At 47.7% G+C, this 72089-nt stretch overlaps 1 protein-coding gene across 1 annotated transcript; it reads left to right on the forward strand.

The window, feature by feature from the left end:
• The first annotated feature begins 19871 nt into the window (after nucleotides 1–19871).
• LOC123426115 (peptidyl-prolyl cis-trans isomerase CYP21-4) lies at nucleotides 19872–54439 on the forward strand. Its single transcript, XM_045109898.1, has 8 exons — nucleotides 19872–19964; nucleotides 20247–20452; nucleotides 20615–20654; nucleotides 38143–38193; nucleotides 51839–51924; nucleotides 52727–52864; nucleotides 52970–53117; nucleotides 54049–54439. Exons 2-8 carry the CDS (start codon nucleotides 20301–20303, stop codon nucleotides 54133–54135), a joined length of 702 nt encoding a protein of 233 aa, XP_044965833.1. The 5' UTR covers nucleotides 19872–19964; nucleotides 20247–20300; the 3' UTR covers nucleotides 54136–54439.
• The last annotated feature ends 17650 nt before the right edge of the window (nucleotides 54440–72089 follow it).

Raw genomic sequence — 72089 nt, forward strand, 5'->3', positions numbered from 1 at the left:
ACCAGACATCATGTTAAGTGTAGGAATATGTGCTAGATTTCAAGCTTCCCCTATGGAAAGCCATCACACGGCGGTTAAGCATATTCTTAGATACCTTGTTCACACCCCAAAGTTAGGCTTATGGTACCCTAAGGATGCAAAGTTTGATCTTATTGGGTATTCTGATGCGGATTGGGCCGGTGATAAAGTGGGACGGAAATCCACTTCCGGTGCATGTCAGTTTCTTGGGCGCTCGTTGGTAAGTTGGTCCTCGAAGAAGCAGAACTGTGTTTCTCTCTCCACGGCCGAGGCCGAATATATTGCAGCCGCAAGCTGTGCTACTCAAGTGTTATGGATGAGGCAAACACTAAAGGATTATGGTATCACATATCGACACGTTCCCCTTCTCTGTGATAATGAAAGTGCCATAAAGATCTCCGTGAACCCAATTGATCACCCTCGCACAAAACATATTGATATTAGGTATCATTTCTTGAGAGACCATGTGCAAAAGGGTGACATTGATATTACCCATGTGGGTACCGACATGTAGTTAGCCGACATTTTCACCAAGCCACTTAGCATAGCTAGGTTCTGTCAACTTAGGCGTGAACTTGGTATCTTGGAGCTTGACAACATATCTTGAAATCTTGCACACATACATACACTCACTTTATGGTTGTGTCTTAATGTGCGCATATATTTAGGGGGAGTGAGTCGTAACTCTATCTTTTAAGCTTACAACGTATGCAATGCTTCTAGGAAAACAATGTTCATATTTTGTTTGCAATACCATGCAAGTCATCATCATCAAAACAAAAAATATCAGAACTGGCTTCTCCCTTCTCCTCTTTCTCGGACGTCCGGCCACGCTCGGACGTCCGACGGCACAACCTCCTCCGGTCGTCTGACGCCAGAACAACCTCCGGACGTGCGACGCCTCGGGGCCTCTATATAAAGCTGGGCGCGGGGCTGGGCTTTTGCCCTAACCCCCAGCGCCCCTTTTGCCCCAGCCGCCGCCGCCAACTCGAGGAGCTGCTCGTGGAGCTCCTGCCCAGCGCCGCCATCCTCGAGATCGGGCCGATCTCCTCCGCGGATCCCTCACCTCTTTCTCCGTATTCTTCACAGGATCCAACCTCAGGTCGCTCCTCCGTCTCTCTCCGCGTTGGATTTGATTTCTCCCATGTATCTCCATGTTTCGTTCCTCATTTGGGGATTTCTCATCCGCGTAGGTGTTGCGCTTCATGGGCAAGACCAAGCACACCGCTCGGAAGACCGTGGCCGGCTCATCCTCCCGCACCCCTATGAACGCGGGGTCGGACTCGGATGAGCCAATCCGTCCTTTCAAACGGACTGCCCGGCGTTCGCCGTCTCCCTCGTCGTCTGATGGTGCTGACCCCGACTTCGAGGAGGAGCTTGCCACCGAGGACCTTCCTGAGCACGTCACTCGAAGGTCCAAGCCAAAACCCGGGACTCGCAGAGCGTCCTACATGCCGCCACCGCCTCCTGCCCAGCCTGCAGGTGAAGCTCGCCGCATCTCACTTGAGCCTCCTGCCACGTTAGGTCGTGATATCACAAATTTCACCACACTTGGCGCAGCTTCCTATCTCACTTTCCACCGCGACATAGATCAATACGAGGTCGTTCGTGATTCTACGGATTCACGTTTCCGCACAAACGTCCAGGCGGACATCTTTACCACTGTCATAGTTCCTAAGGGGTTATCTAATCATCTTTTTATTGATGTTGAGCATATTCGCATGCACCCGGCGAAATATCCGGGTGCCATTGAGCTTATTGAGGCATCGGGGCTTGCCGCCCCGTTTGCTTTTCATTGCGACTATAGTGCTGCTGCCATTCACCAGTTCTATGCCACATGTTATTTTGGCTCCGACAACACTGTCAGCTGGATCACCTCTGACGTTCGCTTCAAAGCCTCTTATGCCACTTTTGTTGCCGCACTGGGTTTCCCCAATTCCGGCTACAAAATACATAAGGATGATCCTAACCATGCGCCTAGGACTATTGACGTGTGTGGACATCTTCTCAAGCCACTCCGTGAGCTTTATGCGGATGAGCGCCTGAAGGACCTTAACCAGGTATCCATCTGGCGCTCCCCTTACTTCATTATTTTTCAGTGTCTCATCCGCACCATCTATCCCAAGATGGGTGATAAGGGCTCTTGCAGTGGCTATTGTATCGACATCATGTATCACTTGTTCGAGAACCCCAAGAGCAAAATCAATGTGCCCCATTTCCTATGGCATGAGATTCGGCTTGCTAGCTTTCAGTACAAGCGAGCCTTCCCTCACGCTCCTTTCATCCAGGCACTTATTAACCACGTTGCTGATTTCTCTGTGGCTGCCACTCACACCCATCGCAAGTGGGTCATTCCCGCTCACATGGCGGATGACTTTGCTCCCGAGAAAGCCCCTTCCTCCTCCACATCCACTCGCCGCACTGCTGCACGGGCCGCCACCCCCTTATCTAGCTCCGCTCCTCTCGGTCGCATTGACAAGTTCCTTGGCAAAGCTCATTCTGCTTTGATGAAGGCTGTCTCCTTTCAGTGTGGTCAAACCCATGACGTGGTTTCCTGCCTAGTTTCCTCCAAGAATGCCCTCAAGGCTCGTCTGAGAACCTCGGGCGCTCTTGATGTGAGTGATGATGAGGCCCCTCCTGCTGCTCCTCCTACTGATTTTGGCTTCCCGTCTGGTCCTGAGTGGTCTGAGTTCTTTGACAAGGCTGGGGGCAGTGGCTTGGCTGATGATGCTGATGATGATGGTGATGAGCTTTGAGTTTGATTGGTGCTGTTGACGGCTCCCTTTTTGGTACTTCGTGCCAAAGGGGGAGTAATGTGTCGTATTTAAATTTTTATTATCGTCATTTTTAGTCTTTGGAGATTTAATGTAATGGTTGTGACTCGCTATGATATCATCATAGACTATTATGTCTTGCTTCCTTATTTCTATGATGATTTATTATCCTTCCATGTTGATCCATTGGAGCTTCAATTTCTTTATCATGCATATCTTAAGGGGGAGCTCCGTACTAAATATCTCCTAGACTATAATGTATGTTTAATCTTTTTGAGACCTATGTATATGTTGTCATCAACTACCAAAAAGGGTGAGATTGAAAGTGCATGATATGCCCCTAATCGTCTTTTGGTGTTAATGACAACACATACATAGGAAACTAATCCTATTTGTTGAGTGTATCTCAGGACGGCAAGTACTTTAAGTAGATTGAGATTTATGTGCCAAAGGTTGTCTGAAAAGATTGGTGATTTATATTTCGAGAAGGCTCGGGATTAAGAAGAGATGATGAAGAGTAGTCTTTTTAGTTTACTGATATTGAGTATAGGGATCCCGCACTATTAAGAGGGGATCACAGGTTCTGCGATAAACTTGCTCATACTACATCTCTACTATCATACCAAACACCACATACTATCCACTCTGTCTTCAACTCAATGCATGTCCAATTGCCTCGCACATCTGGCTCCCTCCGGATGTCCGAGGGCCGGACGTCCAGTTGGCTTCGGAAATCCGCAGCCAGCCACCAGAAGTTTGGGAGGCATATAACTCGGAAATCCGGCTCCCTCCAGACATCCGAGGGCCGGACGTCCGGCCAAGCTCCGGAAATCCGGAAGTCTTCACCAGTAGAATGTGTGCTCTATATCTCGGAAATCCGGCTACCTCCGGACGTCCGAGCGTCGGACGTCCGACCCCCATCGGAAATCCGAAAGCCACCACCAGTAGAAATTGTGCTGTATAATACGGATTTCCGGGCCACTACGGACGTCCGTACGCTGATGAATTCAAATATGTTCAGGCGCATCTACAGGCCTCGGACGACCGACCCCTGTCGGACGTCCAGTTGCTGATGAATTCAGAAGAGTTCCAGTCGTGCCTACAGGTCTCGGACGACCGACCCCTGTCGGACGTCCGGCCCCTCACGGACGCCCGGACGTCCGGCATGTGTCGGACGTCCGGACCCTGTGTGACTTATTGCACCTCCAACGGCTGGATTTCACCCCACACTATAAATACTCTTCTCCCACCTCGTGAAAGGGGGTTCAACACAGCTAGAATACACCCAAGAACACCTTTCCTCTCACTCACTCTTGTCTACACCAAATCCTAGATCCCAAGAGCATTTGTGAGCCCCTTTGAGTGTTGTTCCAATCAAAAGATAGATCGTCTCCCTCTCGTCCTTCCCACCAAAGTGATTTGTGATTTGAGCAAGTTTTGAGCAATCCCCGTGATCTTGTTACTCTTGGAGGTTGGAGACTCCTAGGCGGTAGGAGTCTTCGGAGAGGAATCAAACCATTGTGATATCCCCCGGAAAGTTTGTGAAGGTTTGGAAGCCACCTCAAGGCTTACCACTAGTGGTTGAGAAACGCCTTCGTGGAGTTATCTCAAAGGGAGAATATGGTGAGCCTTCATGGCGTTGGTGTGCCTTCGTGGTAACATCCGCCCCTCTAACGGTGACGTAGCTTCCCTCCAAGGAAGTGAAAATCGGGATACATCCTTGTCTCTCTCGGAGTTTCAGTTATTCCTAACCCTAACTCTCTACTTGTGTTAATCCTTATTACATACTTGCATTTGATTATTGTTTACCGCTTGCCTTGCTTCACTCCTAATAGCTTACTCTTTGTCTTAGCAATTATTAATCTTACACTCATATTCCGCACTTTAGCCTAAAATTGCTAAGTAATTATTAAAATTTGGATTTGTACCTATTCACCCCCCTTCTAGGTCCATCTCGATCCTTTTCACTCGTAGATCCAAATCTCCTCTGGTAGATGGACATCACCATGATAGGTCTTCCTGTGCGTAGGAAATGTTTTGTTTCCCAGGCAATGTTCCCCAACATTGGCATCATGAGCTAGGTTCATGCGTAGATGTTATCGCGAGTAGAACACAAAGGGTTTTGTGGACGGTGATGTTCGATTTGCTGCTCTCCTTAGTCTTTTCTCGATTCAGCGGTATTGTTGGATTGAAGCGGCCCGGACCGACATTATTGATAGGCTTGTGAAAGACTGGTTTCATCGATTGACATGCAACCTCGTTGCATAAAGATGACTGGCGGGTGTCGGTTTCTTCAACTTTAGTTTAATTGGTTTTGACCGAGGCGGTCCTTGGAGAGGTTAAATAGCAATTTGCACATCTCTGTTGTGGTTTTTGTGTAAGTAAGATGCGATCTACTAGATACCCATAGCAGCCACGTAAACACATGCAACAACAAATTAGAGGACGTCTAACTTGTTTTTGCATGGTATGCTTGTGATATGATATGGCCAATGACGTGATGTGATATATTGGATGTATGAGATGATCATGTTGTAATTGTTAATATCGACTTGCACGTCGATGGTATGGCAACCGGCAGGAGCCATAGGGTTGTCTTTAAACTAACGTTTGTGTTTGCAGATGCATTTACTATATTGCTAGGACATAGCTTTAGTAGTAATGGCATAAGTAGCACGACAACCCCGATGGCGACACGTCGATGGAGATCATGGTGTGGCGCCGGTGACAAGAAGATCGTGTCGGTGCTTTGGTGATGGAGATCAAGAAGCACATGATGATGGCCATATCATGTCACTTATGAATTGCATGTGATGTTAATCCTTTTATGCACCTTAGTTTGCTTAGAACGACTGTAGCATTATGAGGTGACCTCTCACTAAAATTTCAAGACGAAATTGTGTTCTCCCCTACTGTGCACCGTTGCTACAGTTCTTCGTTTCGAGACACCACATGATGATCGGGTGTGATAGACTCAACGTTCGCATACAACGGGTGCAAAACAGTTGCACATGCGAACACTCGGGTTAAGCTTGACGAGCCTAGCATGTGCAGACATGGCCTCAGAACACATGAGACCGAAAGGTCAAGCATGAATCATATAGTTGATATGATTAGCATAGAGATGCTTACCACTGAAACTACTCTCAACTCACATGATGATCGGACTTGAGTTAGTGAATTTGGATCATGTACCACTCAAATGACTAGAGAGATGTACTTTTTGAGTGGGACTTTAGCAAGTAATTTGATTAGTTAAACTCTAATTATCTTGAACATAGTCTAAGTCCACTTTGAAAATATTTGTGTTGTAGATCAATGGCTCACGTGACAGTCACCTTGAATTTTAATACGTTCCTAGAGAAAGCTAAGTTGAAAGATGATGGAAGCAACTTTGTAGACTGGGCTCGTAATCTTAAGTTGCTCCTGCAACCTGGGAAGAAGGATTATGTCCTTAATGCTGCGCTAGGAGATGAACCACCCACCGCGGCTGACCAAGATGTTAAGAACGCCTGGTTAGCACGCAAGGAGGACTACTCAGTAGTTCAATGTGTAGTTTTGTATGGCTTAGAAACGGGACTTCAACGTCGCTTTGAGCATCATGGAGCATTTGAGATGTTCCAGGAGTTGAAATTTATATTTCAAAATAACGCCCGGATCGAGAGGTATGAGACCTCCGATAAATTCTATGCTTGCAAGATGGAGGAGAATTCATTTGTCAGTGAACATGTGCTAAAAATGTCTGGGTACTCAAACTGTCTAGCTGAGCTGGGGATTGAACTCCCGCAAGAGGCTATCACTAATAGAATTCTTCTTTCACTGCCACCAAGCTACAAGAGCTTTGTGTTGAACTATAACATGCAAGGGATGAACAAGCCACCCGACGAGTTATTCGTGATGCTGAAAGTCGCAGAGTTAGAACTCTGTAAAGAGCATCAAGTGTTGATGGTCAATAAGACCACTAGTTTCAAGAGAAACGGCAAAGGAAAGAAGGGTAATTCTAAGAAGAGCGGCAAGCCTGTTGCCAATCCGATGAAGAAACCCAAAGCTGGACCTAATCCTGAAACGGAGTGTTATTATTGCAAGGGTATGGGTCACTGGAAGCGCAACTGCCCCAAGTATCTGGCTGATAAGAAGGCGGCCAAGGAAAAATCAGGTATATTCGATATACATGTTATTGATGTGTACTTAACCAGCTCTCGTAATAGTGCCTGGGTGTTCGATACCAGTTCTGTTGCTCATATTTGTAACTCGAAACAGGAACTGCGGAATAAGCGAAGGCTGGCGAAGGATGAAATGATGATGCGCGTGGGAAATGGTTCCAAAGTTGATGCAATCGCCGTCGGCACAGTTTCAGTTCAGTTACCATCAGGATTAGTTATGAACTTAAATAATTGTTATTTAGTGCGTGCGTTAAGCATGAACATTATATCTGGATCTTGTTTATTGCGAGACGGTTACTCGTTTAAGTCAGAGAATAATGGTTGTTCTATTTTTATGAGTAATATCTTTTATGGTCATGCACCCAATGTGAGAGGAATGTTCATATTGAATCTTGATAGCGATGATACACATATACATAATACTGAGACCAAAAGAGTTAGAGTTAACAATGATAGCGCCATGTTTTTATGGCACTGTCGCTTAGGTCATATTGGTGTAAAGCGCATGAAGAAACTCCATACCGACGGACTTTTGGAGTCACTTGACTTTGATTCACTTGACACGTGCGAACCATGCCTCATGCGCAAGATGACTAAGACTCCATTCTCCGGAACAATGGAGCGTGCAAGTGACTTGTTGGAAATCATACATACCGATGTATGCGGTCCTATGAGTGTGGAGGCGCGTGACGGATATCGTTATTTTCTCACCTTCACTGACGATTTGAGTAGATATGGTTATGTCTACTTGATGAAGCACAAGTCTGAAACGTTTGAGAAGTTCAAGCAATTTTAGAGTGAAGTTGAAAATCATCGTAACAAGAAGATCAAGTGCATATGGTCTGATCATGGGGGTGAATATCTGAGTTTCGAGTTTGGTGCTCACTTAAGACAATGTGGAATTGTTTCACAGTTGACACCGCTTGGAACACCAAAGTGTAATGGTGTGTCCGAACGTCGGAATCGTACTTTATTAGAGATGGTGCGATATATGATGTCTCTTACCGATTTGCCATTATCGTTTTGGGGTTATGCATTAGAGACAGTTGCATTCACTTTAAATAGGGCACCATCATAATCCGTTGAGATGACACCATACGAACTATGGTATGGCAAAAGACGAAAGTTGTCCTTTCTTAAAGTTTGGGAATGTGATGCTTATGTCAAAAAGCTTCAGCCTCAAAAGCTAGAACCCAATGCGGAAAAGTGCGTCTTCATAGGTTACCTAAAAGAGACAGTTGGGTATGCCTTCTATCTCAAATCCGATGGCAAAGTGTTTGTTGCTAAAAACGGAGCCTTTCTTGAGAAGGAGTTTCTCTCGAAAGAATTGAGTGGGAGGAAGATATAACTTGATGAGGTTGTCGAACCTCTAATCCCTCTGGATGGTGGCGCACGGCTAGGGGAAACCCCTGTTGCTGCGATGCCGGTTGAGGAGGAAGTTGATGATGATGATCATGAAACTTCGGATCAAGTTCCTATCGGACCTCGGAGGTCGACAAGATCACATACCGCTCCTGAGTGCTATGGTAATCCTGTCTTACCAATTATGTTGTTAGACAACAATGAACCTACGAATTATGAAGAAGCAATGGCGGGCCCGGATTCCAACAAATGGGTGGAGGCCATGAAGTCCGAGATAGGATCCATGTACGATAACAAAGTGTGGACTTTGGAAGTACTACCTGAAGGCCCCAAGGCTATTCAGAACAAATGGATCTTTAAGAAGAAGACGGACGCAGACGGTAATGTGACCGTTTATAAAGATCGACTTGTGGCAAAGGGTTTTTCACAAGTTCAAGGAGTTGACTACGATGAGACTTTCTCACCGGTAGCAATGCTTAAGTCTGTCCGAATCATGTTAGCAATAGCTGCCTTTTACGATTATAAAATCTGGCACATGGATGTCAAAACGACGTTCCTTAACGGTTTTCTTAAGGAGGAGTTGTATACGATGCAACCCGAAGGTTTTGTCTATCCAAAGAATGCTAACAAAGTATGCAAGCTCCAACGATCCATTTATGGACCGGTGCAAGCATCTCGGAGTTGGAATAAACGCTTTGATGAGTTGATTAAACCATTTGGGTTTATACAAGTGGTTGGAGAATCTTGTATTTACAAGAAAGTCAGTGGGAGCTCTGTGGAGTTTCTAATATTATATGTGGATGACATATTGCTGATTGGAAACAACGTGGAGCTTTTGGAGAGCATAAAGGATTACTTGAATAAAAGTTTCTCTATGAAGGACCTAGGAGAAGCTGCTTACATTCTAGGCATTAAGATCTATAGGGATAGATCGAGACGCCTGATAGGACTTTCACAAAGCACATACCTTGATAAAGTTTTGAAGAAGTTCAAAATGGATCAGCCCAAGAAAGGGTTCTTGCCAGTATTACAAGGTATAAAATTGAGTAAGACTCAGTGCCCAACAACTGCGGAAGATAGAGAACAAATGAGTTCCGTCCCCTACGCTTTAGCCGTAGGTTCTATCATGTATGCAATGTTGTGCACTAGACCAGACGTAAGCTTGGCCATAAGTATGGCAGGCAGGTTTCAGAGTAATCCAGGAGTGGATCACTAGACGGCGGTCAAGAATATTCTGAAGTACCTGAAAAGGACTAAGGAAATGTTTCTCGTTTATGGAGGTGACAAAGAGCTCGTCGTAAAAGGTTACGTCGACGAAAGTTTTGACACCGATCCGGATGACTCTAAGTCACAAAACGAATACGTATTTATTCTTAATGGGGGTGCAGTAAGCTGGTGCAGTTCCAAGCAGTGCGTCGTAGCAGATTCTACATGAGAAGCGGAGTACATGGCTGCCTCCGATGCAGCAAAGGAGGGTGTCTGGATGAAGCAGTTCATGAAAGATCTTGGAGTTGTGCCGATCGCACTAGATCCATTAACTCTGTTATGTGACAACATTGGTGCCATTGCCTTAGCAAAGGAACCAAGGTTTCACAAGAAGACCAGACACATCAAACGACGCTTCAACCTCATCCACGACTACGTCGAAGGAGAGGACGTGAATATTTGCAAAGTGCACACGGATCTGAATGTAGCAGACCCGCTGACTAAACCTCTTCCACGGGCAAAACATGATCAACACCAGAACCGTATGGGTGCTCGGTTTATTACAATGTAAATCGCATGGCGATGTGAGGACTAGATTATTGACTCTAGTGCAAGTGGGAGACTATTGGAAATATGGCCTAGAGGCAATGATAAACAGTTATTATTATATTTCTTGTTTAAAGATAATCGTTTATTATCCATGCTATAATTGTATTGAATGAAAACATAGATACATGTGTGGATACATAGACAAAACAATGTCCCTAGCAAGCCTCTAGTTGGCTAGCCAGTTGATCAATGATAGTCAAGGTTTTCCCGACTATGTGCAAGTGTTGTCAATTGATAACTGGATCACATCATTAGTAGAATCATGTGATGGACTAGACCCAAACTATGAACGTAGCATATTGATTGTGTCGCTTTATTGCTATTGTTTTCTGCGTGTCAAGTATTTGTTCCTATGACCATGAGATCATATAACTCAGTGGCACCGGAGGAATACCTTGTGTGCATCAAACGTCACAACGTAACTGGGTGACTATAAAGGTGCTCTACAGGTATCTCCGAAGGTGTCCGTTGAGTTAGTATGGATCAAGACTGGGATTTGTCACTCCATGTGATGGAGAGGTATCTCAGGGCCCACTCGGTAATACAACATCACACACAAGCCTTGCAAGCAATGTGACTAAGTGTAAGTCACGGGATCTTGTATCACGGAACGAGTAAAGAGACTTGCCGGTAACGAGATTGAAATGGGTATGCGGATACCGATGATCAAATCTCGGGCAAGTAACATACTGAAGGACAAAGGGAATGACATACATGATTATACGAATCCTTGACACTGAGGTTCAACCGATAAGATCTTCGGAGAATATGTAGGATCCAATATGGGCATCCAGGTCCCGCTATTGGATATTGACCGAGGAGTGCCTCAGGGCATGTCTACATAGTTCAATGATGTTTTAGTATAGTTGAGTTATATGTGTGGTTACGGAATGTTGTTCGGAGTCCCGGATGAGATGACGGACCTCACGAGGGTTTATGGGATGGTCCGGAAACAAAGATTGATATATAGGATGGTTTATTTGGTTACCGGAAGGTTTTCGGGCATTACCGGCATTGTACCCGGAGTGACGAGTGGGTTTTGGAAGTTCACCGGGAGGGGGGAAACCCACCCGGGGGAAGCCCAATGGCCTTAGGGGTGGCGCACTAGCCCTTAGTGGGCTGGTGGGACAGACCAAGAGGGCCTTGGCGCCAAGATAAGAAAACCAAAGAAAAAGGAAAAAAAAAGAGGTGGGAAGGAAGAGAAGGACTCCACTTCCCAATTCTAATTGGAGTAGGATTCCTCCTCTCCTCCTTGGCCGGCGCACCCTTGAGGGCTTGGCCCTCAAGGCAAGCCTCCTCCCCCTTCCTCCTATATATAGTGGTAATTTAGGGCTGATTTGAGACAACTTTTGCCACGTGCAACTCAGATCTAGACACCATAGTTTTACCTCTAGATCGTATTTCTACGGAGCTCGGGCGGAGCCGTGCAGAAGTAGATCCTGACCACCACTGGAGCACCGTCACGCTGCCGGAGAACTCATCTACTTCTCCGTCTTGCTTGCTGGATCAAGAAGGCCGAGATCATCGTCGAGTTGTACGTGTGCTGAACGCAGAGGTGTCGTTCATTCGGCACTAGATCGGAACAGATCGTGGGACGGGTCACGGGACGGTTCGTGGGGCTGATCGAGGGACGTGAAGACGTTCCACTACATTAACCATGTTTCTCAACGCTTCCTGCTTTGCGATCTACAAGGGTACGTAGATCCAAATCTCCTCTCGTAGATGGACATCACCATCATAGGTCTTCATGTGCGTATGAAATTTTTTGTTTCCCATGCAACGTTCCCCAACAGCCCGCACCCGCGAGGTTCGCCATGTGCGTAGTGTCGAATATTTCGTACATGATAACACAAACCGGTAGAATACAATTCTATGCATAAGTTTGTTTTGCAGGTTTGATGTGAATAGTATGGCTCATATGTATGTGATGCGTGTGTGTAATTTAACATGACATGCATGTCATGATTGTCAACCGGAAGGAGACAAAGTGTTGTAATTATATTGTATAATGACCTGCGTGTCGACTTGTGATTCTGTGTAAATTCATTACTAGTTGTAGTAGTTGGAGGACGAATCAAGTTCGAGGTTTTGTCGTCCCGGCGTGACGAACAAATTGGAGTTCCGCCCTGGCCATCGGAGTTGGAGCCGGCTTGGAAGGACGTCCATGAAGGAGCCATACTATTTCACACATCTATGTTTATATGTGATTGATATTGCTTCTTGTTTTCTATGCATGTTATAGTGTAGAAAGATCCCTCGTTAATATCAAGCACATTGCCATTCCGGATGTTGCACCTTCGCATGCCAAGTACGTCTAGTGGTGGGCTCATAAAATTGAGGTGCTACTAGGTGTCCTTGAACTGGAGGGTTCATGTGAGACACGGACATGCACTACATCAGGTTAACTTGACAATGCTATCAAAACGATTTTGGGCCTTGCGGCAAAGAAGGTTGGGAGCCGGGGTATAAGATACCTACCGGACCGACACGAGTCGTATAGAGATACAATTAGCAAGGTGTTACTTACCGAATAGGCAAGTTGGCTAGTAGTGATGCTAAATCTCACTAGTCGCTCGCGCTAGACGGATCCTGAATCACTCAGATTTTGCGGAGGGATGCCGACTTCAGTGGGAGTAGTTCTATTTAAGGCTTGAATTACTCTACATGAACACATTGCTTAGTGATTGCACATTTTCTGTTGTAGAACAATGACACCACATGCTCAAAACTTTGCATTGGAATCAATTATGGAAAAGGATAAACTGAATGGAACAAACTTTACCATGTGGTGTAGAAATCTAAAAATTATTCTCAAGCACGATAAAAAGGAACATGTTCTAGAGGATCCACTTCGAGAGGTACCCACCGATAATGCTAATTCCACAACCAAGAATGCGTGCCAGAAACTCATTGATGAATGGAACAAGATCAGCTTCCTCATGCTGGCTTGTATGGAGCCTGATTTGCAACATCATTTCAAAGACATTGCGGCTTCCGATATGATCAAGAGTCTCAAGTGCATGTTTCAGGTGCAGGCTAGGACCAAAAGGTTCAATGTATGCCGATCCTTGATGGATTGTAAGCTAAAGGAAGATGATCCACTGAGCCCGCATGTGATCAAGATGATGGGATACGTGCAAGCTTTGGATCGTTTGGGCTTCCCGCTCTCGGATGAGCAGGCTATTGATGCAGTTCTGGTTTCTCTTCTAGCTAGCTATGGGACGTTCATCTCGAACTATCATATGCATGGCATGGATAAGAAGCTCACTGAATTGCATGGGATGCTCAAGGTGGCAAGATATGAAGAAAGGAACGCATCAAGTGTTGATGGTGCAGAACTTGGCAAAGTTTAAGAAAAGTTGGTCCAAGAAAAAGGGTAAGGCAAAGGGCTTGGAGAAGGTTGTATTCACCGCTGAGCTAAAGTCCGAACCGAACTCAAAGACCATTTGCTTTCATTGCAAGGAAGCTGGCCACTGGAAGAGGACTGTGGCAAGTGGCTTGGTGAGCATGGCAAGAAGACCGGAGATGCTTCTTCGGGCAAAGGCACACTTGTTACATATGTTATAGACATTTACCTTGCTAACATACCTAGTATCTCTTGAGTATTTGATACCGGATCAGTTGTTCATATTTGCAACTCGGTGCAAGGGCTGGTAAGAACTAGGCGGTTACCACAAGGGGAGATTGACATCACGGTCGGCAACAAAAAAGATTTGATGCGTTGGAGGTCGGCATGATGCAGCTCGAACTTCCTTCTGGATTTATTTTGGAATTGAATGATCGTTATTACATTCCTGCACTTAGTCGGAACATTATTTCTGCCTCACGCTTGATGAGTCAGGGTTATGAATTCAATTTAAAGGGCAATGGTTGTTCATTTTGTTTGAATGGAATGTTCCACGTCTATGCACCCATTGTAGACGGGATATTTATTTTGAATCTAGAAACAGAACCAGCCTATAACGTGAATGTGAAGAGGCATAAGCCTAATGAGATAAATCTGACATACTTCTGGCATTGCCGGCTTGGACACATTAGTCTGGAACACCTAAAGAAGCTCCATGATGATGGAATCATAACTTCGTCCGACTTTAGGTCATTCAAGACATGTGAATCATGCTTGCTAGGCAAGATGACTAAGTCTCCTTTTGCAAGCAGTTGCGAGAGGGCATCCGAGCTATTGGAGCTTATACAGAGGGATGTGTGTGTGGTCCAATGAGCACAACACCTAGAGGTGGCTATCAGTACTTCGTAACTTTTACCGACGATTTGAGTAGATATGGATATATCTATTTGATGAGGCACAAGTTAAAGACTTTTGAAAAGTTAAAAGAGTTTCACAATGAGGTTGAAAATCATCTCGGCAAGACAATAAAGCTTCTACGATCAGATTGTAGAGATGAGTACATGATCCATGAGTTTGATGATAATCTGAAAAGCCGAGGTATGGTGCCTAAGTTCACACCTCCGGGTACATCGTAGAGAAACGACGTGTCCGAACAGAGAAATCGAACCTTGTTGGACATGGTCCGATTGATGATGAGCAAATCGGATTTACCCTTGTCATTTTGGGGATATGCTCTAGAAACTGCAGCTTTCACACTTAACAGGGTACCATCAAAGTACGTAGGCAAGACACCACATGATATGTGGACTAGGAAGAGTCCTAGTTTGTCTTTTCTAAAGATTTGGGGTTGTGAAGCATTTGTCAAGCGACTCATGTCGGACAAGCTTACACCCAAGTCGGATAAATGCATATTCGTGGGACATCCGAGGGAAACCTTGGGATACAAATTCTACAACCAAGAAGAGAACAAAGTGTATGTTGCTCAGAATGGGGTATTCCTAGAGAAAGAGTTTCTCATCGGGAGGCCAGTGGGAGGACGACACGACTCGAAGAAATTCGAGAGCCACTTGAGGACGACTCGGTTGGTGATGAGATCATACCAAAGTCGGCCAGGGAACCCGTAGTGGAGTCGGCATCGGAGCCACAAAGGTCGGATAGATTGCGCAAAGTGCGTGATGTGTTGTTCCTATAAATCGATGAGCCGGCCACATATGCGGAAGCGATGGTAAGCTCACATGACTTGAGGCCATGAGATCCGAGTTAAAGTCCATGGATGATAATCAAGTCCGCGACTTGGTTGATCCGCCGCCTGGTGTAGTAGCCATTGGTTGCAAATGGGTCTTTAAGAAGAAAACCGATGTGGATCGATATGTTCAGATCCACAAAGCTTGGCTTGTCGCTAAAGGTTATGTACAAGTTCAAGGAATTGACTACGATGAGACATACTCGCCGGTAGCGATGCTGAAGTCGGTGAGGATCATACTAGCTATAGCTGCAAATTTTGATTATGAGATATGGCAGATGGATGTCAAAACGGATTTCCTTCATGGAAATTTAAAAGAGGATGTATACATGATACAACCCGAAGGTTTTGTTGATCCAACTAATGCTGGTAAAATATGCAAGCTCAAGAGATTCATTTATGGATTGAGGCAAGCAACTCGGAGTTCGAATATTCGTTTTGATGAAGTCACCGTTAACCTGTTTCATCAAGAATGAAGAGGACTATTGTTTATACAAGAAGTCTAGTGGGAGCTTGGTAGTATTTTTTATCTTGTATGTGGATGAAATACTACTGATCATAAATGATGTTTTGATGCTGAACTGAGTCAAGGAATCATTGAATGGCAAGTTTTCAATGAAGGACCTTGGAGAGGCAGTGTACATTTTAGGCATCAAGATCTATAGAGGTAGATCGAGGAGGCTGCTCGGCTTAAGCCAAAGCACATACATAGACAAAGTGTTGAAGCGGTTCAACATGAGTGAGGCCAAAAAGGGTTCTTGCCCGTCTCACATGGTATAGGCCTAAGCAAGACTCAGAGTTCTATGACTTCTAATGGGCGAAATCGGATGAGTAAGATTTCGTATGCTTCGGCAATAGGATCCATCATGCATGCCATGCTATGTACATGATGTGATGTTGCCTATGCAATAAGCTTAACAAGCGTATACCTGGCCGACCCAGATGAGAGTCACTGTGCAGAAGTGAAATATATCTTGAAGTACCTGAAAAGGACTAAAGAGATGTTCCTAGTTTATGGAGGTGAAGAGGAGCTCAGCGTAAAGGGTTACTTTGATGCTAGTTTCCAAACCGCCAGGGATGATTGTCGATAGCAAATTGGATTCATGTATGTCATGAATGGAGGAACAGTGAGCTGGATGAGTTCCAAGCAAGTATATAGGCGTGCTCTGCAACGCTCAACTCTTGGGCCTCGCACGGACCCTAAAGCCCACGTGTTCCTTCCCTTAAGCACGCGACCACTTAGGTTCTCGTTCACTTGGTCGCGAGTCAGAACATGTCCGACTCGGCTAGTCGGTAGCGGTCTCTAGCAAGACGTGCCGACTCCAAGTGTCTGATGAAGCTGGTTAGGCGAACCTATACTTCATACTTCTATTCCCTTTGCCACACGATATATGTTGTCGTGCTCAAGGCCACATGGTCATCCTTGTTGCCGCACGACATCTTTCTCGTTCCGGTGAATCTGACCAACATTCAGATTATCTCATAATCCTCATCGCATGGCCATGCTTATCTAGGTCAAATCACCTAAGGGGCCCATAGTATATCTCCAACACGTAGTAGCGTTTGGTCAGATCAACCAAGGGGCCCGGAGTATATCTCCAAGGTGTGGACAAGCCCAAAACCTAGCTTTGTAACTACCCAGTCACGGAGTAGCGTTTGGTCGGCCCAAAGCAAGTCTGTCACCATCACGAGTACATGCGCGAGCTGAGGTCTTGGTACATAGAACGTATGTTGTACTAGAGACTCAAATATGACCTATCACCGCGTCTCATAATTGGGTCTATCCAACTCAGACCTTATCTTGACTCAGATCCGACTAAGATCTTTCCGAGTCCATATTATCCGCCTAGCATCCAATGCTACATGGACAGTGAGACAAGACATCCACCATATCATATGCTAGTCTAGTTGGTTGCGCATCCACACAGCTCTTTCGACCAGGGACCATTTAGGATAGTCATCATATAATGTATAGTCTCACAAACAAGTCACGTACTTGCTAATACACATCATTGATAATGTCCAAGGAGTATCTTTATTCATAAACACATAGAAATATTATCATACATGATTGCCTCCGGGGCATATCTCCAACACCCACCACCAAGGCCAACCTAGACACGACTTCTGACCCTAGGGTTTCGCCCACTAACGATTGCACTGTCGCCGCCCTGCCAACCACGATTGACGGCAAGGAACCAGACCTCATCGCCTTAGTCTGCCGACCTGACGACAACTCAGGCGAGACCACATTCAGGGAGGATGGCGACGAGCCCGACAACATCAAAGCTTGACGAGGAAGGATGGGAGAGAGATCCAACGACCATGCGCACCGACCAGATCTACGGTTGCGTAGCTGCACGACACACCACCATGCATCCGCCGCCGACAAAGGCCACTTCACGATCATGGCCACCTGGAGCAAATTTCCTTACCATAACCGGCAACCACGGGCAAGAAGGTAGGTGAGGAGCGATAGAGGGAGCTCCTTCATCCTTCATTTCCGAGATGCAGCCGTCGAGCGCCCAAAACCGATTGGCCGAAGAGACGAGGGCAAGGGCAGAGAGGACGAGCAGCTGGGGACGGACGACGTTGAGGAGGAAGGGGGCGGAGGACCAACCCGTGAGAGGGACGACGAGGGGTGAGGGGAGGAGCACGGGGCATCAGCCGCCGTCGCGGTCGCCAGAAGGGAGGGGATGGAGCTATTACCATCTTAAGTGCTCTTCTTGGAGTTCTTGATGTGATCAAGTAAGGGCCTGTACGGAAACGGCCCGCTCCGGCCACTCCGCTCCCTCGAAGCTGGAAATGAGGAGCGACAGAATGTCAGCTCCGTACAAATGAATTGCACTCCGCTCCGCTCCACCACGGAGTTGGGAGCCGAGTGTTTCCGAACGAGCCCTAAGCATTAGAGATGGACAGATCCGATAGGATTATCGTGGAGTTTCTTTTGAATTTGCTGGATAATTATGTCCATGTTTTAGGACTATCGGAGATAAGAGAAACGTTCGCCACATGCTGGTGGAATTTATGGTGAGAAAGGAGGAAACACACACATGTGGGTGTACCTCAAACTACATCTTAGATCAGTCTATTATTATGATCAATGGCGGTAAACTTTATATTTGCATGCATACCAAAGGCACGAGTTCAAGCTGATGGCTCGACAAGGCCAGGGGCTGACTATGTGAAGTTAAATGTGGACACGACATTTGATCATGATTTGCTCGAAGACTCGATGAGAGCCATCATCACGACCATAATGGCAAGTTTGTAGCTGCTCCAAACGAGAAGTTGGATATTTGTTATGATACTTTTAGTGCAGAAGCTATCGCGATAAGATTTGGCTTGAATCTTGTCCGTCCTATTGGGTGTTGCAAGATTGAAGTGAACTTGGATACCTTGAAGGTCATTTCAACGCTATTACATGCCCCTAAATTTCAATCATATTTTTTATAAACATTGTTTTAGAAAGAACAATAAAGTAGCCCATGATTTTTTTTGACGGGAAGTAGCCCATGAATTAGCTAGGCTAGCAAAATTCCCCCCTCCAAGTGTATGGTTGGATGCACCTGTGGGGCTGTTATCCCGCTAATTGTTTCTCATGCTACAATTGTAGGGAATTAATAAGAGCAATTCTAGCAGACCCCGCATCTTGTCCCGATCCGGAAAATAACCGTCAAAATGCGGGGCGAGACGAAAAAACCTGCCTGATCAGACCCCGCATCCCGCCCCGGCCCGCAAATATTTTTGCGGGGCGCAGCAAAATTTTGGCCCCAACCCGCGTATTCGCGGGTTTCCCCCTCGCCGTTGCGGTGCCCTGCATATAAGCGGAAGTAGTTGCTGGAAGGGACATTTCAGCCCGCGCTTTCCCCTCTCCCCCTCGCGCCGCCGCCACCCCGTCGCCCAAGATTCCGGCGAAAGCAGCCGGCAGGAGCTCGTCGAAAGGCCGCCACACGCACGAGGCCTCCCCTCCCCCCGTGCGCCGACGGGTCGCCGAATTTGCGGATTTGCGGACCTTCATAACGGGGCCGCCGGATTTGGCTTTTTGCCGGCCGCCGGTGGCTACGCCAAGCGATGGAGTGGTCGGGGAGCATCTCCCGCAGCTCCGTCAAGGGCGCATCACCGCATGCAGGGACGGGTTCGTTCTCCTGGAGCCGCCGATGATTTGCGGGCATGGATTTGTCCGGCCGTCTATCGGGCTCGGAGCTCGCACAACGGCTATGTGGCTCGCCGTTGTCGCTCATACAGTGCGACGACTGCACGTAGATAGTGCTACGGTTTAGTTCGACCACGCCGAAGCACCTCGGATCAGTGCCGGAGGAGCTGCGCCAGATCAGACACCGCAAAACCGATCCGTAAAAAAACATATTCTTTTTTACGGGTCCATTATGCGGGGTCTGCATCCGTGACCGTGCGCGCCGGTCCGAAAAACGTTTTTCCACGAACTGCGCGGGCAGGAGGTTGCGGGGTTTGCTAGAGTTGCTCTAAAGGAGAATGATATTGTAAAAAACACCAACGAGGCAACCAAACTCAACGCGGCTCATCTCGGCTAGCAAACTCAACGCGGCCAAACTCCCCCTCCGGCTGCTGCCGTGCCGTAGCTTAGAGTCACCCCAAACGCCTCGATCCCGCCCCAACCTCCGCACTCCTTGCCCCAACACCCCGACTCTCGCGCGCGTGGCAGACATCGCCGTTCCCGCTGTCTCCACCCCGTCCGCAATCTTTGGCCATCGGGGTTTGAGGTACGAGCTTGTTTTCATCCGGTGATTAGTTAAATCCCACTGTAGCCTCCACAGTTTCTTGGTTTGCCGGTGCACGCCCACGCACCATCTAACCTAGATCCGCCCTGACCTAGGGTTAAATGGAAGCGTGCTGAATAACGTACAGTATTTTGCTTCTTATTTTTTAACTGTTTGATTTATGCACTAGTTTGGCGCGATTGTTGCACACTCATTTGCAAACGTTATTTGCTTTTTGGTTCCCAGCTCTAGCTTGTCCTGAAACAAAATGCTTTTTTTTCCCAGTCCTAGACAAAGAAGAATCCCCTAGAGAGTGCTGTTGGCCTGCGCGAGTAGCAGATGGCGAGGATAAAGCCGAAACAGTTGCTAATTCAAAGCAAGACGAAGAAGGGTCCATCTCGAATCAGTTATTCTAGCATCATCACCTGGAACCTGATCGTCGTCTTGGTTGTGCTATCTCTCTATGCAACCTACAGGCATTGGCATCACACGTTGGTGCCCCTTTTAAGAAAGAACTTTACTGTAGTATACTTGTAGTCTTAGGTGTCCCAGAGCACACTTATGCCCGTTAAAATAACTCATTGACTTTTGTGCTTTGGTTGTTCGGTAATTTCTTTCATGTCCCTCTGTTGATAAGCTCTAATGCTTCACAGGCCGGCCTTCGAGGCTCAAATGGATCTTCCTCGGGCTGAGGTACACTAGACAATCTAGGGCATGATACTCATGCTCTTGTTGAATCTCCATGTGGTTTATCTTTTATGCTAATAATAACATGACATCAATCACGATCATGCTGTTAGCAAAGCAACTTATGTTTATTGAAGGCCCAAGGGGCATATTTATATTACACAAGACTTGAGGTGCAAGGAAAGTAAACATAGACTAATAAGGACTCCTAGACTAATACTAATAGACTAATGAGGACTCCTAGACTAATACTAATACTTCCTAACACCCCCCCTCAAATGCAAAGCGTATGCAATAGCATTGCATTTGAAGAAGTGTAATACTAAAAAAAAACAATGATAATCCAAATCCGCGTCTTGAGAGTGTCGTCGTAGCATGAAGAGTCTTCAAAACTTGTCGAGTCGCCGAAGGAGAGAACGAAGAGATGGCACATCAGTAGACACCGCATCACTTGAAGATACAAGATAAGTATCAAGAGAAGATGGGTTGTCAAAAGAAGATAGCACATCAAGAGGAAGACACCGAAGAGATGGCACATCAGAGGAAGACACCGCATCACTTGAAGATACAACAAAAGTATCAAGAGAAGATGGGTTGTCAAAAGAAGATGGCACATCAAGAGAATAAAGCATTGTGCAGAAAATCATAGTCCACGACAACCGTCGGCGAAAGAAGCTCGGCGGATAAGGCACGATGGACGTAGATCGACAATGCAAAAGAAATCCAGAAAATCCTATAGAAAACAAGAAAACTAGAAAGCACTAGATTAGGGATGATGGCAGCGGAAGAGAAAAAATAATCATGGCGGCAAAGGCCAATGCCAACCAGAGTGTGCATGAGACGGTCCTGACTGTGTAGAAGATGGTTGCTCAGTGCGGGAAGCCTGAGGCAGAATACCAGCAGTACCCGTCGAGGAAGAACCTGAAGTAGCGAGCAGACGCTTAAGTAGCAGAATATCCTGCTCAGTTAAAGCGATGGCTGAAGCTGTCGAGGTAGATGACGAAGTCTCTGTAGACGATGATTGCGCCTGGCGCAAGTGGTTCTGCTTCGTGTAGCAGTGGGACTCAATATGACCATCTTTGTTGCAGTAGCCACAATGTGGACGGGGGCGACCTGAGCCTCCAGAAGGAGTGGGCAAGAGCGGCGGAGCACTCGAGTGAGAAGGGGTCAGTGCAGCTGGGGGCGTAGAAGTAGCCCGAGCAGCGAGCACCGAGGGAGCCTCCAGCAAACCAGCACCACGTAAGCGAGTCTCCTCAGCACGAATCTCAGAAAGCGCCTCCATGAGAGAAATACGACCACGAGCAAACAGCTGAGCACGCCGAGGCTCAAACTCCTTACGGAGCCGAGACAGGAACTCGTAGACGCGATGAAACTCCAAGTTGGTCTGGACAGCCTGGCAACAGGGGCAAGTACGACAACCAGCGGTACGGAGAGAATCGAGCTGACGCCAGATAGCAGAACTCTGTGCATAGAAGTCATCAACGGTAGAGTCACCCTGCTGCGGACGGCGGCCAGACGGCGGCCAGACTGTGGCGGAGTCGGACAGCGGCCGTACGGCTGCGGAGGCCGGAGGATGTGCGCGTCAGCAGCGCAGGAGTCCGTCCCAATCCAAGCAGCGGCGTCCTGCAGCAGCTTGATGGGGAAACAGCCGGAGGACCGGCTCGATCTGGAGCAACACACCGCCGGCTGTGGGCACGAGATCCAGCGGGATGAGGCGGCGGCGGCTGGAGGCGGAGAAGAGCCCAGGACGAGCCGTCCCTGCTCAGATCGAGCAGCAGAACGAGGCAGCGTGGAGCGCGCGAGATTGGATCGGGAGGGCGAGTTGCGGCGCCCGAAAAAAATAACCTAAGCTCTAATACCATGTTGGGAAAGCAACTTATGTTTATTGAAGGCCCAAGGGGCATATATATATTACACAAGACTTGAGGTGCAAGGAAAGTAAACATAGACTAATAAGGACTCCTAGACTAATACTAATAGACTAATGAGGACTCCTAGACTAATACTAATACTTCCTAACACATGCTATCGCCATAATTTCTGTGTCACTCTGCTCTTCTTGTCTTATTGAATCTCTTAAGTAGTTCTTTCTTTTTGTCAATAGCATGACATGAGTCACCAGCATGCCATCTCCATATTTTTCCAATTCATTTCCTAACTTCTAATCCCTTCCGTTTTGATAATAGTTACTGTTTTCTTTGTTATGTATATCACATTCTACTAGCTAAATGCCTATCCAATACTGTGCGTGCAACAACAACAACAACAACAACAAAACCTTTCAGTCCCAAACAAGTTAAGTAGGCTAGATTGGAACACATAAAATCTCAAAACCAAGTCATGGTTTTGGCATGTGGATAGCTAACTCACGCACCCCATCCATGGCTAGTTCTTTGGTGATATTCCAACCCTTCGCATCTCTCTTTATGGACGCCTCCCATGTCAAGTTTGGTCTACCCTGGCCTCTCTTGATATTATCAGCGCACTTTAACTATCTGCTATACACCGATGCTTCTGGGTGCCTGCGTTGTATATGCCCAAACCATCTGACTAACACCAAGTAGCACCACATCATCCGCAAAGACCATACACCATGGGATTTCTCCTTGTATATCATCTGTGACCTCATCCATCATCAAAGCAGCAACAACAACAACCAAGCCTTTAGTCCCAAACAAGTTGGGGTAGGCTAGAGGTGAAACCCATAAGATCTCGCAACCAACTCATGGTTCTGGCACATGGATAACACGCCTCCACGCACCCCTGTCCATGGCTAGTTCTTTGGTGATGCTCCAATCCTTCAGATCTCTCTTTACGGACTCCTCCCATATCAAGTTTGGTCTACCCCAACCTCTTTTGACATTATGCACTGGGGCTTCTGGAGGCCTGCGCTGAATATGCCCAAACCATCTCAGACGATGTTGGACAAGATTCTCTTCAATCGGCGCTACCCCAACTCTATCTCGTATATCATCATTCCGGATTCGGTCCTTCCTTGTGTGGCCACACATCCATCTCAACATACGCATCTCCACCACACCTAATTGTTGCACATGTCGCCTTTTAGTCGACCAACACTCAGAGCCATACAACATTGCGGGTCGAAGCGCCGTCCTATAGAACTTGCCTTTTAGCTTTTGTAGCACTCTCTTGTCACAGAGAATGCCAGAAGCTTGGCACCACTTCATCAATCCGGCTTTAATTCGATGGTTCACATCTTCATCGATATCCCCATCCTTCTGCAACGTTGACCCCAAATATCGAAAGGTGTCCTTCTGAGGCATCACCTGCTCATCAAGGCTAACATCTTCCTCCTCCTCGTGCCTCGTAGTACTGAAAGCGCACCTCATGTACTCGGTTTTAGTCCTACTAAGTCTAAAACCTTTCGATTCCAAGGTTTGTCTCCATAACTCCAACTTCCCGTTGACCCCCGTCCGACTATCATCGATTAACACCACGTCGTCCGCAAAGAGCATACACAATGGGATATCTCCTTGTATTCCCCTTGTGACCTCATCCATCACCAAGGTAAAAGATGAGGGCTTAAAGCTGACCCCTGATGCAGTCCTATCTTAATCGGGAAGTCATTAGTGTCGCCATCACTTGTTCAAACACTTGTCACAACATTACCGTACACGTGCTTGATGAGGGTAATATACTTTGTTGGGACTTTGTGTTTCTCTAAGGCCCACCACATAACATTCCGCGGTATCTTATCATAGGCCTTCTCCAAGTCAATGAACACCACATGCAGGTCCTTCTTTTGCTCTCTATATCTCTCCATAAGTTGTCGTACCAAGAAAATGGCTTCCATGGTCGACCTCCCAGGCATGAAACCAAACTGATTTTTGGTCATGTTTGTCATTCTTCTTAAGAGGTGCTCAATGATTCCCTCCCATAGCTTCATTGTATGGCTCATTAGTTTAATTCCACGGTAATTAGTACAACTCTAAACATCCCCCTTGTTCTTGAAGATCGGTAATAATATACCCCGTCTTCATTCTTCTGGCATCTTGTTTGCCCGAAAAATGAGGTTGAAAAGTTTGGTTAGCCATACTATCGCTATGTCCCGGAGGCCTCACCACACCTCAATGGAGATACAATCAGGGCCCATTGCCTTGCCTCCTTTCATCCTCTTTAAAGCCTCCATGACCTCCAACTCCTGGATTCGCCGCACAAAACGCCTGCTAGTATCATCAAAGGAGTCGTCCAGTTCAATGGTAAAGCTCTCACTCTCCCCATTGAACAACTTGTCAAAGTACTCCTGCCATCCATGCTTAATCTCATCGTTCTTCACCAGGAGTTGATCTGCCCCGTCCTTGATGCACTTGGTTTGGTCAACATCCATCATCAAAGCATTAGAGCAAAAAGATAAGGGTTCAAAGTTGACCTTGATGTAGTCTATTCTAATTGGGAAGTCATCAATGTCGACATCACTTGTTTGAACACTTGTCACAACATTATCATACATGTCCTTGATGAAGTTAATGTACTTTGTTGGGGCTCCGTGTTTCTCTAAGGCACATCACATGACATTCCGTGGTATCTTATCTTGGCCTTCTCCAAGTTAATGAACACCATATGCAGGTCCTTTTGCTCCCTTTATCTCTCCATAAGTTTTATTTTGAGAAAACGCAAAGGACCTTTGCGTTTCATTGCATTGAAAAGGTAGAGTCTGGATACAATCCTCCTAGGAGGTCAAGTACAAATGAAGAACACTAAAACTAATGCATATCCCAGGTGGAAGGCAGGATGACCCGAAGGCCACGAGCACCAGCTAGAGCCCACTACTCATTTCATCCTTGATCTTGGAGACCAGGGTCTAAACCAGGGGCTCGGTGCCATCGAAGATGCATTCGTTGCGCTGCTTCCAGATCATCCATGGCGTCAATAGGGCAATGGATGCTAGGCCTTTACGCGTCAGTGTCGGCGTTTTTTGTTTGGCATGCAGCCACCAGTCAATGAGAGAATCTTCGTGGTTTGGTTCGCGGCGGTCATCCGTAGCCAGGAGAGGATTTCATACCAAGTTTGCCTGGCGAAGGGGCATTCCAGGAGGAGGTGGCGCACCGTCTCGGGGGCTTGGTCGCAGAGTGGGCATCGCGACTGATGCTGGAGACCTCGTCTAGCGAGGCGATCTGCCGTTCAACACCTGTCCTGGTTGGCCAACCAGTGGAAGAACTTCACTCGCGGCGGCGCCCAATTCTTCCAAATGAGCTTCCACGAGAAACACGTCGTGGATCCCCAGAATGCGGCAAGGTACCAGGAGCTAGCAGAGTAGGTATCAGAGGCTGTCCATCTCCACACTAACTGGTCGAGGGTGTCTGAGAGTGTGACGTGCTCGATCGCCAGCCATACACGGATGTACTGGCCGATCTCGTGTATGCCTAGGATCCCCTGGATGTCTCTAGTCCAGCTTCGTCCTTGCAACCCATCGGCAACAGTCCGGGTCTTGCGGCGGCGCTTGGGTATGCAGGCGTAAAGGGCCGGGGCGATTTCATGTATGGACTGCCCATTGATCCAACGGTCTTCCTAGAAATATGTGTTGATTCGTCCCCGATGGCCATCGTGGTGGACACGAAGAATAGTGCTCGTTCCTCGACAGAGAATTGCAGGTCCAGGCCACTCCAAGCACGCTCATGGTCAGTGCGCGAGAACCATAGCCATCGTAGTCGTAGAGCGAGTCTGCACGCTCCAGGTCCTGAACTCCTAAGCCTCCGTGCGATATGGGCCGGCAGATGCGGCGCCAATTGATGTGGCAGTGGCCGCCGTTAGCAGCAGCGCGCCCACAAGAATCCTCGCTCAATCTTCTCGATTTGATGAAGTGTCTTCTTCGGCGGTGCGTAGGCTAGAAGTTGATGTACTGGAATGGCACTCAACACACACTTCACTAGCTCAAGCCGCCCAACTTTGTTCATCAGGTTGGCTTTCCAGGCAGGGGGGTCGGCCAACGATCCCATCAACTAGAGGCTGCAGTTGGCCGGCAGTTGGCCGGCCTATTGTGAGTGGGATCCCGAGATAGGTGATTGGTAGGTTGACGATAGGGCAGCCTAGAAGTGCCAACGCCATCGTCGCCTCGTCCGCGTCGCAGTGCAGCAGCGAGGCAGAGCTCTTGGCGTAATTAACCATCAGATCGGAGGCGCGACCAAAGAGTGCCAAAATTTCGCGCACGGCGATGATGTCGCTAGTCGAGCAGTGACATAATAGCACCACGTCATCCGCGTACAGGGACACTGTGGGAATCAAACGCCTCGGCTGTAGCCGCGCCATGACCCCCATGTCAATAGGACGCTTGATGATCCTGCCAAGGATATCGACAACAAGCACAAAGAGTTGTGGTGGAACGGGGTCGCCTTGTCGGAGTCCCTTTCGGTGCCAAATAGGTGGGCTCGGCTCGCCGTTCATCAGTACTCGTGTGCTCGCCGTTGAGAGGAGGATAACGATCCACTCCATGAACCTGTTTCTCCATGAACCTGTTTCCAAAGCCATATTGGCGTAGGGTCTCCAGGAGGAAGGGCCAAGCCAGGGAGTCGAATGCACGCGCAAGATCTAGTTTGAGCAAGACTCGTGGTGCACCTAACTGGTGAAGAAGCCAAGCTGATTGCTTGACCAGGACGAAGTTGTCGTGTAGGCTTCTCCCTGCGATGAACGCATTTTGGCTCCGGCTGAGAAGACTGCCCAGCTTGGGGGCGAGTCGCAAAGAGAGCACTTCGACGAATATCTTGGCCACCAGGTGAATAAGGCTTATTGGCCGGTAGTCATTCAGCGTGCTTGCGTCCGCTCGATTTGGCAGCTTGGTGATCAACGCTTGGTTGAGGCTACTAAAGCCACGTCCCCTCATCTCATAGAGCTGTTGGAAGGCGTCAACAAAGTCTTGGCGTACCATGCTCCAGTAGGCTCGCAAATTTTTTGCGGTGAAGCCGTCTGGCCCGGGCGCCTTGTGCGCGGGTAGCCGTTTGATCGCCTCCCAAATCTCTTCGACGCTAAAGGAGGCATCGAGGTCTGCCTGGTTAGTGGGCGTGATCAGCTCCGACAAGTCCAGCGTGCAATCACAATCAAAATTGGTTCCCAACAGTGTATCATAATGCGTGAATGCCGCTTCAGCCATGTGCTCGTGATCGGTGACCATCTGGCTATCCACGTTTAGGCCAAAAACCCTATTCTTCTGTCTTCTGAAGGAGCATTGCCGGTGGAAGAAAGTTGTATTGGCGTCGCCATCCTTCAGCCCGACAATCCGCGCACGCTGGCGAGCGGAAGTGCGCTCCATAGAGGCGAAGCCGAGGTAGGCGATCTTGAGCTGTTTACGGAGCCAATCTTCATGTGGTGTCAGCAGCCGGTCTTCTTGAGCCTTGTCAAAGCGTGATAGCAGTTCACGCGAGATTGCCATCTTATGCTTAATGTGTCCGACAGATTGGGAACTCCAGCTTGTCAACTTTCGTGCCGTGGCTTGCAATCGAAGCATTAGCCGACGAAAGGGGCCAGCGTCATGCACTGACGTCCAAGCCGAGTCCACCGTCGTGTGGAAGCCATCCATGCGCAACCATAGGTCCTCAATATGAAAACGCCGATGCACAGCCGGAACCGGAGCGCAGTCCAGGAACAAATGGGCTATGGTCCGAGACCACCGATGCAAGGCATCGAAGGTTGCAAGCAGCATGGGCTTTCTCCCAGTCAGAAGTGCTGAGCACTCTGTCAAGATGCACAAGGGTGGTGGTGGTGGTGGGGGGGGGGACTGCTCATTCGACCATGCGTACCGACGCCCATTTAGGTAAACTTCCTTCAACACGAGATCGTTGATCAGCCTCCGGAATTTGCCCATCATGCGTCTATGGAGGTTGCCATTGTTCTTGTCTTCATCGCGGTAGTTTAGATTGAAATCTCCGCAAAGCATCCAAGGTCCCTGGCAAGCGCTCCGGATGTCGCGCAACTCTTGGAGGAACGCTATCTTTTCCGTGTCCTCTTGCGGGCCATAAACCACCGTCATCCACTAGGGGGTAGTAGAGGCCATGGAGACCTTGGTGGTAATCGCGTTCGCGGAGAATTCCGGGTCCGTGATATTCACGACCCTGCTCTTCCAGGCGAGGAGGATGCCGCCTCTAGTGCTGATAACTGGCAGGTAGACGTAGCCGTCGAACTCTGAACCTAGCGTGTCGAGGATCACGGAGGAGTATATCAAGGCCATTTTAGTCTCCTGGAGACAAACGATGGCCGCATCGGTAGAGTTCAGCAAAGAGCGAACAACAAATCTTCGCGCACGGGCGTTTAGGCCACGAATGTTCCAGACAACAATCTTAAGGCCGTGATCCATATGAAGAAGATCGACGGTAAGAAGTTGTAGCTAGACAAGGTCTAAGCCCCGCAAGTGGCGACACTGCGTGTGGAGACAACCGCCGGGGCGGCCACGTCAACAGGGAGCTCGCAATCTACAAGCGCGACGATTGCCGAGAGGACAGTGAGTGGGATGGGCGCAACAAAGATGCCGTCGTACGTCTTCATCTCCGATGCTGTAATCCTTTGGTCGGTGCCCACGATTCCGAGCATACGAAGGATCTGAACTTGTGCCCGCCATTCAGCAGTTGGTGGCACTGTCGTCGGCGAGTGCGCTGCGGAGGCTGAACATCCCCGACAAGGGGTGAAGTTCAGAGGTCGTCGTGGCCTTTTCCCGGACGCGGGTAGCGTGGCTATGATTTGCTTTGTTGCAGCAGCCAAGAAGTCGCCCAACGTCCATGTATGGTCAGAGTTGACTCGAGTCGTGGAGCGGCGTAGGGTAATTGGTGGGGAAGCAAATCGGCCAGCAGCAACACGGTCCAGGGTGTAGCCCCTTGTGTATCCCCATTGGGCTTAGCTAAGGGTGGCGTGGGCCCCTCTGTTGAGTCGCCACGGTCCAGGGTGGACACACGCGTTGTGGGTCGTTGCAGGAGCATGATGGGCTGTGGCCGCGACCCAGCTTCGGGAGTCTGCTGGTTGCTGTTTGCGGGATCGCTGGAGTGGGGCGGTAGATTCGAAATTTGCGCACCCGTACCAGCCATAATCGTCACAGTCGCGGAGGACAGGTCCACAGAAGCCTCCAAACTAGTGCCAGGCGCTGACGGTTGGCTGTCACCACTTTGTCCTGACAGGATATCGTCTTTGTGTTGAGGAGGGGGCCAAGGCAGTTGAGAGTCTGGCACCTCGCCAGCAGATGCAAAAGCGTACGGATCCCCAGGAGGGTTGTGGATGGCCAGGCCAGGACTGCACCCCCCAGAGGCGGCCTCATGCGCACCAGGCGACGCGGAGTCCAAGCCTCGGGATGGTTCTGGTCCCTTCTCCACCAATGGGGAGCCACCAACACACGCAACCGACAACGGGGGATATCCAGCTGACCCCACATCTGTACCTGATGCAACTTTGGTTGTAGGGCCCTCCTCCAAAAGTATCCTTACTTTTGTTCGTGCTTCTCCGATGACGGCGTCGACGCGCCCCATGCTTCCCCGGCCAGGGCAGTATCTCCCTTTCCGGCCTGCGTACGGGCAGTGGCGCTCCCGCCCACGAGGAGGCCATGGAGACGCCGTCGGCCCGCATGGTGCGGCCGTCGGCATGCCAGTCAACGGAGTCCACCGCCATGCCATCAACGCGTCCCGATGGCTGCTCGTCTGATGCAGGCGGCGTCGTGGGTGTTAGAGTTATAATATAAGTCATGTACCCTTTTGTATTTATCCCAATATATAAGGGGTTTCCTGCATATAGTCCACCACCTGTACATGTATATATACCGGCCTATGGCCTCATGGGAATACAAGTTGCTTATTCCTAACATGTATATGTACCCTTTTTTTCGCACGCGCAACTCGTGCCCTTCCCGATCCAATCTGCATCTTGTCTGCCCCCGTCGATCTCTGGTGCTAGCTGGTCTGCAGGCCGGATCTCGTCCCGCTCGCTGCTTCCGCTCGTGGTGGAGGTTTTGCTAGCTGATTCCGCTCGCAAGATCTGCCTGCTCGCTGTTTCTGCACTGGTACGAGTCCGCCCCGTCGATCTGAGTCCGCTCGGTCGATCTCTGGTGGCGTTCCGATCTGAGTCCGCCCGTCGATCTCTGGTGGAGTTCCGATTTGAGTCCGCCCCGTCGATCTCTGGTGGATTTTCGCTCGCATCTCGTCAGATCTGTCCACCCCGTCGATCTGGTGGAGGTTCAGCTCGTGGTGCAGGTTCGGTTCCGCTCGCAGGTTCTGCTCGTGGTGCACTGGTGGATCTCCTGCTGGCTGTTTCTGCTCGCTGGTCAACCCCTGCAACACCAGCCCTGCTCCATAGACGTGGATCTCCTGCTGGCTGTTTCTGCTGATTGCCAGCTCCCGATTTCGTGAATTTTGCCGGATTCTCCTGTCTCGACGTGATTCAGAAAAAATAAAATTAAAAATCAAAAATAAAAATAAAAATAAAAATAAAAATGTTTGCTTCATCCGGCTACGTTGTTGTTCCTCGTTGTCCGGTGATCTTTGATGGCACTAACTACACCGAGTTCATTGGCTTCATGCGCATTCACATGTGTGGCATCCGCCTATGGGGTTTTCTTTCTGGCGAGGTTTGCTGTCCGCCATGTCCGGTTCCTCCCGTGGCTCCCACTCCGCCAACCCCACCGGCTCTTCCTGCGGATGCTTCTCAGGCCGCAAAGGATGCGGCTAAGTTTGCTGATGAGGCCGCTGTGAGTGCTTATGATGAGAAGGTCTTGGCTTATGAGGAGGCTCTTCAGGGGCGTGTTTGGTTGCCTGGGTGGCTCTAGCCTGCATCGCATGAGGGATCCTGGGTGAGTGTGGCCTGGTTGAGTTGATGCAGAGATTGGTTGAGACGTGTGTTTGGTGGATTGTGTGATATTACTGCATGAGAGATGCTATATACAAGAGATGATGTTTGGTAGACTGCAGGGAGCGGATCAACTCAACCGACCAGAGGCGAGGCGAGGCGAGGCGATCTCCCTCCCCGATCCAGATCGGGCAGGGAGCCGAGGTGCTCGGTGGCGGGGCTGGCGGTCGGAGGGCATGGCGGCGCGGCAACCGGTGGCGAGGCGATGTCCCTCCCCGATCCAGATCGGAGCGACGGGAGCGGAGGTGCTCGGTGGCGGGGCTGGCGGCCGGAGGGCATGGCGGCGCGGCAACCGGTGGCGAGGCGATCTCCCTCGGGATCCAGATCGGGGCGACGGGAGGGAGGCGCTCGGCGGCGGGGCTGGCGGCCGGAGGCATGGCGGCGCGGGTGGCGAGGCGATCTCCCTCGGGATCCAGATCGGGGCGACGGGAGGGAGGCGCTCGGCGGCGGGGCTGGCGGCCGGAGGCATGGCGGCGCGGGTGGCGAGGCGATCTCCCTCGGGATCCAGATCAGGGCGACGGGAGGAAGGCGCTCGGCGGCGGGGCTGGCGGCCGGAGGCATGGCGGCGCGGGTGGCGAGGCGATCTCCCTCCCTGATCCAGATCGGGGCGACGGGAGAGGAGAAGGGCGTTTTGCACGACTCGTGCATGCATCCAAGGAACAGCCGAATCCGGCGTAGCTCTCAGCCTGGCTGAGAGGGTACTTTTTGCATCAGTTGGGCCAGGCCCAGATGGCCATACGGTTTACCAAACAAGCTGAAAATTGCATCTCGGATGCCATGCAGGTGCAGCGCGGGCAACCAAACACGCCCCAGGTGTATCGTGATGCTCTGTTCGTTTACACCCAGTGGCTTGATGATGATGCTCGTGCTGCCGCTGTTCTCACTGCTAGTGTTCTGCCTCAGTTTGCTTTTGAGTTTCTGGGCCTTCCTACTGTATTTGAGATGCGGACCCGCCTTCGTCAGCACTATGAGCCCTTTGGTGATGCCTTATACCTCTCTGTGGTCCGTCATGAGCATGCTCTTCAGCAGGGTGACTCTACTGTTGATGACTTCTATGCACAGAGTTCTGCTATCTGGCGCCAGCTTGATTCTCTCCGCAGTGCTGGCTGCCGTACTTGCCCTTGTTGCCAGGCTGTCCAGGCCGACTTGGAGTTTCATCGCATCTACGAGTTCCTGTCTCGGCTCCGTAAGGAGTTTGAGCCCCGGCGTGCTCAGTTGTTTGCTCGTGGCCGTATTTCTCTCATGGAGGCGCTTTCTGAGATTCGTGCTGAGGAGACTCGCTTACGTGGTGCTGGTTTGCTGGAGGTTCCCTCGATGCTCGCTGCTCGGACTCTTTCTACGCCACCTGCTGCACCGACCCCTTCTCGCTCGAGTGCTCCGCCGCTCTTGCCCACTCCTTCTGGAGGCTCAGGTCGCCCCCATCCACATTGTGGCTACTGCAACAATGATGGTCATATTGAGTCCCACTGCTACACGAAGAAGAAACACTTGCGCAAGGCGCGGTCATCATCTACAGCGACTTCGTCATCTACCTCGACAGCTTCAGCCATCGCTTTGACTGAGCAGGATATTCTGAGACTTAAGCGTCTGCTCGCTGCTTCAGGTTCTTCCTCGACGGGTACTGCTGGTTCTGTGACTAAGGCTTCCCGCACTGAGCAACCACCTTCTACACAGTTAGGTACATCCCCATGGGTTCTGGACTCTGGAGCTTCCTTTCATATGACTTCTAATTCGTCCACTCTATCCTCTCTACGATCGCTTGATTCTCCTGTTCATGTCCTCACCGCTGATGGTACTCCCCTTTCTGTCGTTAGTAGAGGCAATCTTACCACTCCTTATTCTGTTCCTGATGTTGCTTATGTTCTTCGACTTACCATGAATCTTTTTTTCGCTGGTCAACTTGCTGATTCTGGTTGTCGTGTCATCCTTGACCTTGACTCTTGTTCTGTCCAGGACCGTCGCATGCACACTCTGGTTGGGGCTGGTGCTCGCCGCCGTGATTCTGAGGGTCTTTGGAAGTTGGACTGGCTTCATGTTCCTTCCGCTGCCCACTTTATTGTCAGTTCTTCCGCTTTGGTCGCCTCGGCTACTTGTTCCTTCTAGCAGTGGCATCATCGACTTGGTCATATGTGTGGTTCTCGTTTGACGTCGTTAGTTCGTCGAGGTCTTCTGGGGTCTGTCTGAGGAGATGCCTCTTTAGAGTGTCAGGGTTGTCGTCTTGGCAAGCAGATTCAGTTACCATATCCACATAGCGAGTTAGTGTCTAAGCGTCCTTTTGATTTAGTTCATTCCGATGTATGGGGTCCGGCTCCCTTCGCTTCGAAAGGGGGTCATAAATACTATATTATTTTCATAGATGACTTCTCTCGTTACACATGGCTTTATTTCATGACTTCTCGTAGTGAGGTGTTGTCCATTTATAAGCGTTTTGCTGCCATGGTTCATACTCAATTCTCTTCCCCATTCGTGTGTTTCGTGCTGATTCCGCTGGCGAGTATCTCTCTAAGATGTTGCGTGGTGTTCTTGTTGAGCAAGGGACTCTCTCTCTATTCTCTTGTCCTGGTGCTCACGCTCAAAATGGCGTGGCTGAGCGCAAGCATCGTCATCTTCTTGAGACGACTCGTGCATTGATGATTGCTGTCTCTCTCCCGCCTCATTTTTGGGCTGAGGCCGTCTCCACCTCCACTTATCTCATCAATCTCCAGCCTTCCGTTGCTCTACAGGGTGGTGTTCTTTTCGAGCGTCTTTTTGATCGTTCTCCCGACTATTCGATGCTTCGCTTGTTTGGTTGTGTTTGCTATGTTCTTCTTGCCCCCCGCGAACGCACCAAACTGACCGCTCAGTCTGTTGAGTGTGTCTTCTTAGGCTATAGTGATGAGCATAAGGGCTATCGTTGTTGGGATCCTATCGGTCGTCGGATGCGTATCTCTCGGGATGTGACTTTCGATGAGTCTCGTCCCTTCTACCCACGCCCATCTTCCTCGACCTTTTCAGTAGAGGATATCTCTTTCCTCACTTTTCCTGACACACCTATCACACCCGTCGAGCCTTTGCCTATTTGTTCCGCTCCCTCTGCTTCTCCACCTCCAGTCGATTTGTCGCCACCATCTTCCACGGTCTCCTCGCCTAGCATGTCACCGGATTCAACACCTTCCTCTCCGGTGACTTCTTCGTCGCTACTCCCCGATTCTACCTTGGCGATTCCTCCTTCCATTGTTCCATCTTTTCCTTAGTGTTACACTCGTCGTTCACGTTCTGTGGATGCCTCTGTGGATGTGTCGTCATCCTCGTCTCAGCCTACTTATGGCTTGCGTTCTCGTCCTCGTCCGCCTGTTGATCGCTTTGGATTTTCCACCGTTGGTGCTGCTGTTCTTGAGCCGACTACTTATCGTCAGGCTGTTGTTCATCCTGAATGGCAGTTTGCGATGGCAGAGGAGATTACTACTCTTGAACGCACTGGTACGTGGGATCTTGTTTCCCTTCCTCCCGGAGTCCGTCCCATCACTTGTAAGTGGGTCTACAAGGTTAAGACTCGCTCCGATGGTTCTCTTGAGCGTCACAAAGCTCGTCTTGTGGCTCGTGGTTTTCAGCAGGAGCATGGTCCTGATTATGACGAGACTTTTGCTCCTGTGGCTCATATGACCATTGTTTGTACACTTCTTGCCGTGGCCTCTACACGCCACTGGTCTATCTCTCAGCTTGATGTTAAGAATGCTTTTCTTAATAGTGAGCTGCGTGAGGAGGTGTACATGCAGCCACCACCTGGGTATTCTGTTCATGATGGCATGGTATGTCGTCTTCGTCGCTCTCTCTATGGCCTTAAGCAAGCCCCCCATGCATGGTTTAAGCGTTTTGCCTCTACGGTGACTCCCACTGGTTTTTCAGCAAGTACTCATGATCCAGCATTGTTTGTTCACCTTTCTCCTCGTGGTCGGACTCTTCTTCTCTATGTCGATGACATGATCATCACTGGCGATGACCCCGAGTATATTGCCTTTGTCAAGGCCCGTCTTAGTGAGCAGTTCCTTATGTCTGATCTTGGACCTCTTTGCTACTTTCTTGGGATTGAAGTCTCTTCTACCTCTGATGGCTTTTTTATATCCCAGGAAAAGTATATCCAGGATCTTCTTGCTCGTGCTGCTCTTACTGATGAGCGCATTGTTGAGACTCCTATGGAGCTCAATGTTCACCTCTGTGCTAGTGATGGTGATCCCCTGCCTGACCCAACGCGTTATCGTCATCTTGTTGGCACTCTTGTTTATCTAGCTGTCACTCGTCCAGATATCTCTTATCCGGTTCATATTCTGAGTCAGTTTGTCTCTGCTCCCACATCGGTTCACTATAGTCATCTCCTCCGTGTTCTCCGATATCTTCGGGGCACGATCTCTCACCGTCTATTCTTTTCTCGCTTCAGTTCTTTACAGCTTCAGGCCTATTCGGATGCTACGTGGGCTAGTGATCCTTCAGATCACCGTTCACTTTCTGCTTACTGTGTTTTTCTTGGTGGTTCTCTCATTGCCTGAAAGACGAAGAAACAGATTGCAGTTTCCCGTTTGAGTGCACGAGACCGTGTCCGCGAGTGGAGGCGTCCAGCGAGCTGGAACGTTGCGAGGTTGGCACGAGACCGTGTCCGCGGGTGGAGGCGCTCAATCCGTATGCTTTGCCCTAGGATGTGCTCCGCCATCGCCAAGTGCCAGACCTGGGCAGGGATGCCGCGAAACTCCAGCTCTAGCGGTATTCAAACCCACCGCAGCCGGCATGGGCTAGCTTGCACCACGGGCGGAGCGACAGGGCAAAACGCAGGCAGCTGATGAAGTGGTCGCCACGCATGCGGTCCATGGATGCTCTGGAGCCGAAGATGATGATGAAATCCTTAGGGCGGTGAGCGTGAACGGAGAAATCGCCCTCCTGGAACTCGAACGTGCTGCATAACAGTTTGGCAACGTCGCCGGAAGACACCCGGGGCCTGTTGCCCGTGATGGTGGCCACCATGGCGCGGGAGAGCACCCCCTCTACCTCCCCCATCTCGATGGAGCGCGCCATGATGACCCTCGCTGGTTCTGCAGCGGCCGCATGGGCCACCGGAGCTGGGGGCGGAGGGCTGGAGGGGTGTTGCCGGAGCGCCGATGGAAGTCCGCGCAACCGCAAGAGTCATGGCCGGAGATGAGGCATCGCCTGCAACGGATGTCGTTGGTGCCGTCCCGGACCCGATGGCTGGGGTCAAGGCACCGGAAGCAGAGCCCGGCTACATCCTCCGGTGATGGGCTACGCTGCTGTTGCGGAGTGGGTCTTGGCGTCGTGGCGCGGCGGGGACGACGACGATTCCTGCAGCGTGGCTGCTGGAACCCGTCGGCATCGACCGCGGGCGCGCTCGAGACGTTTTGCACCTTAGAGCGGGGGCCGAGGCAGGCACCCGAGCGGCTGCCTGCACGGCGACGGGGCCAGACGGCGCATGAGTCACGGTCTGGGGCGTCGGCGGCGAGCGGACCACCTCGCAGTAGGAGCGCGCAGAGGATTCACCCTCCGAGTCGAACCAGCGCCCATCCTCGGAAGAGACGCGGTCGCCGGAGGGCGAGCGGCCGTCGGGTGAGGCCATGGGGTGAGGGGGGGGGGGGCTCGGGGGAGGAGGGCCACCGGTGGGGAGTCGACGTCAGCGAGGCTGGTGGGTGGCGGGCTCAAGCTAAGCTAGAGCTGAGCTGAGCGGAGCCATCCTCGTGTTAGCCAAATTCAAGATTCTAACAACATGCTACCTGAAATCAAACGACGGAGTAAACTACAAGAACCTACTGAGCTCTCTCTATAAGTTGTCATACCAAGAAAATTGGCTTTCCTGGTCGACCTCCGAGGCATGAAACCAAATTGTTTTTTTGGTCACGCTTGTCATTCTTCTTAAGTAGTGCTCAATTACTCTCTCCCATAGCTTCATTGTAATCGAACAATACTGTGGGTGAAGTGAATCATATTGCGTGTTATAAAACCTTCAAAACAAATGAAATGGAGCCTTAAAAAGAGAATTGAAATGTCATATCTCTATATGGTTCTGTTCGTGTACTTGTACATCAGAACATGATTAAGTTGTCTCTGTTTTTCTTTCAAGAAGCACTTGAAAAATGTTTAGCTTCTTTTGATAGTAGCAACGTAATGTTTAATTTGAAGTATGAATTATAGTTCCCACAGTTGAATGAAATTGCACATCTCAAGGAATAAACCTTGTGAATAAAGGAAACACACATTTCGTAGGTTGACATGTTGAAGTGAGTATTTACGTTCTTTCTATTTGGTTCTCCTAACTTATAGTAGAAACCATGATATATCTTCTGTGTAAAGAATGGACATAAGATACCTTTTGTTTCTTGTCCTAAATTTTGCTATCATCTAGTCCATTTTCATATTAAAATGCAATTTTTTGAACGATTTATATCCTTATAAACTGCTTTTAGAATTATTATTTGCTCTGATGTGAATGCCCCTGCGGGCTTCCTTATTATCAATTTAAGGTATAGTAGACATCAAACTCTGATCTATATCCTTTTAAGCTGCTTTCAGAATTACCATATTCTCTGATGTGAATGCCCTTGCTTTCTTACTTTTTGTTAATTTAAGTGATGTTAGACATCAAGCTCACTGCTTGTTTTCTTTTGTGTATTTTCATCCTGACTTCAAGAATGTAGAAATATCTGAGGATTCAACAAAAATAAGTACCCCAAGATACGCGGTAAGTTCTTTGATAACTGTCGTTGTTTCCAATCAATTTGGTTAGATCTGTGGGCTTTTTATTATGTGTATAACTATATATCGGATTGATGTAGAATATATGTTTATATCTTGCTGTGGTTGTGTTCCTACTGACAGCTAAACCATGTTAATACTTCCAAATGAAGCATAATATGGTGATCAGCTTAAAGTAGAGTATGTTGGCATGCTTTGAAAATTCCATAATCAACTATTTGTTTGCATTGGATGGCACTGAAAAGCACATGGCATGGAAATACATTATTCTATTAGCAATCTAGAGTAATGGCCTTATTTGTGAACCATGAGCAAGATAAGAAAACTGGGCACAGCCCGTGCAAAGTTTGGGTTGACTGGTGGCTTTTAGGGGATTTTTGGTTTATTCTTTGCCACTTTTTGGCTTGCCTAAGGGAATTTCGCCACACCTTTTGTATGTATGACATACTTTTCACAAAAATAATCTTGCCTAAGGTGTGGCTGAAAGAGCCAACCACACACTTAACTTGGTCAAACTTTCCTAACTTGAGGTGTGGCAAAGTGTGGTTAGGAACCAAGCAGCTCCTTAGTATTCTTGTTTCTAGAGGGGTCTTTTAGTATTCATCACTGCTTAAAATGTGCGCAGCACGTGACCAGACTAGATTCTAGTTGTGTCATAGTTACCTGGTTTGGAACTCGGGATTCACTACATTTGTGGAATCAGATTCAATACGGACCGCGGGGGAGGGGGGGGGGGGGGGCGATAGATATACACAGTTATTCAAAATGACACCACCGTGACTGACAGAATTCAGATCATACCAGCAAAGAAAGTGAAGCCCATGTTCAGAACTCCATGCCAATTTTTAACAGTGGACAAAATTCAACTGAAGCTGAATTGAATTCAGTTTCAGCGTGCAAATATTGTGTGCTCTTTTATTTCTGCATAAGGACCAGCACTAGTACGTGCGTGTACTACTAGTTTCCTGGTCCGATTAGCTTTCCAAGTGTTTTTTCAATTAGGGTCCTTTCATTAGATTAGACTGAGTGCGTGTACTACTTGTACATGCGTAGCCCGCTTACGAAGTCCATAGTTGGAGTCTAGATCGCCCAGCTTTGTGCCTGCGTGCACTATTAATAAGGCCATCTTGGCGTGTACTACGGGAAAGTTATTTTGCGTGAGAAAAAGACCTAGAAAAATCGCCATGTTCCGGCGGACAGGTTCTGTGTCTTCCCGTGAATAATCGCTCTAGGATTTGGTGCATTTGCGTGAAGGTTGGAGGCTACGACTTCTAATCTGTACGTGAGTACTTGTGCTCGCCCATGTGATTCTGGCTGGGTTTGCATGTTGTTTGGTTGGGTTTGCATCTGGTAAACCTAATCCTGGTTTGTGGTCACACTTTTATACAAATTGATTTGGTTTTGCTTGTTCGGACATACGTAAGACTAGTACTTGCGGCTGATTTTGCAAGACGAGAAGTCCTGCAGATTGAGAAGAAATACCGATTGGTCTTGTATTGTGAAAGATCGATTTTTTTTTCTAACGTGGTTGATTGTCTGTCGAAGTTCGCATCAAGTGGTATCAAAGTGTTAGGAAATATGCAACTTGTATTTCCAGGAGAGTGTTAGGAAATATGCAACTTGTATTTCCAGGAGGCCATAGGCCAGTATATATACATGTACAGGTGTGTAGAATATGTAGGAAACTCCTTATACATTAGGGTAAATACAAAAGGTTACATGGCTATATATATATAGTACTAACACCCCCTTCAAACTCATGGTGGATGAACAACACTGAGTTTGGAGAGATAGAAGCCATGCTGCGCTCTAGTCTGGGCCTTCGTAAAAAAATCCGCCAACTATAACTCGGAAGGCACATATTGAAGAGCAATAACCTGATCCTGCACACCAGCGCGCACATAAAAAGCATCAACACCAATAGGCTTGGTGAGCACATGCTTCACAGGATCGCGCGCAATGCTAATAGCACCTGTATTGTCAGATAATAGCAGAGTAGGTGTAGTGACAGAAACACCAAAATCTTGAAGTAACCACCGTAACCAAGTCACCTCTGCTGTCAAAAGAGCCATAGCTCGTAACTCGGCCTCTGCACTCGAACGAGAAACTACAGTCTGTTTCTTCGTCTTCCAGGCAATGAGAGAACCACCAAGAAAAACACAGTAAGCAGAAAGTGAACGGCGATCCGAGGGATCACTAGCCCACGTAGCATTCGAATAGGCCTGAAGCTGTAAAGAACTGGACCGAGGAAAGAATAGATGACGAGAGATCGTTTCCCGAAGTTATCGGAGAACACAAAGGAGGTGACTATAGTGAACCAAAGTGGGAGCGGAGACAAACTGACTCAGAATATAAACCGGATAAGAGATATCCGGACGAGTTACAGCTAGATAAACAAGAGTGCCAACAAGATGACGATAGCGCGTTGGGTCAGGCAGGGGATCACCATCAGTAGCACAGAGGTGAACATTGAGCTCCATAGGAGTCTCAACAATGCGCTCATCAGTAAGAGCAGCACGAGCAAGAAGATCCTGGATATACTTTTCCTGGGATATAAAAAAGCCATCAGAGGTAGAAGAGACTTCAATCCCAAGAAAGTAGCAAAGAGGTCCAAGATCAGACATAAGGAACTGCTCACTAAGACGGGCCTTGACAAAGGCAATATACTCGGGGTCATCGCCAGTGATGATCATGTCATCGACATAGAGAAGAAGAGGAGTCCGACCACGAGGAGAAAGGTGAACAAACAATGCTGGATCATGAGTACTTGCTGAAAAACCAGTGGGAGTCACCGTAGAGGCAAAACGCTTAAACCATGCATGGGGGGCTTGCTTAAGGCCATAGAGAGAGCGACGAAGACGACATAGCATGCCACCAGGAACAGAATACCCAGATGGTGGCTGCATATACACCTCCTCACGCAGATCACCATTAAGAAAGGCATTCTTAACATCAAGCTGAGAGACAGACCAATGGTGTGAAGACGCCACGGCAAGAAGTGTACGAATAGTGGTCATATGGGCCACATGAGCAAAAGTCTTGTCGTAATCACGACCATGCTCCTGCTGGAAACCACGAGCCACAAGACGAGCTTTGTAACGCTCAAGAGAACCATCGGAGCGAGTCTTAACCTTGTAGACCCACTTACAAGTGATGGGACAGGCACCTGGAGGAAGAGAAACAAGATCCCATGTACCGGTGCGTTCAGGAGCAGCAATATCCTCTGCCATCGCAAACTGCCATTCAAGATGAACAATAGCCTCACGATAAGAAGTTGGCTCAATAACAGCAGCACCAATGGTTGAAAAACCAAGACGATCAACAACCGGAAGCGGACGAGGACGCAAGCCATAGGTAGGCTGAGAGGAGGAGGACGACACATCAGTAGACACATCCACATTACGTGAACGACGAGTATAATGCTGAGGAAAAGATGGAAGAATACGAGGAGGAATCGTCGAGATAGAATCAGGGGGTGGAGACGAAGAAGTCACCGGGGAGGAAGGTGCAGAATCCGGCGATAGGTGAGGTGTGGAAACGATGGGAGATGATGGTGTCTAATCTGCAACAGTTCGAGAAGCAGGGACAGTAGGACGGATGGGCAAGGGCTCAACAGGAGTGATAGGTGTGTCAGGAGAAGTCAGGAAAGATATATCCTCCATTGCAAAGGTCGAGGAAGATGGACGCGGGTAGAAGGGATGAGACTCATCAAAAGTCACATCACGAGAAATACGCATCCGACAACCGACAGGATCCCAACAACGATATCCCTTATGCTCATCGCTATAACCTAAGAAGACACACTCAACCGACTGAGCGGATAGTTTGGTGCGTTCACAAGGGGCAAGAAGAACATAGCAAACACAACCAAACAAACGAAGCGCCGAGTAATCGGGAGAACGATCAAAAAGACGCTCGAAAGGAACGCCACCCTGCAAAACAGTGGACGTCTGAAGGTTGATGAGATACGTGGAAGTGGAAACAACCTCAACCCAAAAGTGAGGTGGAAGAGAGGCGCCGATCATCATCGCACGAGCCGTCTCAAGAAGGTGACGTTGCTTGCGCTCAGCCACGCCATTCTGAGCATGAGCACCAGGACAAGAGAACTGAGCAAGAGTACCTTGCTCAACGAGAAATCCACGCATCATCTTGGAGATATACTCTCCAGCAGAGTCGGCACGGAACCCACGAATAGGCGTAGAGAACTGAGTGTGAACCATGGCAGCAAAACGTTTATAGATAGATAAGACCTCACTACGAGAAGACATGAAATATATCCACGTGTATCGAGAGAAATCATCTATAAAGATAATATTGTAGTGATGGCCTCCCCTTGAGGCAAAGGGAGTTGGACCCCAGACATCAGAGTGAACGAGGTCAAAAGGACGCTAAGACACAATCTTGCTATGAGGATAAGGTAACTGAGCCTGTTTACCAAGCCGGCAACCCTGACAGTCTAAAGACACACCGTCGGAGATGGATCCAAGAAGACCACGTCGAACTAAGGATGAGAGACGAGAGCCACATAAGTGACCCAGGCGATGATGCCACTTCTGAAAAGAGCTAGTAGACAAGGCAACCGAGGTGGAGAGACTGGCGACGGTGGCAGCGGATGGAAGGTGAAGCCAGTCAAGCTCCCAGAGACCCCGAGAGGCACGACGCCGGGGGTCAGCTCCAAGAAGAGCGCCAGTGTGATGGTCCAGAATGGAACACGAGTCAAAGTCGAGAATGACTCAACAACCAGAGTAAAAAATCTGACCACCAGAAATGAGCTGCATGGTAAGTCGAGGAACATGAGCAACATCAGGAACATGAAAAGATAAGGTGCTAAGAATGCCTCGACCATGAACCGGGAGGGAGGTACCATCAACAGTAAGAACATGAACAGGAGAATCGAGAGGTCGAGTAGATGACAGAGCGGATGAATCATGAGTCATATGAAAAGATGCTCGAGTATCAAGAACCCATGGAGATGTACCTGCTTGTGTAGAAGGTGGTCTCACATTGCCAGAAGAGTCCATAATGGAACCAACAAAACTTGTTGATGAAGAACCAGAAGATGAAGCTAGCAGGCATCGAAATCGCACAATCTCCTGCTCAGTCAGGGGTGCAACCGAAGATGTCGATGTAGATGCACCCAACAATAGAGAGTCGGAGGCAATCAGCAGGGCGCGAAGTCGCACAATCTCCTCCTCGGTGAACTACACAGATGAAGTAGGCGACGCAGTGGCACCGGGAGAGAAGCAGCCACCACCACCTGTGGAAGCCGCTAAATGTGCGCAGTCGATGGAGTCATATGCACCAGTACAACCGGAGAAAGTCGCGAGAGGTTTCAGGGAAGAGCGACATTCATCGATGAAAGTCGCAAGAGGAGTCGGTGTAGAGCGACAATCATCACATGTGGAGCTTGCAGGAGGAGCAGCAGTAGAGGCTACCAGCACAGCGTACGGACGAACGAGCATCAATTTTCGAGGAACGACCCAGATGCAAGACGGGAGTAGTAAAGAAAACACCGTCGGGTGTCACTGGGCAGCGAGGGACATGCGGACCCGATGAAAACATCTCCCTGTCTTTTTTGGGCAAAAACAGAACCGCACGGGAATCGGGCAGCAGTCGCATGCATCAGCAAGGAGGGCCGACAGTTGGCAGCAGGCCTTGGCAGATCCAGTGGCTACTGTGAGGATGGCGGCGGAGTCTGGCTCCTGGCAATCGGAGGAGACCGGGCGGCGGGATCCGGCGGAGCAGAGGAGCGAAGGAGCAGCGGGATCCGGCGACCGGAAGAGCGGAGGAGCGGAGTGCGGAGGAGCAGCGCGCGGGATCCGACGGCTTCAATCCAGAGGCGGGTGGAGCGGAGTGGCTTCGATCCAGAGGCGCTCGAGCTGAATACTTGGGCGGGGCGGGGCGTGGTATCTGGAGGCGCTCGAGCAGAGGACGGCGGCTGGCGAGGGGATCCTGCAAGGATGGCGGTCTGGCGACGAGATCCGACGAGAGACCGTGTCCTGGCGACGGGATCCGGCGAGAACGGTAGGCAGGCGGCGTTGAGCACGGAGCGATGGTGGTGTTGACTGGATCAGGGAGAGGAGGAGCCAGCCCAGTCCTGCGATACACACGACAGAAGGGCGGCGACGAGCGACATCCACGAAGGAGTGTGGCGGCGCGGAGCGGATCAACAGCACGAGTTGCGACATGCAAAAAATTGACCTAACTCTAATACCATGTTAGGAAATATGCAACTTGTATTTCCAGAAGGCCATAGGCCAGTATATATACATGCACAGGTGTGTAGAATATGCAGGAAACCCCTTATACAATAGGGTAAATACAAAAGGTTACATGGCTATATATATAGTACTACACAGAGCAAGGTTGATCACGGTACAATTCTGTTTCCTGCTATTTGATCCAATTGTTTGAGAGATGGTGAACTCACAACATGAGAAATTTGATCACGAGGAGGGCGACGAACTTCCGATGGATCTAGAGGTAAGTGATTATTTGCGTATCCATCTGATGTCTATCAACGGAGCCAACAAGAAGCTTCGGACAAGGGTTGAGGAGTTGTCTACAAATATTGTAGGCGTCGAGGATAGGTTGAACCAGCGTTTGACTGCCAGTGACCGACAACGCACTGATAGTCTACAGGTGGTGACCGAGAGTCTTAATGGGCTCACTGCAGCAGTTCAGCGCCTTCGGGCGCTAGACGTGGCACCCCGACAGTCCCGCTCACCACGACGATGCCATGACCACCACAACGAAGATGGTGGTGATTTTTCTTAGGACTCTGATGCTTGTGGAGGCTTACCTCACCGACCACGACATGAGGCTGAGGCTCACCACCATGCCAGGCGGCGATGCGACCATGGCGGCAATGCTGCTCAGGAGTCCAATATTTGAAGTGGGAGATGCGCGTAAATCAGATATTTGATGGTCACAACTACTCTGAAGAAAAGAAGGTTTGTGTTGCATCAATGGAATGCTCTTGTATGGTGGAATAATAAGAACCATACTCACGAGCGACCAACAACATGGGATGACATGAAGCGAATCATGAGGGAACGTTTTGTGCCTGCTTACTATACTCGCCATCTTCATAGTAGACTGCATCGTCTAGTGCAAGGTACAAAGTCAGTTGATGTGTACTACAAAGAGATGCAAGTTTTGATGATCCGTACAGTTGTACGAGAGTCTGCGGAGGCGGCCATGGTACGTTTCTTTGAGGGGCTAGAAGAAAAGATTCGCGACGTGTTGATTTAATGCAATATAATGATATTCATGAGTTACTTCATCAAGCGGAGCATGCTGAACTATGGTTATTGGAGAAGCAAGCTTCAAGACTCGTCCAACTTACAACAGTGGGCGTGGTTCTCCTATTGATGGTGGGTTTAGTGCTAAACCGGCTCCTTATAAGTCAGGAAGCATTGAAGAGAGCAAAGTTGCGGCTGCACCAAAGGAAGTTTCTCATGTTTCCTCTAATGCGACTTCATCTCATCATCGTAATATTATTCGCCACAAGTGTGAAGGACGTGGACACATGAAGCATGGATGTTCCAATCAAAGGAGGGTTCTATTTGTTGATGCAGAATATATTACAGAATCTGAAGATGAGGCACCAAAGTTAGAGGACGAGACCGAAAAAAGTGATGGTGATACAGTGCTTGTTATCCCCAATTTGATATGGAGAATTTGCTAGCACATAAGGTCCAGCGAGATGACAATATCATTGTCGAACTAGGACAACGGCGGAGTACTTTTCAGACTGCATGTACCATCAAAGGAGAAGTATGCAAACTAATAATTGATGGCGGCAGTGCTAGCAACATGATTAGCAAGGAAGTGGTGGAGTCTCTTTCTTTGTCAACATGGGAGCACCCAAAACCATACTATATGAAGTGGATAAATGATGTGGGCAAAGTGAAGTTAACTCATAGGGTGATGGTTCCTTTTTTTGTTGATGGTTATGTTGATAAGGTGGAATGCGATGTTATCACATTACATGTTTGCCTGGCAGCATCATGTTAACGTTCTTCATCATGGACGAACAAACAGGTACACTTTTATGCATAAGGGTGAGTTCTATGCTATTCTTCCCAAGGATGCAAAAGAAACAAAGTGTACTGTAGAAATGTTCAAGAAAAAAATCAACAAGATATAGGTCGAAACCAAGGATGGCTTCTGGTGAAGGGAGGATGATGCGGCCATGATTGTCGCTAATGATCTTGCAAAGTATGTGGTAACAGCTAGGTGCCGGACGAAAGATACACACACAATTATTCGAAATGACACCACCGTGACTGACACAATTCAGATCATACCAGCAAAGAAAGTGAAGCCCATGTTCTGGACTCCATGCCAATTTTTAACAGTGGGCAAAATTCAACTGTAGCTGATTTGAATTCAGTTTCAGCGTGCAAATATTGTGTGCTCTTTTATTTCTGATAAGGACCAGTACTAGTATGTGCGTATACTACTAGTTTCCTGGTCCAATTAGCTTTCCAAGTGTTTTTTTAATCAGGGTCCTTTCATTAGATTAGACTAGCAAAATGGCCCATGCGTTGCAACGGGAGAAAAAAAACATAAGCTTCAATGATGATCACCACATTATGTTCACATATCATCGTTTGATTTTGAAATTTTGTGCACAAATGCAAGAAAATGTTTCTTCTTTTAAATTCATTCACAAGTTGAAGCAATCTAAGACAATTTATTTCCTTCCTTGTTATAATTCCTGAAACTGCTCCTTAATACCCAGGAAACTCGAAGATCTTATTAAATTACGAAGTTTGGTTTGAACGTAGCAATGTGGGACTATTTGATTTTGTACGTATATTATTTGAATCAGCCTGATAGAAGAGAAAGTAAACAAAAAGGGGAAAAATAAGCCAAAAAAGTGTAACCACAGGATTTGAACTCGGGTCTGCCAGTTAGAAAGGCAGGGTTCGAGCCATCAGGATACAGCAGTATTGTTGACCAACTACGGTTCGACCTTCTTTAAACAAACAAATGACGCAGCGACTTGTGATGGGACAACCGAATCGTTTTTCCTAGCTTATAAGTGGTATGGTGGGTAATTTATACCAACTTTAGGGGCATTTTTAATGACGTACCACAGAAGCAATAGATGCTTTATTAATAGGTAAAGACTACGTGCGTGTACTACTTGTACACGCCTAGCCAGCTTACGGAGTCCATAGTTGGAGTCCAGATCGGCCCAGCTTTGTGCCTGGGTGCACTATTAATATGGCCATCTGGCCATGTATTAGGGGGAAGTTATTTTGCGCGAGAAAAAAACCTAGAAAATCACCATGTTCTGGCGGCCAGGTTCTATGTGTTTCCGTGGAGAATCCCTCTAGGATTTGGTGCGTTTGCGTGAAGGTTGGAGGCTGCGAATTCTAATCTGTACGTGAGTACTTGTGCTCGTCCATGTGATTCCGGCTGGGTTTGCATGTTGTTTGGTTGGGTTTGCATCTGGTGAACCTAATCCTGGTTCGTTGATTTGGTTTTGCTTGTTTGGACATACATAAGACTAGTACTTGCGGCTGATTTTGTAAGACGAGAAATGCTTCAGATTGTCAAGAAATACTGATTGGTTTTGTACTGTGAAAGATCGGGTAAAAAATTCTAGCGATTGTCTGTCGAAGTTCGCATCTGGGTGTGTGTGTGTGTGTGTGTTGGGGGGAGGGGGGGGGGGGGGGGGTTTAACACATTGAGCTGAGCACACTATTTTTAATTCACTTTTGAACCGATTATTTCGATTTGCCAACTCCAGTATGCAGTGTATATTTTTTTCTTTACAGAGATGAATACAGTAGGTGGGCCACATATTTGATTAGAAACCTGAATACCTGATCAATATGTACCAAAAGAGAAAAAAGGACCGAAACAGCCCATCAGGCTCTTTAGACCCTGTTTGGAACCACTCAGATTATGTAATCCAGTTTTTATAATCTATTTTATCTCCAAACAGGACAAATTATGGTGTAGATTATAAAAATTAGATGGACAGATTATTAAAAACTCACAATCTACTCTATCCCAGCTAAAATTAGATTATGAATTGCTAATGACCCATTACCCTTGTAAAGTTGGAGATAATTACATTCCTGCCAACGCTACCCTCCTCTTTAAAAAAAAACAGAGGGCACACAGGTCATTATGCAATGTAAAACCTAGATTATAGTTTATATAATCTGGCCTCCAAACATGCCCACCTAGATTATTTTTATAAACCAGATTATATAATCTATCGTTATAATCCAGATTATTATAATCTATTGTGGTTCCAAACAGGGCCTTAGAGATGAAAACCTAATCTATTGGGTACACGCCCAGGCATCCTAGTCCTTGCTATCCATGCCACCACACACGCACACATCTTCTTCCTTGCTGCTGCAGGCACACAATCTTTCATCTGTTCTTTTGCGCTACCTCACCTCCGCCTTAATGCACATCCACCTCCCTTCCTGCTCTGTCCCGTGGTGCTCGTGCATCTGGTGGATGAAAGAGAGGAGCCTTCTCCAGGTATGTATCAGTGCTGTACAGGAGGAGCTGTGACGACCAGTGGCCATGTCACCGCAGCCATCATCACCCAGATAGCCCTGGGCACCAGAGGAGAGCTGGCTGGTGCCTGTAATATGTGCTGCAGCGACCACATTTTTGGGTTCACTTGAGATCCACAAATCAGGAGGGTCCCATCAATCTGTACCGATCTCAAAGCCCGATCTAGACAGATCCGTGCTGGCGGTGGATATGGCAGATCCGCGCTGGCGGCAGATCTGGCAGCCCTCTGCCCAGATTCGGCTGGTAGTGGTGGTTGACGGCGGTTGGGATGACCGGCAGCCCTTCTAAGGTGGTGGTGCTGCAGCCGGTGTTCATCCTACTCTGGTGGGGTGGCTGGGCACCGGCTGGTCCTGGCCAGGGCGTGGAGATGCATGTGGTGTGGTGGTGGTTGACGCCCTGGTGGGCGGGTGGTGCGGGCCGGGGGTCGGGGACGGCGGTCGTGGTGGCCCGGCAGATCTGACTTCGTGGCAGCGCGGGTGGAGCAGCGGCCTGGCGTGGCTGGTGCTCCGGCCGTGGGCGGCAACGTGTGGAGGCACGGCACGGGCAGTGGCCTCTCGGTGGCGCAGCGGCTACACGGTGGCTTGGCGGCTCTAACCACGGCGACGGTCAGTTTCTACTCCGGCGTCGGCTCGTCTGCGGGCGGGCTGTATCGACCCTCGCTTCACCCTCTTGTCATGTGCTTGCTACGTGTGTCGGAGAGCTGGGCCTCTCCCAGCTGCGGTCCATCTCTTGTCTCGCGCCCGGTGCAGCAGGACCGAGCTCGTCTCGCGCCCGGTGCTGCAGGATCGAGCCCGTCTCGCGACCGGTATGGCAGGACGGGTTGATGGAGGCCAGTTTTGGCCGGCCTATTGGGTCTCGGCGCAGGGGCCGTCCAGGGGTACGGAAAGCGGCTCCTTTCTCTTGTCTCTTTGGTTGAGGTAGCAGCGTGTCTTGGGTGCGGTGGTGTCAGGGTCCTGGATGCTGGGGCGGCGGCCTTGGTGGTGGTAGCGCGGTGCTCATGGGCAGAGCTCGTGGCTCGGTGTTGCCCGGTGACCATGGCCATGTTGGCGGCGTGGTAGCCGGGGTGTGGCGTTCGGCGGCGGTGAGTATTGGCCGGGATGAAAACCTGTTCTATCTTGGGACGGACCGGCGGCGGCGAAGCTCGTTCCCTTCTTGAAGGCGTCATCGCGGCTCTCATTGCCCGTCGTGTTGCTCCAGGGGAAACTCCGATCCTCGGACCGAGCAGCGGCGGCGTTCCAGTGTCGTAACCTCCCTGAAGGCGCCGCCTTGGAGCCCACGGTGTCGTATGCGGCTTCATCTCTTCGTGGTGGTGTGTTCACGGTTAAGTACCCCGGTTGCTCTTGTAGTGCTAGGGGTGGTGTTGCTGCGCTCAGCACCTATGTATCTTGCCTTGGGTGTGTGTACGTGTGTTGTGCGTACATCTGTATCGGGATGTTGATGATGGTGGGGCGAAAGCCTTCCTCGGTAAAGCCCGATCTAGACTGATCGATCTTGATCGGGGTTCGAAGCACATTCCAACGAATCCGGTAACTATGGTTGCTGTAGTTACAGTTCTGAAGACATGAAATGTATCAGCGAATGTGGTTGAAATTTGATAGTGAATACTGAAATATCCTGTACACAGTGCTTGTAAGTAGTTCTGAACTTGCTCACACAATGTTTATGTTTTTTCTCGAAATCCTGTGTTGTGTAGTTGTTTATTTGGTACCCTCAACAACAACAACAACAACCAAGTCTTTCAGTCCCAAACAAGTTGGGGTAGGCTAGAGTTGAAACCCATAAGATCTCGAAGCCAAGTCATGGCTCTGGAACGTGGATAGCTAACTTCCACGCACCCCTGTCCATGGCTAAGTCTTTGTCGATATTCCAAACCTTCAGGTCTCTCTTAACGGACTCCTCCCATGTCAAGTTTGGTCTACCACGACCCCTCTTAACATTCTCAGCACGCTTTATCCATCCGCTATGTACCGGCGCTTCCGGTGGCCTCCGTTGAATATGTCCAAACCATCTGAGACGATGCTGGACCAACTTCTCTTCAATCGGTGCTACCCCAAGTCTCTCTCGTATATCGTCATTCCGTACCCGATCCTTCCTTGTGTGGCCACATATCCATCTCAACATGCGCATCTCTGCTACACCTAACTGTTGGATATGTCGTCTCTTGGTTGGCCAACACTCCGCGCCATACAACATCGCAGGTCGGATAGCTGTCCTATAAAACTTGCCTTTTAGCTTTTGTGGCACTCTCTTGTGACAGAGTACGCCAGAAGCTTGGCGCCACTTCATCCACCCAGCCTTGATTCGGTGGCCCACGTCTTCATCGATATCGCCATCCTTCTGCAACATGGACCCCAAATATCGAAACGTGTCTCTCTCCGGTACCACCTGCCCACCAAGGCTAACCTCTCCATCCTCGTGCCTAGTAGCACTAAAACTGCACCTCATGTATTCAGTTTTAGTTTTACTAAGCCTAAAACCTTTCGATTCTGGAGTCCGCCTCCATAACTCTAACTTTCTATTAACCCCCGTTTGGCTATCATCGACTAGCACCACATCATCCGCAAAGAGCATACACCATGGGATATCTCCTTGTATATCCCTTGTGACCTCATCCATCACCAAATCAAAAAGATAAGGGCTCAAAGCTGACCCTTGGTGTAGCCCTATTCTAATCGGAAAGTCATCGGTGTCGCCATCACTTGTTTGAACACTTGTCACAACATTATCATACATATCCTTGATGAGGGTAATGTACTTTATTGGGACTTTGTGTTTCTCCAAGGCCCACCACATGACATTCCGAGGTACCCTGATCCACTTATTATTTGCCATAGAATTAGCGAGATTTGGTACCCTGATCCACTTATTATTTGCCATAGAATTAGCGAGAAGCAGTATATGCTATCACATGCAGGTAGAAGTTCACATCCTAAAACCTGGCGGCATACATGTTGAACTAATCCATATATTCTGCACATGGTGAAGTGGTTTAATCAAATATGTGATCACCCTTTGTATTGCGTAAAGCATCTGTGACGTGCAAAGAATGTAATGCTGCTGTTTCTTGTTGTCAGATAATGGACACTTTGAGAGGCTCAATTACCATAGAAATATCCAAAGATGCTTCTGCTGGTGTTGTGGACAGATTTATCAACTTATGGTGAGCATTCCAATTACTTACTGCGACTAGATTATGTGATTTACATAGTATTGCATGCAATGCTGAGGACACTTAGTGTGTGATCTATTCATTTACAAAAGGAGATGCACCTCTTTACGAGATACCGTTGCATACCCTTTTCCTTCTCTTTGCAAAGATGCTTCTCTGTCTGTGGCCCTTCCCCCTGGGGCGTGGCTGTCTCCATGGCGCCACCACAATGTTTTGTTTCAGGGCCAACTACAACAGCATGTTGACTATGTAGATTAAAATCCATTTGAAATTTATATCTAGTTACCTGACAAACTGAAATTTCTACCACAAACTCCTTTTTTATTGTGTCCTTGGAAGATTGCATTTACCTTAATGCTGTTAATTCACAATTATTGAGCTCATTTGCACCATTAGTTAGTAAATATAGATGTTTAATTTTCAATGTGTCCATCCTTTTGAACAAAGACAGATAGCTTTGTTCTTACAACAACAACAAAGTCCCAAACAAGTTTGGGTAGGCTAAGCTTTGTTCTTGATGAGTAATAAAAATATATTGGCTGTGATGTACTCATATAACTGTACTGGCATGGGACTGTAAGTACTAAACATGCTGCAGTGCGTTTCTAGTGCAAAGTATTGCTGTCATGGTTGAATGCCTGATTATCTTGTAAGTCTTTGCCAGCATTGAATCAGTTAATGGAGGAAAATATTTTACACCATCACAAGAGAGATATAGTGTTGCTAAGAATTCTTCAAGATGAACAATCCTTTGTTTTCTTATTTATCATCTGATATTTCTTCTATGGCACAGCAAGATTGATTATTTTAAAGGAATGCCATTTCGTCATGTCATAAAAAACTTTTTAATCCAAGGAGGTGATTTTGATTTGAATGGAGCTGCCCAAGAATGGATACTGAAAGCTAAAGCTAGTGGAGAAAATTCTCTCAGGTTTTACTCCTGAATAGTGCAATTATTGAATTCCCTTTGCACCCTTTGCGATGGCAGACCTGATTTTGTTCTCAAAACCGTACTGGATTTACATGATTTTTGCAGTCCAAAGCATGAGGCCTTCATGATTGGGACTACAAGGAGTCCTAATAATAAAGGATTTGATCTATTTATCACGACTGCTCCAATTCCTGACTTGAGTGACAAGATCATTTTGTTTGGGAGAGTTATCAAGGGAGAAGATATTGTGCAGGTATTTTATCTGAACTAGAAATAATACCCTGCGCGTTGCTGCTGGAATTGGATGCAGCTGCTTCTATGAGAATTGGCAGTATGAAACTTTAGTATTTGGGTTAGCAATTTGAGAATTGAAACTATATATATATATATATATATATATATAGAAACTCTATTTTATATATATATATATATAATTTGTTATATTTGATTATTAGATATTTATTGAATATGAGTAGCATGCATGGTGCATTTTAAGGTGCCTTTTCCCATGCATAGCGCCATGGTGAGTTGGTATAGTTGCATGATGAGATAGTTAAATTTAGTGGGGCATGCAAGGTAGAGTGATGAGTTGGCTTAGTTGCATGTTAAGATAATTGTGTTAGCGGGGGTCAACTACTTAGGTATATACATGATTCTCTCTCAACCTTGTACACTAAGTTAATTTTTTCTTAAATACTCAAATGCAGCTTTCTATTTATTTCGTCTTTTCTATATATGGTTTCCTGTATTTATATATGCAAAACCTCTGAGCCATATACTATGGGCATACGTTTTTGCCAGAGTATTAGATGCCTGTTTATGTCAATGGGAGATCTTTTCTAAAAAAATGTCAATGGGAGATAATCAAGTTATATAGGAGTTAACTCCTTGCATAGATGAAAATGATTAAATGATACGAGGAACTGCAAATGGTTGTTTCATCTAGACATACATGTGTTCTTGAATTGGTGACTTGTTTTCTATTACCTCAATTTAGGGAGTACAATCTAGAACAGCCATTCCTTAAATTTGGGGAATCGCTGGGTAGCTCAATGGTATGCTGGTGGTACTAGTTCTGCTGGGCCTCATCTAGTTTTGAATTTGCGTAATGTTCACTCAAATTATTGCCAATCTAATGAGATCAATGTCACATCTTTATTTGTTCTACTCTTTTACACAAACAGGAAATTGAAGAAATCGATACCGATGAGCATTACCAGCCCAAAACCCCTATAGGTATCATTAACATCATGCTTATACAGGAGCTTTGAGTTGACCCCGCTGCTGTACTTGTATCAATCGTCATCTGTCCGTATACTCTTAAGAAGGCTCAAACATCTCAAGTTGCTGTTTGTATTGATTATGCGTGGATGCAATGTCTGCCCCCATATGCGCATGAATGGGTTGCAGCATGCAACGGAGGGGCTTTCTGGCGATTCCTGGCACTTTGTTCCAGTTCATACAGCAGCTGTGCATAAATTTATACCTTTGCTTTATTTTCAAGCGGACATGCGTTCGGTTGTTACGTTGTAAATTTCAACAACTTCTAAAAGCATGAATATGTCCGTGACCATATGTAACTTGTACAATGAACACTGAAATGAGTCTTGATGATGGGTGCGATGCTAATGGGCATGCACTGCAAGATGCAGTAGCAAGATCAATTCCGGATACAATACAGCTCTCTGAAGCAGTAGCTTATACAGATCAATTTCAGATACAAGAATAGTTCTGGGAGGAAGGAAGGAAGAAGATATGGTGCTGCCGTCGGGTTCGTTCTGATCCTCTGGATGCCTCCAACCGAGGGAGAGCGTTCCCTTAAATCGAGTGTGTAGCCGAGCTCATCCACTCAGGCGGGGTTGGCCTTGCGTGCACGGTCGGGCTTCTTGTGGGCTGTAGGTGGCCGCCTTATTCTCCTAGGTCGCACCAATGGTAGCTTTTTTTGACGTGTATGAGGACTTGTTCCACCATCTTGCTGTGCTTGCTGCGCCATCGTGGTTGCAATACTTCCACATGAAGAGCCAAGTTGTCAGTGGAGTTAGGTAATTCAAGAAATACTATCATACCAGGAACCGGATGAATCGAAGCTTGAGTCAGAAGTTGCAGTTTATAGGCCACATCGTTGATGCGTCGAATCACTTGGAATGGTCCATAGTACTTGAAAGATAGCTTGTGGTTGGTCCTTGGAGCAATGGAAGTTTGGATGTATGGTTGCAACTTTAGGAAAACTTGATCACCGATCTCAAATGCGTAGAGTGATCTTTTTTGTTAGCCCATGACCTCATATACTACTTAGCTCTGATGTGTTATTGCAGTAATTGTTGTATCACCTTGCGCTCCTCGAGCCAAGACATGCTTATGTGGATGCCAAACCCCATTGATTGGGTTCGTAGCCAAACCAAACCCCATTGCTTGGGTTTGTAGCCAAACATAGCTTTGAATCGTGACATTCTGATGGCTGAATGAATCGATGAATTGTACCAGAACTGCGCCAAAGGTGTCCAGTAGCTCTAGCACTTTGAGGAAGCATGGGTAAAACAGTGCAAAAATATTTCTAAGCACTGGTTGACGCGTTTCATTTGGCCGTCACTGTGTGAATGGTTGGCCGTGCTCATGCGGAGTTCAGTTCCAGCATACTTGAAGAGTTCTTTCTAAAAGCTACTTGTGAAAACAGGGTCATGCTCTGACACAATGGCTCCTGGAAACCCGTGAATTTTGTAAATTTGATGCATATATACCTAAGCAATCTTAGCAGCCGTATATGGGTGAGCCACTCGCAAGAAGTGAGCGAACTTGGTACAGAGATCCACAATTACCATCAAGCAATTAAAAGCAACAGACCGAGGCAGACCATCTATAAAATCCATGCTAATCGTGTCCCACGGCCCCAACGGTACAAGCAAAAGCAAACCTGGAGACGATGTCCTATTCGGTTTAGCGTGCTGGCATGTAGTGCAGCATTGCACAAACTCACGAATGTGTGTGTTCATCTTTGGCCAAGTAAAAAGGCGCCAAAGCACTGTCATGGAAAGCCGAGATAATCTTTTGGTGCATGTCCGTGGATCCCCCAGCCAAATCATGTCTCGGAAACGAAGAATTCCCTGGTGCAACTTGAACCCCTTTGGGATCATCACCAAGAGCTAGTTGTTCGAGAAACTTTTGTGTTTGGGGGTTGTTGTTGTAACTAACTATGAGGTCCTCCAGCCAAGCTGGTTGGCATGATGTGATCGTATTCAACGACTCTTGTGGTAGAGATCGTGACAAGGCATCAACTTACTCTTGCGGTAGAGATTGTGACAAGGCATCAACGACACTGTTTTTAGTTCCTTTTTTTTGTAACGAATGACATAGTGCAGCCCTAGCAGTTTTGTGAAAGCCCTCTGCTGCCACGGTGTGGACAAGCGATGTTTCTCCAAGTGAATAAGACTGCGCCCGTCTGTTTGAATCACGAATTCGGAGTGCTGCTAATGGAGTCTCTGTTGATCGACTGCTACAATGATCGCGAGGTATTCTTTTTCATACGTAGAGAGACCCTGATATCGTGGTGACAAGGCTTTGCTCATGAATGCAATAGGGTGTCCTTTTTGTTGCAACACTGCTCCTACCCCCACATCACATGCGTCGGTCTCCACTGTGAATTGGCAACTGAAATCAGGTAGAGCTAGGACCGGAGTTGCCGTAAGTTGTTGTTTAAGCACCTGAAATGTCGTCTGTGTCGAAGAAGTCGAGATAAAAGGCACCCTTTTTTGAGGAAGTTAAACAGGGTCTTGCGATGATTCCAAAATTGCGAACGAAGCACTTGTAATACCTTGCTAAACCCAGGAAACTGTGGACTACTTTGACGTCTTTGGGTATTGTCCATTCTGTGACTACGGTGATCTTGGCCTGATCGGTTGCCACACCTTCAGAGCTGACCACATGAACCCAGTATGAGATCTTCTGCTGATCAAACAGACATTTAGAGCTCTTACCTTCCACTGATCCCTGCGAAGCAGTTGCAACACCTCTCTCACATGTTCCCTATGCTCCTCAAAAGTTTGATTGTACACTAGATTGTCATCGAAAAAGCAAACCACACAGTGACGCAACAAAGGTTTCAGAGTAACAATCATGGCTCCGTTGAATGCAGTCGGTCCCCTGCCAAACCAAATGATATCACCTTGAATTCAAATTGCCCGAAATTTGTTTGAAATGCTGTTTTAAATCCTTCTCCCTCAGCCAATTGAATCTGATGGTAGCCCGAACGAAGATCCAACTTGCAGAACCACTTGGCTTCATGCAATTCATCTAACAATTCCTTAATGATTGGTATTGGAAACTTGCTAACACAAGTGAGTGCATCCAATTGCATGTAATCGTCACACAAAAGTCACATGTCGTCGTTCTTTTTAACCAACATCACTGGTGACAAAAATGGGCTTGTGTTGGGTTGCACTCCTGCCTTCAGCATTTCCGCTATATGTGCCTCAGTATCATCTTTGTGGTCAGGTTTATGACTGTATGTCCTCACGTTCACCAGCTGAGCACCTGGAATCAGGGGATTGAGATGATCGCACTAACGTTGTGATGGCAACCCTTCGGGTTTACCAAACACATCTGGGAATGTAGCCACCACCTGTTGGATCATTTGCGGAATTGGTGTAGCTTGCTCCTCCTCTCCTGAAGACACGCAAAGGTGAACCACATGCGTGATCACCCGCTTCTTGTACATGCTCTACAGTTGAAGAGAGTCGATGACATAACATGTTGTGGAGGAAGAATCATGCCCCTGCAAGAAAATTGTGCGTGCTGATGTGGAAAACTCGAGATAGTTGGCGTGCTAGTTGACTTGCATTGTAGTGTGGAGCTCGAGCCAATCCATGCCTAAGATGGCATCATATGTTCCCAAAGCAAGTGCTTTCATCTCTGTCTCGAACTCTTGTCCATGAGAATACCAGATGTAGTAGGGAATGTATGAAGAACAAAGCAGTTCACCCGCGCCACACATCTTGGACTCCTTGCACACACCAAGCTAAATTTGTGTTCACAAAAGATGTGGAGCTGCCCGAGTCAACTAACACCAGAACCTCCCGCCCTTGTACCCATGCTTTGAGTTGGAACGCCTTGGCTGATACGCCCCTCGACAGAGCAGACCTTGAGATTGCCATAAGTGTCTCTTCTCCAGTTGCATGCTCCGTCGGGTGAGTGGCGATGAAATACACACCGAAGAGCTCCAACAACTCCTCAACCACATGTAGATGGACCAAAGTAGGACACACATGTTCATATCCCCACCTCTCACCACACTTAAAGCACAAACCTCGTGCCCGCCGGTAATCACACAATGTCTTTAGCTTGTTGGCATCCGCACGAGCGACGTCCGTGCCGCCTTGATCTGTGACGGCTGTGGTTGGTTGCAATCGAGGAGGCGTGGCGGCACAGGCATGCCACCACGGCCGTGTGCTTCGGGTGGCTTTGGCGCCCTTGTTGATGTGGATGCACCAAAGACACCATCGAGGACCTCCTCTTGGAGCAGCACCAAGGAACACGCCGTGTCAAGGTCCGATGGTCGTTGTACCAACACCACTCCTCAAATATTCGGACACAACCCTTCCACAAAACGAGTAAGATAGTAGTACATGTGAATTGAATTAGAATAGGAACGGAGATGATTGATAATTAATTCAAACTGCTCAATATAAGCTGCTACTCTCGATGTCTGTTTAACTGTATAGAATTGCCTAATCAACAACTCATGTTTATCCCTCCCAAATCGAGTACATAGTAAAGTGGAAAAGGATTCCCAATCGAATTGGTGTAGTTTCTTTTGGAGAGACTCCAACCAAATCGATGTCGTGCCCGAAAAATTCAGACATGCCATGGGGACCCAAAAAGTACTATGAATTCCAAACATGTGAAGGTATTGTTCACATAGCGTCTTCCACAACTGTGGATTTTCACCATTCAACCGAGGGAATACAATTAATGGATGAGCATGCCCCAAGCCTGCTAGCATCTGACTAGCATGTGAAAATGGAGAGAATCAAGGATTTGGAGATCGGGAATCGGGACGACCGTTGGCCAGTGAATGCACATATGCTCCCTTGGCGGTTTTGATAATTCATGACAAGATACATTGTCACACCCTGTTTTTACTACCACATTCTCTGTAAAGAAAAAATCTAAGCTTGTTAAAACTTTTTCAAAACTAATGATGTGAGTGCCATGATTGTCATTGTATGCTTGTGTGTGTGATCATGAGATGATAAAAACCCATTTCACAATATTGAATTGTTACTAAAAACCTTTACTTGTTTGTGATCAAGGTAAAACCCTACTTTGAGTTGCACTACATGCCCTTGATGGCAAGAGGTGCTTCTACCCAAAGTTGGTGGTATGATTTTAACTAATTTAATTGTTACTACCACAAAAATTATTATTTTGATAATTATTTCCCTAATTTAATTGCATATCCATTTCTGAGGCCCGAATTGGTATTCCTACATGGAAAAATACTTTTCTGCCTTAGAAAAATCTGATTAAATTTGGAGGTGATCAGAAGGACATATATTTTCCATACATAAGATTTTAAACCCTATTTTATATTATAATTATTTGAATAAAACCCTCGAAGCCATTTCTGTCTGTTTTGACCTTTTGAGAAATATTCTCAATAAAATCCTAGAAAATTCGAGTGGTGTCCCTAAGCCATATTTGGTGTCCATATAAAGTTTCACCTAGATCCAAGGTGATTAAGGACCCCAAATAACCCTAAACCCCCTTCTGTCCACATTGAAGTTAGAGCAACTCTACATAGCAAAGTTTATCCAATGATGCTGAAACTTTGCAGGAGTGCCTAATACCTCAAATTAGGGTTCCACACCAAAAATGGGATTTGTGGGACTTAGTTTGCTCACACTCTCTTTGGAAGGGACAAATCTGGTCAAATTGAAGTGTTTTCAAGTTTACAAAGCTAAACTTGTCCAATGGAGCTCAAACTTGGTGAAACCCCATGTTTTAGCACCAAACCCAAACCTGTTAAGTTGCAGCACCAGTGGTGGGGTGCAACCCCCCTCAAACCACTGTCGAGCACCTTCTGACACATGGGAACAAGCCAACCCAACCTCTTTGCTCCAAACTCATAGATTAGGTGGCCACTATCCATATCTAACGCCAGTCAACTGGCCCCTCACTGGTTCAAAGTGGAAAGGCCAAAAACTCCAATTTAGGCTTCAGTTCAAGGCTGACAGCACCAGTATTTCTTGTCTCCCTTGACCAGTCGAAGCTCCCACGAGAACCAAACAGCTAGCCACACTCCCAGCGAGTGCTAGGACATGTTAGACACGTCCAAAGTGCCTCAAAGCACACCAACATGCCGTGGCATGCCAAAACTGCGCTGTGGGCGCGCTACAGGAAGCCACCAAGGTGGGGGCGACGCTCTCGGTCAGTTCCAGCCTCCCCCGAGGTGTCCAACCACTTCCTCGGCAACCCCTCTGCGTCGAGCAACCCTCAGGGCCCCTCCTTTCCCGCGCTAAAGCTCGTGCGACGCGTGCACCAGAACCGACCAAGGTTGCGCGGCCACAGATTGTTGACTCTTTCCTCTCTCCCTCTGTAGCAGATGGTTCTGGCAGTCCAAAACCATGTCCTGAGACCGTGGTTTCGACCCCAGCCCCTCTCTGCACCCCCATGCGCGCCACGGTGAGTCACCGGCGCTCCCGAATCGGCTCACGATCGCGGGCCTATTTATAGCCCTCCCCCTCGCTCTAGCACCCCTCAGATAGCTTCACCACGACCACTAGTACCTCCCTAGCCACCCCAGCAAACCAGCAGAGCCTCGATGCTCGAGATCGATCGAGGCTCCTCCGCCTCAGAGCTCCGGTCGATCTCTGGCTACACGACGGCTCCTGCGCCCCTCGACCCACCAAACTGATCCTCGCAACCCGAGGAAGCTTTCCCCCAACTTGCCCGAGCATTTTCGTGCCTCTAGCCACCTCCTCGACCACCTCCCGAAACTCCTCCGTCGCGGCCTCCTCGTCGCCGGCGAACCCCTGCCTCTCCGACGTTGTTCCAACCACCAGTAGGTAGGTGACACCATGGCGAACCCATTCTTGTCCTTGTTGGGGCTTGAGAGCGTCGGCAGCCTCGCCGGCGTCCTCTTCCTCCTCTCTGGCCAGAGGTAGGAGACGACCCCGACAGGTGTGCCCCACCCGTCGGTGGCCCAGCCTCCTCCCCCATGCTGTCCACAACCACTGACCGCAGGAACCCGCACGTCAGGTTCAAACCTGACGGCGCGCGCGCCTGGGCAGGCTGTCGGCTGGCCATGGGCCAGCCCAGTTCCAGGTCGAGCCAGGCCAGGGACTTAGCCTGTTTTCTTTTATTTTTAAAACCTGATTTCTAAGATTTTTATAAAAACATTTACCCAGTGTAAAAATATTGTTATTCTTCTAAAAATATGTAGTATTAGATGGCGATTCCCACCTCCCACCTCGGCGACTCCATGGCGATCTGGACCTCTAGCCGGTGTTTGATCCTCGTCCTCCACTCATCATCTTAGGTGAACCTTAACACCCCACCTTTACGTGGTTCTGCATGGCTTGCATGGCTGGCTCCACTTTGGATCTTGATTTTTCTCCTGGTTTGGCCTTCGCGGATGAGGTTTATCGCATCTCTAGCTTTCCGGTGCATCCATTGAAACATCGTCGCTCTTTCAGAATGGTCGCCTCTTTTGGCCGCCATGCTTTCCACCTCTCCGAGGAATCTGTCGCTGCTGCAATTGAATCAGCTATTGGAGGTTCCGCCATTGAATTGAGGGTTTCCCAAGTTGTGGACTCGGTTTTCTCCTTGAAGGTCTCTTGCCAGCAAGTTGGCTTCCACATTCTGGATTTACGCTCGTACAAATGATCAAGTTTTAAGTGTTACTTTCATCTCTGGGGTTATGGTGGCCCTAATTGGTGGCGGGAATTCAAGTTATGGAAGAAGCAATGTGATGCAGAATGGATGATTGTTAGCCTGACCAAACGAGAATGGATCAAGTTATGGAAGGTCTGATGGCAATGCATTCCAGACCTCTTAAGTCCTCTCTTAAGTCGGGATCTTCTGCTCGCAAAAAAATAACTTTTGCAGCACTACAACAATATGATGTTTGCAAAGGTTATCGGTGCCCTGTTTCTCAAGATGAACTTATTACTCTGTCCAAGGCGGGTTATTCGATCCCTCCACAGGAACGTGTTATTATTAGTGCTCCACCTCCGGCAGAGCTCCGGTGTACGTCCACCTCGCCACACATCACTTTTGGTTCAGTTCATCAGCATATTTCTCACCCCGGATCATCCGGTACCCGAATGGAAGGTGGCGAAATTAATGGGATCTCCTCCTCACACGGCGCAGTCTCGGCTAACCTCACCGCGCTAGGCGGGGTTTCAAATCAGTTTGAATCTGTTTCGTTGGATTGCCCCGACAGTGGGCCTCTCTCCGAAACCATTAATGGGTCTTCGACAATGACATCTTTTGTCGGGCCAGAATCTTGTCATCAACCTGATATTTGATACGTCTCCAACATATCTATAATTTTTGATGGTTTCATGCTGTTATCTTGTCAAACTTTGGATGTTTTATATGCCTTTTATATCTTTTTTGGGACTAACCTACTAATTCAGTGCCAAGTGCCACTTCCTCTTCTTTCCGTGTTTTTGACCCTTTTTCAGGCGGAGTCCAAACGGAATAATTCTTTCGCTATGATTTTTTATGGAAAATATCAAAAATACGAAAGAAAAAGATACCGGAGAGGAGTCCCAAGGAAGCCACAAGCCCTGTCGGCGCGCCCCCAGGCCGCACCAACCAAGCTTGTGGGCCCCTCAGGGGCCCACTTGACGCAACTCCACCGCCATCTGGTCCTATAAATCCAGAAACCTCCAGAAAGAAACCTAGATCGGGAGTTCCGCCGCCGCAAGCCTCTGTAGCCACCAAAAACCAATCTGGAGCCCGTTCTGGCACCCTGTCGGAGGGGGAATCCATCTCCAGTGGCCATCTTCATCATCCCGGCGATCTCCATGACGAGGAGGGAGTAGTTTTCCCTCGGGGCTGAGGGTATGTACCAGTAGCTATGTGTTTGATCTCTCTCTCTTGTGTTCTTGAGATGGCTTGATCTCGATGTACCATGGGCTTTGCTACAATAGTTGGATCTTATGATGTTCTTCCCCCTCTCCCTTCTTGTAATGAATTGAGTTTCCCCTTTGAAGTTATCTTATCGGATTGAGTCTTTGAGAACACTTGATGTATGTCTTGCACGTGTCTTTCAGCGGTGATCAACTTGCGGGTTTGTGACATTGGGAACCTATGCATATGGGTTGGCACACGTTTGATTCATGTGAGTACTCGATGTATGTTTTGGTGATCAACTTGCGGGTTCGTGACATTGGGAACCTATGCATAGGGGTTGGCACACGTTTTGACTCCCCGGTAGAAACTTCGAGGCACTCTTTGAAGTTCTATGTGTTGGTTGAATAGATGATTCTGAGATTGTGTGATGCATATCGTATAATCATGCCCACGGATACATGAGGTGACAATGGAGTATCTAGGTGAAATTAGGGTCTTGGTTGATATGTATCTTAAGGTGTTATTCTAGTACGAACTCTATGATGGATCGAATGGAAAGAATAGCTTCGTGTTATTTTACTACGGACTCTTGAATAGATCGATCAGAAAGCATAACTTTGTGGTGGTTTCGTCCCCGACAATAATCTCTTCATTTGTTCTCCACTAATAGTGACTTTGGAGTGACTCTTTGTTGCATGTTGAGGGATAGTTATATGATCCAGTTATGTTATCTTTGTTGAGATAACCTCCACTAGTGAAAGTATGAACCCTAGGCCTTGTTTCCACTTATTGAAATACCGTTCATGCTCACTTTTGTTACTAGTTACCATGCTGTTTTTGTAATTTCAGATTACAAAAACCTATATCTACCATCCATATTGCTCTTGTTTCACCATCTCTTCGCCGAACTAGTGCACCTATACAATTTACCATTGTATTGGGTGTGTTGGGAACACAAGAGACTCTTTGTTATTTGGTTGCAGAGTTGCTTGAGAGAGACCATCTTCATCCTACGCCTCCCACGGATTGATAAATCTTAGGTCACCCACTTGAGGGAAAATTGCTACTGTCCTACAAACCTCTGCACTTGGAGGCCCAACAACGTCTACAAGGAGAAGGTTTCGTAGTAGACATCAATTTTCCATCTTCGCAGGAGGCCCACCAGCTCTTCGATGAATTATTAATGGCATGGTTAAAGAGATTTATTCTTGCATGATTTGTTTGTCTCAAGGGCACCTCGCTTCCAACTGCACCGCCATGTTGATTTGCCCTGCCTGCGGCAATGTGGGCCATGCCAAATCTGACCGCACTTCCTTTATGCGAGATAATTGTCTTACTTGGAAACGCAAGAGCCCCACCATGTCCCGTGTTGCAGATATCTCGGGAACTTCTGCAGATATCTCGGAAAGCCTGCCGAGCAGTTCTTCCTCCCGGTCTTGTCAAGCCCACCGTCTCCCGGACTCCCTCTGAGACGCCGCCATCGACGTAGCCGCCTCTCGCTTCTTCGACTGCAATGGCCAACTTCGAGCTTGATCCGGAGCGCTTTGTTCCACAGGGTCACAACATCATTGACGGAGGCCCTGATCGCCTCCCAAGGACCTTCATCACACCTACCAACCCCATCAACCGTAGGCATGCGCATTTCATCATCGCCGAAGTAATGCCCGCCCCTCCTGCCGAGTTGGTGGCCCAGGTACGGCAGGAAGTTACCGCCCTACTTCTCAATAGGGGTTTTCATGTTCGCTCGGCCCAGCCGTGGATTGAGGGTGTTGGTCTGTTCGAGCTTAGAGATGTTGTGGGAAGCTTTGCTACAGTTCAGATGGTCCCTCAAGCACTAGGGAACGACACCTTTGTTCGTTTCATGCGTCATAGTGACGGTGCAGGTTTTAGGGGACAAACAGGTTTCCGCCAAGGATGCCTAATGCTATTTGGAGTTCCGCAATACTAATGATCTTCGGGATGCCGTTAACACTTTTGGAGAGTTCCATCATTGGGTCAGCAATGACCCATATTTGGTTCGATCCATTGTCTTTGCTTCTTTCCCTGAAGATAATCTCGTGCCACGGAGTGTCACTTTCTCTGAATATGCTGCATGGGGAGGGGCCAAGGTATCCTGGTCTACGCCAGTTTACATCTTGGGCGCAAATTTTGGTGAACAGATGCCGAATGACGAAGATCCCATGCCTCTCAATGGCAACCCACACCCTCTTCCTGGTCAACTGATCAATGACAATCTGTTATTTGCACTGCCACCATATGCAGCTTTGGGATGGAACGCGGTGCCACCACCTCCCCCAGAGCCAGAGCCACAAGCCCCAGTCGGTGGAGGATGGGGTTGGGAGCCGGAAGCAGCAGAGCCAGAGCCATAACCTGATGCACGTGTACAAGATCAGGAATCCATGGTTATTTCCTCTGATTCTGTTCAGGAATTGGTGGTTCTTGACCCTCAGCCTGCTGCTGCTGATGATGTTGTTGTGGACATGCCTATTGTCCAACCTGCGGCTGACGAGGCTGCTCCTGAAGCTGCCCCACCCAATGGCGCTGCTGCAGCAGCAGCTGACGTTGTCGTCGACGAAGATCCCGTGGAAGCAGATCATGCTGAGGAGGCGCCTCTGTTCAACCCCCTGGCGATCGTACCATACAATCGTCCAGTGATGCAGTAATCGAACCTGGTGGTTGGCGCAGCAAGGGTTTTCTACAGTCCACCACTGCCACTTGTGCTATATTGGGCCAGGTGTTTTGAATCTCTTATGGGCGCGACATATACTATGCATGTCCCTCGCCATATTCAGAAGCCGCCAGTGCTGCCGATCATGATCCCCAAGCGATCGTGGTCGTATGCTTTTGATGTTGAGTCTGCAGGTTCAAGCTTGGTGCCCATCGAGACCATCCCTGCTGCTACTACTGAGGTAACACATGACGACTCTCTTCCAACATCAGGGGAGTTCGCTTTTACTTCACGTGCTATCAGGAAGAAAGGTTCTCGCAAGCAGGCCACTCCCGTTGTCGACTCCTCGGTTCGTCGCTGCACGAGAGGCTCGGTCAAGCGCGGCGGCATCAAACCAATGCTGCAGGAACTTCCAATGCACGCTCCCAAGAAGAGGAAGCCCAAGGCCAAGCCTATGGACAATCAGGAGGGAGAACAGGCTCCGCGAGCAACACCAATCCTGGTTCTGCAAGCAACTGGCCAGAAGCTTGGAATTGCTGCGGAGAAGCTCTCGGTGGATCGTCTTATGGAGGATCCTGCTGAATCCACGACCCCATCTTCTGATGTTTAAAACTATGTTGTTGTTGCCCTGTTTCGCTGGTTATGCGGTCTGTCAGACTACCGCTTATCTTTTGTTACAGTGTTCTGAATCTTGGTCGTGTGAGTTATTATGTAACTCCACATTTGCTATATCTATTAGTTAGTATGGATAGTAGATGTACGCGAAGTTGGCGTGTCCTCTGCTGGAATGTGCGTGGCCTCAATTCTGATCATAGACAGAGAGCTGTTCGCAATAAAATACATGAGAGTTTGGCCTTTGTAGTATGCTTACAGGAAACAAAAATGCAACAAATTGATTTTCGATCAGCAAAAAACTTGTGTCCTAAAAGATTTGACCAGTTTGCATACTCTCCATCCCGTGGTGCCTCTGGTGGTCTGATCACTTTGTGGAACTCCTCTGTTCTTACTGGAACCTTAGTTGAGTGTCAACCTTTTGGCCTTGTTATCTCCTTTACATCCAATCACTCTGCAGGAACTTGGACCCTGGTCAATGTATATGGACCTTGTCAGGGTGAGGCTCGAGATCTTTTTGTGAGCTGGTTATATAATCTCAACATCCTTGCTGACGACAACTGGTTACTTCTTGGGGATTTTAACTTTATTAGATCCCCATCAAATAGAAACCTTCCCGGGGCTGATGTAAATGACATGTTCCTTTTCAATGAGATCATTGGCCACCTTGGGCTACTGGAATTGCCTATTAAGGGCAGATCTTTCACCTAGTCAAATATGCAAGATTCACCCCTGCTAGAGCATCTGGATTGGTTTTTTACATCTGCTTCTTGGATCTCATCATATCCTCTGACACAAGTCCTCCCTTTGGCTAAAACTGCATCTGATCATGTCCCCTGTGTAGTCACAGTTAACACTTCCATCCCAAAATGCAATCTCTTTCGTTTTGAAAACTACTGGGTTGAAATGGATGGCTTCATGGATTGTGTCAGGGACTCTTGGAAGATTCCATCCAAGAAAGGGCATATTACTGCCATCATCATGGATAAATTCAAACACCTAAGACAGACCCTAAAGAAATGGCAAACTAACCTCTCTCAGCTCAAGCTTCTTATTGATAGGTGCAACTAGGTTGTTCTTTGTCTTGATGATCTAGAGGAGTTAAGACCCCTATATAGGCCTGAAGCTAATTTTAGGATGATTGTCAAGTTGCATTTGGATCATCTCTTGCATATGCAGTTCCTTTACTGGAAAAAAGAGCTACAATTCGTTTCATCAAAGTTGGAGAAGAGAACACAATTTTTTTCCATGCCATGGCAACTGAAAGATATAGGAAAAATTCCATTTCATCTCTTAAGGTGAATGATGGCTCTGTTATCTTTGATCATGAGCAAATTGCTGGTTGTTTCTGGACCTCTTTCAAGGATAGGATGGGCTCCTCCCAGGGTATTAATATGGCTTTTGACCTACAATCCCTAATTCAGAAGGTGGATGGGCTGGATGTGCTCATAGAACCTTTTACCAAGGCTAAAATGGATAAGACAGTGAAAGAAATGCCCACTGATAAGGCCCCTGGTCCTGATGGTTTCAATGGGCTTTTCTTCAAGAAATGCTGGTCTATTATTTGCCCTGAATTTTATCAACTTGCAGCTGATTTCCATGGTGGCATTGCCAAGCTTGAAAACATGAACTCATCATATATAACTTTGATTCCCAAAAAGAGCTCCCCTAAGCAGGTTGGTGACTTTAGGCCTATCTCTCTCACAGGAATGGGACTTAAGTTTTTGTCTAAAATGGTGGCCAATAGACTGCAACTACAAGTTATGAAATGTATACACAAAAACCAGTATGGCTTTATCAAATCCAGAACCATCCAAGATTGTGTGGGCTGGACACTAGAGTACTTGCACCAATCTCACCAGTCCAAGAAACCTATTGTCATCCTCAAACTGGATTTTGAAAAGGCTTTTGACTCTGTGGAACATGAGTTCATCTTTCAGATTCTCAGATATAAGGGGTTTAATGATAAATGGATCCTATGGGTGCAACAACTGCTCACTTTTGGCTCCTCCTGTGTTCTTCTCAATGGAGTTCCTGGAAGAAAATTCATGTGCAGGAAAGGGGTCAGACAGGGAGACCCTATGCCCCCTCTTCTTTTTGCAATTGCTGCTGATTTTTTGCAAACTTTGGTCAATAGGCTATTAGAGGATGGTCTCATTCAATTGCCAATTCCTTGTCATGACAGAGAGTTCCCCATAGTGCAGTATGCTGATGATACTCTCATAATTCTACCTGCAGAAGAATCTCAGTTGCTTGAGTTCAAAAGAATGCTACTTCTGTTCTCCCAATCCACTGGTCTTCAGGTGAACTATCACAAGTCTGCCGTGCTCCCCATCAACATAGATCAAGATCAACTAAAAAGGTTGGCATATGCTATTGGTTGCAAGGTAGGTTCCTTGCCATTCACCTACCTTGGTTTACCTGCGGGAACAACTAAACCAAGGATAATTGATCTAATGCCATTAGTGGATAACATGGAAAGAATACTCAGTGCCAGTTCTTCCTTCCTGGCCCAGGGGGCCGTTTGCAATATCTAAACTCAGCTCTGTCATCGGTACCTATCTTCTTTCTCTGTAGTTTAGATGTTCCTCCACGGATCCTTAAGTAGTTAGAAAGAATCCAACGACAATGTTTGTGGATAAATAATGGTCAAGATCATGCCCCCTCTCTTGCTGCCTGGGACCTTGTATGCAGACCTAAGATGAAGGGTGGGTTGGGGATTATGAATCTTGCTATCCAGAATGAGGCCCTGCTCCTAAAACATGCAGACAAGTTTTTGAATAAAGCTGATATTCCCTGGGTCAAACTGATTTGGAACACATATTATCATAACACAGTTCCCCAGGGTACCTCACTTTGTGGTTCCTTTTGGTGGAAGGACATCTGCAGACGTCTGGATAAGTTCAGAGATGTGACCTATGTTAAACCAAATAGAGGTGATACATTCTTGTTTTGGTCTGATTCCTGGTTGATTGGAGATTCTATCAGACCACTGGCTGCTAGGTTCCAGAGACTGTTCTCTTTTGTTATGGATTCTTTTTGCACCGCTGAGGAAGTTTTCCATGCTTTTCATGAGAACAATATGCTCTCCATGTTCCACTTACCTCTCTCTCAACAAGCTTACCAAGAGCTGGATTATGTAAACTCTATGCTTCAGAATATTCATATAAAGCAGAATGCTGATGATATCTGGCTCTGGAGTAAAGACTCTAAACCATACATTACCAAGAAGTATTATGTCCATATCCACCAACCCATCACACCAAACGCCTTGCTTAGCTGGATCTGGAAGAGCTGCTGCACCATGAAAATCAAGGTGTTTGCCTGGCTGATGATTATGGACAGACTCAACACTCAAGATATGCTTGAGAGGCGTCACTTGAAGGTGTCTGATTCAAATCTTTGTGTTCTTTTCCATGCCAGGATCAAGGAGGACAGAGATCATTTGTTTTTCAACTGCCTCTTCAGTACGAGGATTTAGAATTATCTCCAGATCCCATGGCAGGGAAGTTCTATGTGGAGTACTTCTTTAGCTGCAAGAAGAGACTTTCATCACCCTTTCTTCACTGAAGTGGTCTTCATTGCTTGCTGGAACATATGGACTGTAAGAAATGCAAAGGTTTTTCATCATCAGCAACCACGGTTCAGAAAATGGAGGGCTGGCTTTATTCGGGATATTTCACTCCTAGCACATAGGATTAAACCTAGTTTTAGGGATGATCTCCTTAGATGGATAGCATTTTTACCTCCTTGAGGTTTGTATCCCCCTACATCTCTTGTACATTCTTGTCCTCCTTTGTACATATTAACTCCTTTATAAATAGAGAGAAAAGACTGTGGGGGTGTTTCCCTACAGTAGTCGGTCAAAAAAATGTAGTATTTAATGATATGATTGGATGAATTTTTCTACAACTATTCTGTATTACAATAATAAAAAGGACTAAATTGGAATAGTTTTGCTTCTGTTTGGTTAATTTTAAAAATGTTCCTTCAAGAGAATTTGAGACAAATATTTTTCAAAATGACAACTTAGATTTATCAGTAATAATGAACATTTTTAAAATAACTTTGTGATGTGTTTCTGTGTGAGCTATTTCTTATTTATTCTTTTATCGACGATAGAAAATCCGTGTGACGAGGGAATCAGAGCGGAAGACCTCGAAGACCCTGGATACCTAGCTGACCAAGGCAAGCAGCCCTTTGACCATGACTGAGCATATGTTATATTGCATGTTAAGATAGCAAGTATCTCCATTGCATATGATCATAAGTGTTGGTAAATCATTTGATATGATGTTACCGATGGCTCCTTCGGAGCACATGCATTGAGCTTGATCCTACCCCTTTGAGGATCACGCTATTATCATGTTGACAAGTAATGCTAGAGTAAATAGCATGAGCATGTTGTTGGTATAAATCAAAGATTTATGAAAACCCCGTCGGGTGCCATTAATGCCCGAGGGTGATGATGAGTTAGGTGGCCACTTTTGGTGAAGTGGTGCACCCGGTATTTGTGTGAGTATGGTTTCGGAAATGGGATTAGATTTATGATGTGTCGACCGTCCCAACCTTACCAGTACGACCACGTTACCCCTTATGGGACGGGGCTATGTTAATTACTCTGGTCGGTGCTAGCAAAGAGCCACATTACTAGTGGCGGGAGTGATGTGTGGTCACTCTCGTGATGGGGTCGTGCCAGGTAGGACGACCATGCCATTTTTATGAGTTCCACGGACACCGTTGGTCTCTGCATGGTTGATACTGTCCAGAGTCGATGCTCATAAGACGTAGAACATGTGGGTTGGGTACCAATCGAGTGGACCTCTTTGTCTAGAATCGTCACGGGAAAGACATTGATCGGGTACTTACCTCGGGTATGTTATATACCGCTAGTCGTGGATGACACGGAAGTTTCCCGGATCTCGTGGGTCCAGCGTACTACCTCTGCAGAGTGTAAAACTATTCGAATAGCCGTGTCCACGGTCAAGGACAGTTGGGTAATCCTGCTTAAACTACGTCAAGTTGTTTCCGCATAAACCAAGTGTGTGTGAGTTGTTTATAAAAAAGTGTTGTTATGAAAGTAATGATATGACCAAGTTTGGTGACTTGGCATATAGGGTGAACCCGGATGGTTCGACCCTCGACAGATATATTGATATCTGTAACCTGTTCTTCAAAAGTAATTCTTTAACTTGATGCACGTTCATGATCAAACCACCATGATGAGTTCCACCAAAGATGCATATTATTGTTATTCTTCACTTCCATTGTTCATGTCATGGGATGTTTGCGAGTACATTCGAAGTACTCATTGGCTTTCCACTAGTTATGTTATTGACCACACATGGAAGGAACGGATTTGGAGATGAGTATGTCTTCGGAGACGCCCGTGCGAACTAGGACGCTTCCAAGTCAGAATGCCTGTCGGTGTAGGCTTGATGGCATGGGCACCCACTTAGCCCCTATGATTCCGCTTCTAGTTGTATTTGAGTGATTTGGCCTTAGGCCCTGCTTGTGTACCTGACCTTTCGGTCTTGTGTTGTAATAATTCGGTGTTTGGATGTAAGACTCTTTTATTCGGTATTTGTGTTCGGTGAGCATTGATCTCTGGGATCACTGAGCACGGCGATCTCGATTCGTAAGTCGGGGTCTCCACAGAGCTGGTATCAGAGCCATCCTGACTATAGGAAGCCTTAGGTAGCATGGACGATAGCTGAGACGATAGTGCACATAGACCTTAACCTAAGATTCTGCACCCACTAAAAACTTTCTAACTCTCTCCTCTACATCTTGTAGATGGCCACCGCACCCGAGATGCTTCTGGAGACGGGCCTTCCTCTGCTTTTGAGTGATAGCCTCGAAAAGTGT

The sequence above is a fragment of the Hordeum vulgare genome, chromosome 2H (genome assembly GCF_904849725.1).
Source record: "Hordeum vulgare subsp. vulgare chromosome 2H, MorexV3_pseudomolecules_assembly, whole genome shotgun sequence".
NCBI lineage: Eukaryota > Viridiplantae > Streptophyta > Magnoliopsida > Poales > Poaceae > Hordeum > Hordeum vulgare.

Bases quoted from the DNA above. Each gene is read 5' to 3' on its own strand.
- LOC123426115 (XM_045109898.1), top strand. From the start codon at position 20,301: ATGGCGAGGATAAAGCCGAAACAGTTGCTAATTCAAAGCAAGACGAAG. The intron at 20,453-20,614 runs GTTGGTGCCCCT...AATGCTTCACAG, and splicing joins TACAGGCATTGGCATCACAC to GCCGGCCTTCGAGGCTCAAA. The intron at 53,118-54,048 runs GTATTTTATCTG...TTACACAAACAG, and splicing joins AGGGAGAAGATATTGTGCAG to GAAATTGAAGAAATCGATAC.